Source organism: Diadema setosum, chromosome 4, assembly GCF_964275005.1.
Source record: "Diadema setosum chromosome 4, eeDiaSeto1, whole genome shotgun sequence".
NCBI lineage: Eukaryota > Metazoa > Echinodermata > Echinoidea > Diadematoida > Diadematidae > Diadema > Diadema setosum.
Window position 1 is genome coordinate 25,001,611 of NC_092688.1, and position 72,089 is coordinate 25,073,699.

At 37.8% G+C, this 72,089-nt stretch overlaps 2 protein-coding genes and 1 pseudogene across 2 annotated transcripts in view; 1 reads left to right on the top strand and 2 right to left on the bottom strand.

Annotated features, from left to right (window-relative positions):
* Positions 1 to 1,100, bottom strand: part of LOC140227040 (uncharacterized) — a 21,025-nt gene extending 19,925 nt beyond the window's left edge. The window contains exon 1 of the mRNA XM_072307471.1: positions 1,079 to 1,100. Within this exon, the coding sequence (XP_072163572.1) occupies positions 1,079 to 1,100 (22 nt within the window). The remainder of the gene's footprint in view (positions 1 to 1,078) is intronic.
* Positions 1,101 to 20,889: 19,789 nt separating this feature from the next.
* LOC140227753 (uncharacterized) lies at positions 20,890 to 21,726 on the top strand. The gene has a single exon (XM_072308155.1). It carries the CDS (start codon positions 20,890 to 20,892, stop codon positions 21,724 to 21,726), a length of 837 nt encoding a protein of 278 aa, XP_072164256.1.
* Positions 21,727 to 27,850: 6,124 nt separating this feature from the next.
* On the bottom strand, positions 27,851 to 44,388 carry LOC140227754 (uncharacterized; annotated as a pseudogene).
* Positions 44,389 to 72,089: the final 27,701 nt, after the last annotated feature.

The window sequence follows — 72,089 nt, forward strand, 5'->3', positions numbered from 1 at the left end:
AGATATACCTCAGTCGATTTCCAACTGAACAAAAAACTTTGGCAACCTCCCGTCAGAATTAACGATATCATATAGCCAAAATAACACCAAAGCATCACACCAAAATTATAGCGTCATATTGACATTGACATTGACAAATACATCATCATTCTCCAGTAATTTTGGTATTCACTTATATCGCCTCGGATTTCCCAGTGGACGGGGGTGTCATAATTCATGAACATATCTCATACAGGTGGTGGAAGTGTGAAAAGTGATATTTTCCTTATAAAAATCATCGAGAGGAAATTGAATTTTTCTAACCATTGTTTCTCTCTTTGTCTCTTATTTCTCCAAGAAAAGAAAACATGTCCGCATTCCAAATTTTCCAATATTATATATTGGGGATTTCGCTTTGATTTAATTTGAGAAAAGATACGAAGACGTTCTGAAGGTCAAAATGATATAGCACCACTGTCATCGCGATGTCATGAGATTTACCAAAAAAAAAAAAGAAACCGACAAAACCCCAAACAAAAAATTAACATAAAAACGTTAACCCTCCTGGACTCACCCAGAGCAGGCAATGTATATCTGACAATCATTCGCACCGCACATCTCTATACGTATTGCCGGACGAGTTGCAAAAAACCCGTATTTGAACAGTGGAAATGTATTGTATTACTGACTTCGGTGATGCTCTTTGTACTAAAGTATATTCATATACATTATATCTTAGGAAGAATGATGATGAATCACCTCAACTACAAGATCACAATCAACATTTAGTGCATATGGGGAAGAGGCTTGACTGTTTTCACGTTAGGTCTTTAAAAGTGTTGCGCGATAAAGAGAAAGATGGTAGTCATTTTTTCGCATTGTCACTTTTAATATACCGACTCTCATTTTTGCCAAATGAGTGGTGTTCGTTGCCCGAAGTGAAAAAAAAAAACCTCCAAAGTTCTTATTTCCCCACTATGAAGGCATAGTTATGATAAAAGAAAAACAAACAAAACCTGCCAACTCACAAAATGTACCTTCCAAATAGGAAGAAAAATCTGAAAGCATAATATTGTATAACAAGCGATTAAATACTTACCATCGTAACACATCACAGTCATCTTGAAATTCACAGGGTATATATATATACCGTATAGTTAGCTTCGTCTTATGGCTCAGCGATAAAACGGACGAAGACGGGGAACCGCTTAAAACAAGAGTGCTGAACGTTTTGTTTGCTACTTCATCTAATATTTGGAATCTCAGCACTCTGTTATTGAGAGACTCAATTTCAGTGAGAATTCGCCTTCCAGTAGGTGCATGTACAACCCAACCATCGCCGTTGGTGACGCAGTCTTTGGTACACCACAAATCACGCTCTACAGGTCGTTCCATACAGGTCAGAGATAGATCTGTGAGATAACAAGAGGACGGAGTGCGTTTTATGTCACATTGCGTCAGAAAACAAATAGTCTCATAATTTCATATTACAAAGTTGGAGTTGGAGTTGGAGTTGGAGAGTGGAATAACCTCATTCAGTAATTTGTGTGTTCCCTGACAGTTCCAGATGAACATTATTTCCCTGTCTTATTTGTTTTTGAATATTCATTTTTCATTCGAGAGGGTTGTAAAGGTACAGACAGCCAGTCAATTAACCCGCTAAATTTTAGGTTAATCACATAAACATTCACTATCAAAACCACATTGAGTTTTGATTTACACAAAGTAAATGATGACGCAATGCACATTGATGAACGCGTAAATTATTTGGAGTTTCTTTTCGGAAAACAAACGTTTTATGTTGCTTTTCCTCTATAAGCATTGTAAACTTTTGTCAGTTTTGAGATATAGAGTCATATATTATGACACATATTGTACTAAGTAAGCTACAGTAAATGGGGCGACAATTAAACTCTTAGAAATCCCTGCTTTTTTACGAAAATCAAGAATTTATGTCAGAAATGCATGTGCAGATTTCATATCACGAAAGCATTAGGTAACCATCGTTATCATAATCGATATCAAGAAATCGTCCTAACAGGTGTAAGGAGAGTTTGTGAATATACCACTTATTGCCACAAAAGACGTGCAACGATTTATGCACATTAGAACATGGCAGTACTTGTAACGACCGTAATAATGATGTTGAGAATACTGGGTGGACAATGATAAGAAAGAAAAAAAAAAAATACGTACAATTTTCAGCTGCCAAAGCGAGAGACGGATAGCTATAGATGAAACTAGCAAATAGCAATGCTAGGGCCGCCATTTTTCATTTGGCTTTCGGAACTGCAGCAGTCGCCAACCAACTGTTTAGAAACCAAGTCCCAGCAATATGCAAGATATCTCTGAGAGCAAGAAGCCAGACAAAAGTTCTTCCAATAAAAAGCATACGCCGAGTCCTGTCTTTTTTACGGATTGATAAAAGCTGTATGAACCACCTTTTGAGCTGTTATGGAATGGACGATCACACGGAACATGGGGGGGGGGGGAGGGGAGGTGTGACTCATTGCTTGTGCTTTCGTATACATTATACAGAAATTTCCTCGAAGCAGATTTGCATAAAGGCCCACTTAGGGCTGTCAGTCATTCCTTGAATGCGTGTGAAATACATCGCCATTTCTCAACAAATATTCGACTACTTCAATTTTAGTTTCATATCCGTGTACAAAAATTGGCTTTAAGAACAATGGCAGGGTAGTCCTTAAGGTGCCCCAAGAGTAGCCACCTATCCTCCATATTTTCATTACAGTAAACTGATATCGTTTTGGGTTTGCCGTAGTAGTTGGATGAGAATCACTTCATTGCTGTGATATTGATGAAAATCAGTACATCTTTTTTTTTTTTTTGAGTAGTGATTAATGGATGAGCAAACTCTGCCTTACCAGGCTGATGCTTACACTTTGCCTTTGATAATTGAGGTTGGCATTAGGCATTACATCTACGACTAATTGTTATGTCAACGCAGCACAATTATTAATATAATATTCAAGTATGAAAGTCTGTTAAAAATATTTTGTTTGGACATCTTATGTTATTTTCCTGTCCAGTCTTCGGTAATTGTTACGTTCTGTTGTAAATGTATTATTGATTGATTTTACAAAAGTCCACACCCGTTAATGTGTTTTGCCATTTCAGTGAATGAGGCTGTGTATTACACTTATCTGTTACACTTCCCCTTCCTGTAGGACACATTGACATTGCATACTTCTGAAAAAGCTACTGATGAGTGTGTTTATTTGTAATTGCAGAATTGCATAACTGATTCTAAACTTGTTAGATAAACACTCACTTGAATATCACCACTTTGGTCTCTGAATTACTAAGTATGATGAAACTGATCAACTGTCATTTATGTTTATAAAGTCTATAGTCAGGTGATAGTTTTTGTTTGTTTGTTTTTTCACTTTGTCATCCCGCTACAAATTAAATTTGTTACGATCGCCAGTGCTGATTTTAGATTAACAAACATTTCGGAAAAAAGGAACAGGTTGGACTTGAACCTGGCATATACTGCTTTCCGGGCAGCGACACTACCACCAGACTGTCCCTGGTTGCCGTCAGTGACATGATGAACATGGAACAAACACCAGAGCTCCGAAACTCCGACATTATTATGTTAAGTAGTCCAAAGTGGACAAGGCATATCAAATGAAAACACACACACACACACACACACACACACACACACACACGATACTATTCAGAAGGTTGAAGATTCAGGTGAGAGTTTCTTCACTTTTTGAAGTGAAGAATCTCTGTGAACAATATCTTTCTTTCATTTAAAATCTACATGTGTATTCCTCTGTGTCACGATGAAGCGGTTGTCGTTTAGAAACTATCATAGACATCACAACTTACTGCGGCACAATATCGAAGGGGCTATCAATGAATCACATATTGTTTAAACCTTTTAACCTGTTTATCTAACGTGTTTCTTGATCTCTTCCCGTCTTATATATATATGAAGAGTTTATTTGCAAAAACCGATAAGTCCATATTTGCCAAATGGAGATATTTGCGATTAAAGGTCAAGAAAAATAAAGAGAATAATAAGAAAAATTTGGCTTCTTTTGACCATAACTTCAAAAATGTACCTTTATATGTAGTGACCAATATATCATTTAAAAGGTATTATTGTGTACTTTATGACAGAGATTGTACTTCAAAATCTTCAAAAATGGACTTATCGGTTTTTGCAAACAAACTCTTCATATATATATATATATATATATATATATATATATATATATATATATACGCAGATGATGTAAACAGTTAGTAAAGGTACATTTCCCTCTCTGGGATCATTTTATAATCATCTCATGTTTTTTACCAGCTTTGCCTTTGTCAAGAGGCTTGCCGTACAGAAACAAAATGGCGAACATTGAAATCTCACTCACCTATGGCAAAATATTTTGTTGCATATCAGTCACGACTGAAAAATTAACTCAACAAAATCTGCAAATTATTATAGGTTTATTAGCATGTCATGATGGATGCACAAAATTTGTTGTCCATCAGTGAGCTTGATAGAGTCCTCCGAAAGAGGGGTTAAAGGCATAATTTACCACTTGCAGATGAAACAAAAACCCAGCAATCAGTGCTTCAATGTAGTTCTAAAATGTGAGTTAGGGATAGAAACAACCAATGAAAAAATTGGAACCAGTATAAGCGATGTTAAGTATTGTTAAATATGCAAAATGTGAACAATGGTTACAATACAGATGGTTGGAGACTAAACCGTCTATAGTTATGGTTTAATGAGAAAAATGGTTATATCTCCTTATATTTGGAGCTTTATTCCAAAAAAAAAAAAGTCTTAAGGTAGGATGTTTTGTGTTACAACCTACCTGCACATATGCATCAAATGTGATATCTTGAACATTTTTAAATTGCTCCCAAAGGTGAAAGGAATTTTAAGTACCAAGCTCGAAAGCCCCTACCCCCTTACTTAATCTTATGCACAGTTGTTTTCCGGTTAGTTGGACAACGATCCTAGATTAGCATGAAAAATGAAATCTAATCTAGGTTTATTGCAAATACCAGTCTTCCGCCTTTAGAATCGTTATTAAAACTCAAAGTCGTTCGGTTTTTGTTGTTGTTGTTTTTTTTTTAATTGAGATGCCTGTAACATGTAGGACTACACTCAAAATTTGTTGACAGTTGACAGTTACAGTTCACTGCAGAGGGCTTAAACCCATGGATAGAAGGCCCCTCTTTGTACTCCTACTTTGCCATCCCCATGCACCTGCTTGGCCATTGCTGAGTATCATGTATCTGCACCACAAAACAAACAAAAAGTCGCAAGACATGGATTTTTAGTTAAGAGCATATCGTGAAAGAGCAGACTTCAAGCTTTAAAATGATGTATAACTCAATCAAATGGACTCTCCTGACCTATCTAAATATTGGAAAGAAAGCGAACATTCCAGAAAAGTGTGAAGTGAGAAAAGAGGCTCTGAAGCACAGGGTCTATGCAAGCGTTTAATTTTCACCAAGCCGTGCTACCTGCAGTGCAATAAATGAGACAAAGAACAGGTTTGAAACACCGGTTTAACAAAAATGAAGGGATTATATGATTGAGCTGAAATTGGGCATGTTCTATCAACATATTCTTTCCATAATAAATGCCAACTTTCACAGCAGTAGTATCATCCTTTCTAAAGTTATTAGAGTTGAAAGTGAAGAGTGTGTACACGGTTTTTAAAGAAATGAAAGGGGGACTCTAAAGACACACCTTATCACACTATTCTAAAAAAAAAAAAAAGACACACTTTCCTGTTCATTTTATGATCTCAAACTTTAGCGTAATGTAGAAGAAGACTTGCTCTTTCAGATATATAAAAGCCAAGATTGACCATATTTACCCTTTTCACCTATTTTTAGTCCTCACACAAATTCAGTGCGTGCGACTCTGTTCGTTTTGTGGTGCATGGTCACATTATGATAATAATCACACCTTCCTCTCCTGTGAAAAGGGGATTGGCGGATTCATAATGATTTTATTTCAAACTTCCGGGTGAGCAGGGGGAAAATGGTAAAGCCTGACTCCGGTTATGCTTATAACTTTGTGTTTGAGTAGTGTTGGAGAGTAGGTATAAATCACATCATCACATGTCGACGATTATATGCGGCTGAAATGCACACTAATATCACACTAACACTTGTTTCTGCGGCCCTCTGGTCATCTGTATATTTTTATTTGTACGAGTGCCTTCTCAGTCTTTTAGCTGGATTTGTTCGTTCTGTTTTACGAAAGTTATATTGTATCTTTATTCTCATTACTTAACCCGTTTAGGACGGTTTGCTTTGGCGAGCGAACACCCCCACAGACGGACAGGTTTTCCAAAATCGAGCCCGAACCGAGGGTTACTAAGGGGGTGTGACTTACGGTCCCGCTTTACCCAATCATCAAATTGCCGTGTATGCGGTGTAGGAATCCGCTTTCTGATTGGATGAATAACGACCGCTCATGAATAATAATGTCGCTTCCCTTCGCTATCTGGGTTCGCGCGCGCGGTTTGAACTTCACGTACTGTACGATCGTCAATTTACGTTCCCTGGTCAACTCAAATGAATAGCGTCTTTTATTATTGGGCACCAGGCTATGTCGAGGGTGTCGCAAATTTCTACTACATAATTGTCTTGAATTTACTGATTCATGGAGGCAATCTTTTATGGAAACTGTAATCCGTTGATCTTAAGCCTTCAAAGTCTTTCAATGAAAAGCGATCGATCGGAGGATTGTGTACAGGCTTGCGTATTTCCATTTACACGACTGTAAGACACGCCAAGTAAATCTCGTATTGTGGCGATATCAAAGGCACACGAACCCACTCTTGACTTCCTGTTGTTCACAAAATTCCATACCATAGCTAGTCAATGAATTTTGGAAACAGAAGGAAGTTTATTCATTGTATACAACATTTGAAAATCTGTTACACCTTGTTTGTCCCCGCTACTTGTATCCAAATATAAAGCTCGCGTGTCTGTAACAGAAGCACGTGGCTTTATTTCAACACTAGGCAAACCATCAACGATGTAATATTACAAGTAGAATTGGTGATACTGATTTATCAAAGTCGAATTTCGTAATAGAATAGCATCCACTTGAGTTTATTTCTTGGTTCTGTTTCAGTAATTCCCATAAAATTGACAAGAGCCTGGAATATGTTCAATATTCAAACAAATCTTTGCATCTTTCTAACTTTCTTTGAGACGAATAAAAATGCATAATCCACGCTTGCGCGATACCTGCCATCCCCTGAAGAAGTCTGTATAAAGAAGTTTGCTTCCTGAAATTATCAATCGTGACTACCTACAAATTTCGATCATGCGACTTATAATACAGGTTTTCATTGGATGCATACAAGATATCACCGAGTGGATTTGTGAGTTTATTATCGGGGTTTGATGCTGCTATTTTTCTGTGCGATCTTACAACTCCTTTACAACTTCGACGTAATGTCGGGAAGATAATGATTATTCACTATGTATCAAGTGAAATGAGATTTCACACAGTGATACAAGACATATATTTAATTATTATAAAAAGTAATCACCAACCTAAATGAGTATCGTTATTTCTTACATAGAAAAAAAAAAAAACTAAGAATAAAACACCGGTCCTGTTTAAGCCAGTTGACAGAACATGTATGAGCTCTTCAGATGAAACAGGGGAGTCTATACGGTGAGAAGAGAAAAAGGAGAGAAAAATAGGCTGGTCATCTAAATTTTGTTTGATTGACGGTAGATAATCTGAAAAGATTTTTAAAACGTAATGTAAAATTATACAAGATGAGGTTTGCCTACAACCTGTGTTTTGCATATGTATATATATATATACATACATATATAAATTTTATGGGCAGAGTATCTTGGAGAAGCGATCATCACCATTAATGATAATATTCAATCTACACGTTTGTATATGGGAATGAAGAAGGGGATAGCTGGAAAGGAAAGTGATGAGATGTAATGAGATAAAATTAAGGAACACTAATTGAGACAAATGTATTACAAAGGAAGAGCAAAACGGCAAAAAAGGGCAAAAGGGTACAACATTATGCAAAGATTTTGCAGTCATTTTTTGTGTACGTTTGCCTTCCAATTTCGTAGTTACGTAATTCAAAATAGCCAAAAAAAGAAAAGAAAAAAAGACCGCGCCATGAAGATGTTCATTCAACCTCGTTTGCCTTTCACTATGTCCTATCACTTAAAAAAATGTAGCATTAGCACAATTCAAATTAGAATTCCCATCGAGTATTCAGATTCGCATCAATGTGAGAGAGTATCTTTTCAGACAGGGTCGCAGGTGAGCATTTCCGAGTTCGTCGGAGAAGTTCATTCATATTAGAAACAAAAAGGTTGACCACCCGCCAGCTGATAGAAGGAGACGACATGACCATGGGAGAACGGCGAGCACATGTCACACAAGCTTGAAGGTCTAAAATCATTACATCACTTCAGAAAAAAACGAAAAGATGATATGTTTGTTGAAATAAACGACATTTCTCCCGACATTCTTCGATCTCTCATAACAGACGGTTAATTTTGCTGAAATGATCTTCTCTTATGTCATGAGTGTAAATCAATATTATTTTGTTTTATACCAGTCATCGCCCGGTAAAAGACAGAAAATGAAGTACTATTCTCATTCAATAAGCATAATGTATAAAGGAAACGAGCATTTGCTGCAGTCGTTTATGAATATGAAAATGCTTCAATGCGATTTCACGAAGTCTAAAGGAATGAATGCAAGTAGGTCTACGTAAATACAGAGATGTGTAATGCAATTATTATAAAAAATACGCAGCCACGATAAGTGCATAAACCACTTCAATAGCAGCATGAAAACATTTGATCACATCAATATATGAGATGGACAAGAACATTTCATACTTTTATTGCTCGAAATTCCTTGCTCCTAAACAAAGTGGAGTGTTCAATTGAAGCGACGGGTTATCACATCTCCGTTTCTCGCAAAACTGAATCATCACTTCGCAAATTTGGAGTGCTTTCTACAAATTTATATTAAAAAAAAAGTTTTTTTTTATGCATGAGTTACCATATTCTACTGATTATAAATCGATTGAGCTACAAAACGGTAGTGTGTTGCTAAAACCATTATAACTCAATGATCGCGAAATCATTTGACTTGTGAACTTCCGAAAGAGATGGACTGAAAAACCCAGACTTCTAAACGTATAAATAATTGACAGAGCGACTATAGCCGAAAATTAGCCTATTATGAAGAATTCATACAAAACTAGAACCAAAAAAGACTAAACAGTCAACATCACCATTGTCGGTATCGTCGTAATATGGGATGTAATTTTATTTTGACTGCCTCTTTGAAATGCTGCAAACATCAAAATACTGAACATCATAATTTTTATTTGTGAATTCTAAGCGTATGAGAGAGAGAGAGAGAGAAAAAAAGACAACTTCTGCCGTATATCTTGTTTCTCGCTTTATTGCAGCGTATGTCATTGTTGAAGTTTAAATTCTGTAATACATGTTCGTAACAAGTACATGAGAACTTGCACATTGGCTTTTCAACAACCATAAAATCATTGGGGTCCGTAAAAGTGGTTACGTAATACATACGAAGCACATCACTATAATGCATTCTATGGACCGGTGCGGAATAAAGAGACTGTCTGTAATCGGCCTTTGAACTTCTCTATTATGCTCATAATCCCCGACTTTTCGGATGGCGTCTACGAGTGCGTCTTAGGAATGTTTTTGTATCAACATCCTGTCTATTCAAGGAGGTACAATGTAACCTGATACTCTGGCCACCTGGTCTATTCAAAGTGTTCTTGCCTATAACACGCGCACATGTTACGCTGTGTTTCACCATGATGAATATAATTGTAAGACCCCATAGTGGCAATATCGGCTCTTGCATTGTATGAAAATGATGACTATTATACAGTATATCCTCTATTTGGTTCGTTGGCCGAGTAGATTTTTTGAACGATCTTATAACATAATCACGCTGTCATTCATAAGTATGAGAGAGAGAAAAAAAAGCTTCAAGCAACATCCAAGTTGAGTTTCTCAAACCAATCTTCCATTTGAGTTTGTTTCTTGATTTTGTTTCAACAATTTTCATAATGTTGACAAGAGCCTGATGGGATGTTCAATATTCAGATAAATCGTTGCATCTTTCTTGCAATCTTTGACAGCTAATGGTGACTAAACCTGCGAAAGTAGTGCGAACTCCATGCATTTTTGTATAAAGACGTTTGCTTTGTGAAATTATCCATCATGACTGCCTCCAGATTTCGACCATAATTATATGACTTAGGTTTCCATGAGATGAATAAAGGAGATCAACGAGCGCATTTGTAAGTTTACTGTCGGGTTGTATGTTGCAAATTTTATGTGCAATCGTGATTCCCTTACAATTCTACCGTAATGGCGGGAAGGTATTGTTCACTGCACATCACTTGAAATTAAATGTCACACAGTGATATGATAATCATCAGCAAACGGGATAGATTATTGTTATATATATATACATATATATATATATATATATATATATATATATATATATATATATATATATATTATATGCGATAAGAAGAAAGATTGGCAGATAAAGAGATTAAAAAAAATAGGCTGGTCTTCTAAATTTAGTTCCATGGACCGTAATCTGAACACACTTTTGCAAACGAAATGAAATATTACACACGGCTAGGTTTGCCTATAATCTGTGTTATGGTGATATCTTATGAGATTATATATTATAATACGGGCAAAGTATCTTGGAAAGGTGATCGCCACCATCAATGGGGATATTCAATCTAAACGATTAATTGTAGATGATGGGAATGAAGAAGTGGATAGCTGGAAAGGAAAGTAATGAGATGCAATGAGATAAATCGAAGCAGCACTAATCGAGGTAAATGTATTACAAAGGAAGAGCAAAACGGCATATTCGAGTGTTCAAAATGGTTCAACATTATGCAAAGATTTTGCAGTCATTTGTGTGTGTGTGTGTGTGTGTGTGTACGTTTGTCTTCTAATTTCACAGTTAGGTAATTCAAAATCGCCTAAAAAAGATCGCGCAATGAAGATGTTCATTTAATCTCGGTTTCCTTTCACTATATCCTATCACTTCAAATTACGTAGCCTTAACACAATTCAAATTAGAATGTCCATTGAGAATTCAAATTCGTCTCAATATGAGAGAGCGTTTTTCAAACAGGGTCGCAGGTGAGCATTCCCGAGTTCGACGGAGAAATTCATTGAATTTAGCAACAAAAAAGGTTGGCCATCCGGCAGCTGTAGAAGAAGCCGACATGATCATGGAAGTATGGCAAGCACAAGCCACACAGGCTTGAAGACCTACAATTATTATATCACGTCAGAAAATAAGGAAAAGACGATATTTTTGTTGAAATAAACGACATTTCTCCCGGCATTCTTTGATATCTCATAACAGACGGCTAATTTTGCTGAAATGATCTTCTCTTATGTCATGAGTGTAAATCAATATTTTTTTTTTATTGTGTATACCAGTCATCCCCGATAAAAGACAAAAACAAAAATGAAGTACTAACAATCTCATTCAATAAGCATACTGTATAAAGGAAACGAGCATTTGCTGCAATCGATTATGAATATGAAAATGCTTCAATGCAATTTCATGAAGTCTAATAGAATGAATGAATGTAGGCATACCTAAATGCAGAGATATTCGTAGACATAGAAAAATACACAGGCACGATAAGTGCATAGATTACTTCAATAGCAACATGAAAAAAAAAATTGATTACATCGATAAACATGAGATAAGACAAGAACATTAATTTCATGTTTTTATTGCCCGAAATACCTTGCTCCTAAACAAAGTGTTCATAGAAGCGATGTGGTTATCACATCTCCGTCTCTTGCAAAATTGAATCACCACTTCGCAAATTTGGAGCGCTTTCTACAAAGAAAAAACAGAAAAAATTGTTTTTTTTTTCGGTATAAGTTGTCATATTTGACTGATTATAAATGAATTGAACTCAATGATCGAAAAAAAAAATTGACTCGTGAACTTACGAAAGAAGTGGACTGAAAACACCTCAGACTTCTAAATGTATGAGTAATTGACAGAGCGACTATAGCCGAATATTAGCATATTATGAGGAATTCATACAGAACTAGAACAAAAAAGACTTAACAGTCGACATCACCATCGTCGGCATCATCGAAATATGGGATATTATTTTATTTTGACTGCTTCTTTGAAATGCTGCAAACATCAAATACCGAACATCATAATTATATCTACAATTTTTTGGCGAATGCTAAGCGTATGAGAGGGAAAAAAAATGCCATATGTCTTGTTTATTCGCTTTATTGCAGCGTATTTCGTTGTCGAAGTTTAAATTCTATACATATATGTTGGTTACAACCACATGAGAACTTGCACATTCGCTTCCCAACAACCATAAAATCATTGGGGTCCGTAAAAGTGGTTACGTAATACATACGAAGCACACCACTATAATGCATTCTATGGACCGGTGTAGAAAAAAGAGACTGTCTGTATTAAAATTGGCCTTTGAACTTCTCTATTATGCTCATAATCCCCGACTTTTCAGATGGCGTCTACGCGTGCGTCTTAGGAATGTTTTTGTATCAACATCCTGTCTATTCAAGGAGGTACAATGTAACCTGATACTCTGGCCACCTGGTCAATTCAATTTATGTGAATTTACGACTTCGACGAAGTAGCACAATCGACTGCCTTGTTTGTATGCAGTACATCCCCTACTCGGTTTGTTCTTGGCCAAGTGGTTTCTTTTTTTTTTTACAATTTTATAACATAATCAGAATATTATTCATGACGGTAAAACTCTTCAAACAACTACAAGTAACATCGCTGTCATGATAACAAACAGACACAAAAACATTCACACACATCACATGCATGCAGGGACACGCAAAATATTTACTTTTGAATTTATTCAATTCGCCGAGTTTTGGCAAATCCCAGGACTCGGCAGCGGAAGAAGAAGGCCAACATTTCATGCCAATAATGGTAAGCAGGTTGTCATGCCGAGATGGCCTTCATAGAAGATCCATAAGTACGACAGTTCATTCCTGATATAACACGAAGTAGTATGCTACAATACTTTATCATGTAAATGTGTGCTAATAAGGTAGATGCGTGCACGCAACGGTCTTGACCGCCGCACGCACGCTTTTCACTTGAGTGTGACAATTTGCATACCGATGCAAATGAGATTGCCAGAGCGTGCGGCTGGTCGCTCGTCATTGGTCAGTTTCCCGACCGTTGCGAAGGTCTGAATGTCGTGAAAATTGCACTCATGTTTGTCAATATTTTGCTTGTTTATAGACATAAGATATGACCAATCATCACAAAATGTTCACAGATGGCAACTTTGATGTATGTAGTCCCACAAAATATAAATCATTTTCAACATAGGCATCGTATTGTTGGTGAAATTCTAAGTTTAAAAATGCGTGTTCATTTCACTCTCTCAGCCCGAGTATACTCGGGACCAGTCCACAGCCTGGAAAACGTCAGCCCGAGTATACTCGGGACACGTCCTAAACGGGTTAATTTCTGTTTCTGCATTCAGTTTATATAGTACGGTGCATGTGACTTTACCACGCACCACAAACATATCACTACAGGTACACAGTATGCATAGGTCGATCCATATCTTTCTGCATAAAGCAGTCAAGCGTAAGCTGTCGTTGCGTATTAAAATTTACCGTACTATTATCGTCGACGGACCCATTTGTGATTTTTTTTTTAAAGTAATGCAATTTTCGGCGTGTCTCTGTGGAGGATTGATTTCCCCAAATATATATTCTTCACAGGCAAGTTCACTCTATTTCTATCATCAAATCGGTACCCAAAAGTTCTTTTCTTTGATTGCACCGTAAATGTTGGCTTTTCGGTGCAGGAAAGTTCATAACAATGCTATTCCAAACACGTTCATCACAACTGATCACAACAATCTGCTCTGCTTGAGGAAATTGCCTAGCATGCAAAATTCAGGGTCATATAATATGTGTTTCGTACCGGAATAATAGTGCTGGTCTTGGAAATGACTATCAGTTTGCTTTCTTCGATCTCTACATTATTTTTTTATATAGATTTTACTGATATTTGCTTTCATAAGAGATCTGCATAATATTGACGTTTCTTATGGTCCATAATGTGGTTTGTGTTCACACATCTTCCTCAGTCAATCTGCTTGTAAATGCGTCCAAGGTGATTTATCGTCGGGATACTTGCAAAAATGAGTGGGCCCTTTTCTGTCTGGCTTCACTCCTTTTAAGCATTGCTATATACATGGGAGTATATCAATATCGCACTTCAGGTACCGGTACATCGGCCTGATACGAATGTATCTACGAGCAAACGCCACTGCCATATTAACAAAAAAAAAAGTGAGCAGTAGGAATCTCTCCTGTGTCTCAGAAATCTGTGTTACAAGCTGCTAGAGCACATCTTAACTAGTACTATGAATCACATTGATAATTACTTAATTTTCTCCAGTTTCTGATTGATCATCTCCATTAAATTAGATTTTAACTGAACTTACATAATCACCAGTACAGCCATTCCATTGTGACTCGCGTGACATTTATACAAAATTTTAACTTGTTATGGTTGAGTACTTAAAAAATATATTTTGCAGACCTGTTTGTTTTACATAATTATTTTAATCAAGGTATTGACCCTTCACATTGATTCATAGAAATCTAAGACGTTTTTGCTAGAGGTACACTTGTACTTAATTTTTTTGTTGTTACTCGTGTGACGCCACACTACTGAAGATTTCTGACATTGCTGAACTTGACTGGATTTTCATAAGAAAGTACTTGTCCTATGTACACAAAATTTTCTGCATTCAATTTTGAGACATAGAGCAATAGGAAGTCAAAATTTCATCATCCCTTGACTTTTCAGTTTAACTCAATTGGCATATAAATATGTGACTCGCGTGACAAGTGTCATTCAGGACCAAAAGTTGAGCCAATTATACTGATTTTATTGAGTAAAATGACCTTAATGTTCAACCTAAAATGTTACTTATGGTAAGTTTCATCACATGTATCTTAAAAACAAAGATCATCTAATTCCAATCTCTGATGGGATCATGGGCGCTCATAGAACATGTAATACATAAAACATCCAGCAAATATACACTTTAACCTTTTTTCTCCCCATTCAAATCAACGAATTCTGGGAAAACATCCTTTCTCAACTGATTTCCTTTTTCTTTCATATTTACTGTAATTTTATTAACAAGTCTTCTATTCAAAATGAATCAAATTAAAACTGTCCTTACATTAACTTGCATATTTGCTTGTGGATTTGTATTGATCCATTTAAGCTGTTTTCGAAACTTGAAAGTTAGTTTCGTGCACAAAGAATCCTCAGCCCTTCTTATAATGAATAATGCTCACATATTATCTTTTTCTTTCTTATCTAAATTTAGAATTATTGACTCGGATATGAAGAATGATCACCACATTTTGTTTCTTTTTATAGTAAACTATGCATGATATATATACTTAAGATAATTCAATTTTCTTTGCCAGAGTGTTTTTTCCGTAGTTTGAATAAGTTTGTCACTGCTTAGTTTGTTCGGGCCATTTTATTTATTTTTAAAATCTTTTTTAAACGACTCAATCTCTTCATTCATGAACTTTCACTAAGTCTCCTATTGTTGACAAGATATGGCTGCTGTACTTTGCATATTAAGATGTCTGATGCAGGCTGCCACAGCGCTTTTGTCCAGCCAGTGAAACAAATACCCTTTTTTCTCTCTCTTTCTCTCTCTCTCTACGTGACTATTGAAAGGTAACCCTCGCTTCTGACCACTTGGGAGGCTTGTGCCATTTTACATGCTGTGGGATGCTTCCTTCTGAAGCCTCGCTTCTGACCACTTGGGAGGCTTGTGCCATTTTAGATGCAGTGTGGGATGCTTCCTTCTGAAGGCAACTTATTGACTTATTGACTTTTGGGCCTGCAATTGTAGTGTTTGTGTTGTGGATAGTATCCTCATTTCCACCATCACCATCACCATTATTGGATAGATCACCACTGGTTCTCTGAGAAGTGAACCTTTTTGCGACAAGCTATTCACTCGTTGAAGGTGATATATTGAATTGATGATTAGAGGTACTTCTACTCAAAAGATGCCAGGGAGGTACAAACCCTCAGAACAATCTTGAACTTCCTTTTATTGTGATGAGTGTTACAGGAACGATTAAAAAAATTTACAGCAAGACAAAATTCTTCAGCAGTCGAGATAGAGCACACACGTTTATGATTTTTCACATAACCAAATCTTTTCCACTCCAGGTTTGCTCCAGTGCACCAACTGGACCCTTCCCGTGACTTATAGTGCCCAACTTAACTCTACATTGTAAGCCAGTGTTGTGTTTCTCATCAGCATAGGTAAGGCACTGATATCTATTCTTGAATGGGCTTGCAGGACCATCTGACCATATTTTGACCATTTCCACTTCACTGCTGACCAATGACAGAAGCTCATCCACAAAAAACTACAACACAATACTGTTTTGCCATGGTCTATTAAAAATTAGGCCTACTCGCTGATGATGACATGCGATAATTTTCTCCCTGGGCCACATTACTGACATGTAATGTGGCCCAATGACATGTATACTTTGTACTATGTTTTGATTTTCGTTGACTGGAAATAAACTATGATTGATTGATTGATTGATTGATATAGATACCTATTTGCACCTGATTTCAAATAGCAGATTTGACTTCATCTTAATAGGAGCATGAATGATTTTCAGCAAAGTCGATTTGGAGGACAGCAAAATCTGAGGGAAGACATAAAACCAGTTTCTTGTCATCTTCATAGCTTGCTGATTGTTGCCACTTTATGAAGTGCATGTTCCATAAGAACTTCACAGAACTGGAGCTTCATTCATACTGATGCATTATATTTTCTTGTTGATGAGGCGGCCACCCACTTCCCACCATTTCTTCTATTGACCAACCCAACGGAAGTTGACTAGTTAGCTATACATTACTTATTAAAAGAATTGTATCTATTTATACCAAATAACGTAAACCATTAACCTTTATTGGGATAATTAAACATTGTAAATGATTTAATTTCATGGCAGAATTTATTTTGAAAAAAAAAAAATCTCAATCATTCTCTATAATTTTCACAAACTTGTAAACTGTGACTCGCGTGACAACCCTAAGAAATCTTTGCGTGACTCGCGTGACATTATTCTTCTGGTGTTTTTCACGATGAAGGGGTTTACAAATAGAAGCCTTGTTTCCTGGTATGATTGAGGACTCTAAGGTCCTCATTATATATCAACTACAGTTCATACAATCTACTACTTTTCAAGTAATCTGAAATTTAGACATATTTTTGTGACACATTTGAGGGTGTTTTTCAATCTAAAATATTGTCAAGCTCATTACATATAAATGAACAAACCAATTTGATGTGGTAAAATGGGTATAAAATACGACCTTATGTGAAGAAAACATTGTGAATGTACAGATAATAGAAAATATCTTGAATAGTGAAATTTAAAGAAGTACTAAAGAGGCATATCTTTTGTAGCTCGGCTGTTTGAACGTGAAAAGCAGTGAAAAATCAGATTCAAACCCTTTGAACATATACCTGGCCAAAGTTAAATCATCTTTCATAATTGGCTGAACTTTAAATTTTAAGCTCCTGGTGTCTAGTTACATGGAATGGCTGAGTAGATAATCTTTATGCGATGGCTAGAGCAGGTAGAGGGTAGAGTTTAAGAATCATTCATGGCACGAAGCTCTCACTCAAGCTATAAAACTATTACTTACGCCATAATTTGGACAAAAAAAATAGCATTAAAGTCTTTGAAAGCTCGACAATTTTACACTCCTCTAGTAACTCTTGTACCAGACTAAAGTCGGGGTTTTCTCGGTGATATTGTCAGCAACTTGTACCATTTGACGTCATGGGTCACATACGTTATGTGAACGTGCATCACAAAACCAACAAAAAGTAGCACGACGTGATTGTCAACTTGTCAACAGAGTCAATTTTGAGTTTTCACGTTTGCTGTAAAAAACAATGATATATTTTATCATACACTATTTTGAAGTTCGGGATCATAAAAAAAGATGAAAAATTTGTTTTTCAGCAGATTTTTTTTTTTCTACAACCACCATTTACTTTTAAAGTGTGATAACGTATGTCTTAGGGCCCCCTTTTTATTTTTAAACAAACATCTTTTATGCACTGTTTACTTTGCTTGGTCTCTAATTACTTTTGAAAAAGTGACAATACTGCTTTGATTGTCAGTATAAATGGACAGAATGTGTTAATGTTAATAGAGCGTGCTCAATTTTAACTTGATCTAATAATCCCTTCATTATTGTTGACATGGTAGTTCACATCCCGTTTTTGTCCCATTCATTAATGGTTATCACTGCTTGGTAAAGATTAAAGGCAGTATTCATCATTTCCAGATGAAACAAGCCCCCAGCATTATTAGCCCTACTTTAGTTTTAAAATGTGAGTTAGGGATAGAAACGACCAAAGTAAAAATGTTTATCAGTATCATCAATGCCAAATTTTGTTATTATATAGAATTTGAAAGATAGTTGTAACATTTTTTTTTCCAGAATAAACCAACTATGTATAGAGTTATGGTTTGTCTAGAAAAGTAGTAATATCTCCTCACATTTTAGAATTTCTTGCATTTTTTTTTTCATAGGGCAGGATGTTTTGTGATACAACTGACCTACACATATGCATCAAATGTGATAACATATTTTGAATCACTTCAGATTTCAATGACAGAAACACTAAATTTTCGTATTTCTTTAAACGATCAATGGAGCATTGTGAGATTATGACATGGTTAGCTCACTCATTTGCATATTCCTATCCGATGTACAAGAACTGTTTTGCAGAAATTAGCAAAACCTCCAAATGTCATAACATCCTTATTTTTCTTCCAATTTCGGTCAAACTTTTGCCGCTGTACGTGTAAGATTTTACTCTTTTTTTTTTCAGACTAACCTATATATTGTCTGGATTTCCCGTTGAAGGGCTTGAATAGACCCTGTACTTTCATGACTTCAGTGCCTCTTTTCTGAATTCATACTTTTCCAGAGTGTTTGATTCTTTCCAACATTTAGATAGGTTCAGGAGAGTCCATTTGATTTGAATTATATATCCTTTTACAGCTTGAGAGTCTGCTCTTCTCCGTAGATTACATAAGAAAACTACTTTGTATTCATAGTCATGTACTGACATTAAAGAAAAGAGTTCATGATTATGTATTTGATATAGACCATTTTGAGCACTAACTTTGTATATTAAAGTTATTTACTTGAGAACACTGATATTTGTTGTAACCATGGGAATGCACTTGGACCACACGATTTGTAGCCGTACTGACACACTGACACACTAATGCGTGTTTGTTTGTTTGTTTGTTTGTTTGTTTGTTTGTTTGTTTGTTTTTTTTTGGGGGGGGGGTTCCTTAAAGGGCATGGCTAGTAACTGATCAGTGGGAATGTTGGGGGCTGATTGTTCCAATTCGTGTGGGATTCATTCAAGAGTACATTATATATCTACTGTTGTGTGAAAATTATTTGCTTCAGAATGGTTTCATATTCAAGTAATGTGCAGTTTAATGTTTCCAGGCTAGCATGCCTGTACAGTGACGGGGTATTAAACTGCACATTACTTGAACATGAGACCGTTCTGAAGCAAATGATTTTCGCACATTAATATATATATATATGTGTATATATATATATATATATATATACATATATATATATATATATATATATCATGTACTCTTAAATAAATCCCACAAGAATTGGAACAATCATCCCCAGCATTCCCACCGATTCCCACTGATCAGTTACTAGCCATCCCCTTTAATTAAAGAGTAGATCACACACGCAAGTTGATGCATGTAATTCAGTTCCACACCGCATGATTGTACGACGATGTGTTTGTACTATTCATTTGCACGATGATACATGTATGTATGTGTAAAGAATAATGTGTTTGTAACGCGCTACAATGTAAGTCTTTTATCTTTTTTTTTCTGGTAGAAACGTTCAAAGACTACTCTTCAATAATTCATAGGAGGAAACGAAAAATCATTGACTTTGTATTAATCATTCATTTGCCTGAAGAAAGGTTGACAGCTGGATGGCTACACTGCAGAAACATACAGTAGTACATACAAATCTTATCTATATTCTAACATGGTACCAAACCATTAAAATGCGTGATTCAAAGTTCGGTGCTAGTGCTAGTGCCAGTGCTATTGCTAGCCCCCAAATAACAGCCTTAAAGTGAGCTCAAACACCGAGGGTCAGATTAACGAGGAGATCCCTATCAAAATTATCGATCACCAGCACTAGGTGTTGACATTACAGCACCGCGAGGTCCGCGGGAATCGCGCGACAAAAACAAAGTGATGGCGCGTGATTACAGTCAAATAATAATGCCGAAACTTCCATCCATTCTACAAAACGCAATTATCCTAATTTTCTTCCCAGGCTCAAATTTAAAAAGCCGTGTCCAGAATGTTCGACCACTGTGTTGGCATTGACTTTGCACGTAAAACGTGCAACATTGAGTTGATTGACTGCTACACCACAAGAGACACATGCAGACATCACAGATGGATATCGTCAAAGGCTAACTTGAAGTGGGCCTCCTACAGCACATGCCAACTTCGCTATACTTCGTCGGGGACGACTTTATTGAGGGATACACAGACAAACAAACAAACCAAACAGCGCATAAATAGTGACTGACTGAGCTGAGTTCTTCATCTACCTATTTTCCTCACTCATACAAGAAGGAATAGCTGCTGAAATCACGAAGAAAAATGCCGAATGATAAACCCCCTGGAAAGTCCAAGCAAGGTGACGGTGCATGGACAAATCGGCTTCGGGGAGCATCACCGGCTACTCCTGTTGACACAGACCCCCAGACCCCAGCTGATCACCGAAGTGAGACTTTACCATTGACCATGACAAACGTCAAAGAAACTCTTCAAGCGCAAATAAAGGAGGCATTGTGCTCGGATGACATAATTGAAAGAATGCAGGAGGTAATCACCGACGCCATTTTGGAGAAAGTGACACAGAGTGTGTACGAAGCAATTTCACTGGACCTAGCACAGCTGAAGGCCGAACAACACTCAGTGAATGCAAAACTGAAAGCATTGGAAAACGACATCTCAAAGGTACAGCATGACATTGAAGAACAGGAACAGTATTCCCGACGAGAATGTCTCAGATTCTACGGGATTCCAGAAACCAAGGACGAAAACACTGACGCCGTCATCACTGATGTCGTCAAGAAACACCTTGGCATCACCCTCCAGTCTTCATGCATTGCCAGGAGCCATCGTATTACACCCAGTTCCAGACAGGAAACAGAGCGACAACAGACGCCCAAACCCATCATCGTCAAATTTGCAGTCTACAACACTCGTCAAATTGTCTACGACGCGAAGTCCCGCTTCAAAGGCAGCCCGATCTTCGTTCACGAGGACCTGACGCTGCAGCGACGGTCACTCGTCAACGCCGCAGCGAAAAAGTCGTCCGTGAAGCGAGTATGGACCAAAGACGGAAAAATCACCGCGCTAGTCAAAATCTACGGGAAAGACGACAAGCGAGTCCCGATCAGAAACATGTCCGACATCGAGAGGCTGCAGTAAAGAAAGGTTAGCTGTAATACCAACTAGTGAACTAAGACAAATATGAATATTAAGTACCCATGTATTGTTTGTGATAAAAAAGTTCAATGCAACCAAAATGCACTCCTGTGTTCTGTATGTCGACGTTGGTGTCATTTGAAATGCACCCCTTACAGTGAAGACATTTTTGTCTCAGACGATGACTGGATCTGCCGATGTTGTTGCCTATTTGAATTACCATTTCCTGTAAACAGTGATTGCATTTACGATATATCTGATGAAGGTTCGCACACTGATAATGAAAATGCATCCCACAGTGATGAACATCGAGGTTTGGAACCCTGGAAAGCGAAAAGAAATGTATTAGCGTCCTTGGAAGAACATATAGGTAACCTTCGCAGTGCGGATGGAATCAAAATCGCACATTTAAACTGTGCATCGCTGACAAAGAACATTGATGAATTACGTGTACTCACTACTCAAGCAAATGTCCACGAGTTAACACTGAGTGAAACACATCTTAATGAATCAATTTATGATAACGAATTACTGTGTAACGGTTATAGCATAATTCGTTAGGACAGGGATAGATCAGGGGGAGGTGTAGCTGTATATGTGCGAGATGACGTTGATTATACTGTAAGATGTGACCTTATGAATTCCGAGCTGGAAATGTTAATTATTGAAATAAAACGTGTATATGTAAAGCCAGTATTGATTGATACGTGGTATAGACCTCCTCACTCAAATCGGAGCGCATTTGATTTGCTGGAGTAAGTACTTCAGACGATAGAAGATTTAGATTATGAATGTATACTTCTTGGGGACATGAATTGTAATACAATGTCTGAGAAAGGATCGTGGCAAACTAAAAGGTTGTTTGAAGTAACTGAATGTTATGGTTATGAACAGTTAGTGAATTCTGCAACGAGGGATACAGCTACTTCATCTTCCACAATTGATCTCATCATGACTAATGCAGCAGAAAAAAATAGGTATGGTGGATGTATTGCCACTAACTTTAAGTGATCATTATCTTGTGTATTGTTCCTTTGGGAAAAGACGCACTCAGAAAGATGCTCGACATTTGTATAAGGTTTCTCGTAATTTAAAGAAGGTTGATTTTGAATTGTTGAAAAAAGATATATCGTCTGTAGCATGGGATGATATGATGACAGAAACTGATGTGGAGATATTGTACAATAAGTTTGAAGAGGTGATAACTGGTATTATAGACAAACATGCCCCATTAAGGAAAAAACGAATAAAGAAAAAAGAATCACCTTGGATCACTGAGCAGGTCCTCGAATTAATCAGACTAAGAAATGTACAAAAGTATGTAGCAAAGAAATCAGGTCTGTCTGATGACTGGAATAAGTATAAGCTACTGCGAAATAAAGTAACGTATGAAATTCGGAAAGCCAAGAAAGAGTATATTGCTAGCTGTGTTGAAAATAGTTGTGGTACCTCTGGTGACGTATGGAAATCATTGAGTTATGTTTTACCTCGTAAACCGCGGGCTGAAAGAATAACGTGTATTGCAAATGAAAACAGGGACATTTATGATAAAGTTGAGATAGCAGATAGCTTCAATAAGCACTTCACAAACATTGGAAAGGTTATTCAAGAGAGCATTGAAGTCAATGATGAAGATGGGAGCAATGACCCTGGAATCGTTGATAACGGAAATGATTTTAAGTTGAAAAAAATAGATGAGAAAGATGTTTTGAGCAGTTTGAATAGTTTATCTGTTGATAAAGCAACTGGTTTGGACAATATCCCGCTATCGTTTTGAAATTAATAGCTGATTATGTTTTTAAGCCGTTGACATATATATTTAATCAGTCAATACAACAAAGTAAGGTGCCGTTGTCGTGGAAACGATCGCGTATTACGCCAGTCCACAAGGGTGGTGAGAAAACTAATATGAGTAACTACCGACCTATATCAATATTATCGAATATCACAAAAATTATAGAAAAGTTAGTATTTGATCAACTCTACGGATATCTGCAAACGAATGATTTGCTTAGTGAGCACCAGTCAGGCTTTAGGCCAAACAATTCCACCATGACTGCCTTGTTTACCACCACTGAAGACTGGCTTGATAATATGGACAAAGGCAACTTTGTTGGGATAGTAACCTTGGATTTAAAGAAGGCTTTTGATACAGTAGACCATGGTATCCTCTTAAAGAAATTACGCATGTATTGTATCAGTGATGTTGTTGTTGAATGGTTCCGAAGTTATCTTACCAGTCGCACACAATGCACTATCATCAACGGTGTACAATCTAGTCCACGGATAATCACATGTGGAATACCACAGGGGTCAAATCTGGGCCCTTTACTTTTTGTTCTATACACAAAGGATTTGCCTTTATCTGAAAAGAAATGCAAGGTTTCATTATAATGCAGATGACACCTGCCTGCACTACTCGTGTAGTGATGTGAAGAGATTGACGGGCGTTTTAAATGAAGAATTGGTGAGAATACATAGATGGTTAACCAGAAATAAGCTCGCTCTTAATGTTACAAAGTGTGAATTTCTTTTAATTGGGTCAAGAAAGAAACTCAACTCAGTGGAGCCACCATGTATAAAGATAAAGGACAATGTTATTACTCGTGTTTCAAATTGTAAATATCTGGGTGTGAAAATTGGTCAATATTTAGAGTGGACAAATCACATCGATTCATTGTATAAAAAAATTACAAATCCTTTTATATTTGTTGAAAAGAATTCGACCTTATATAACAGAGCAAATGGCATTGATTTTCTATAAAACTATTATTCAAAGTAGGATTGATTACTGTAGTATAATCTGGGGAAACGCGGGGAAAATACGTATTGATAAAATTCAGAAATTATTAAATAGAGCATTGAGAGTTTCTATGAATGTAAAATGGAGATTTTCGAGTGAAGCATTATTTGATTTGATACAAACAAATGCAAAGTTAAAGATAGATACATTTATTGAAAAAAGTGATAAACAGTTATTGTATGTGATGTATAAAATTGTATGTAATCTATTTCCATTTAAGCCGACTACTTATATACTGAGAAAAGGAATATTGAAACTAGATGTACCACACCCAAGAACTAATTTTAAGAAACGTAGTGTAACATATCGAGGCGCTAAATTATGGAATAATTTATTAGATGATGTAAAGCAAAGTGTATCTTTTCTTACATTTAAACATAAGGTGGATAAATTATATACGTAGTAATTGTTTGCATTGAACTGTAACAATGTGCATTAATCGTTTTCCTTTGTTGTTTTTTTCAGTATCTTAATTCTCATTTTCTTTATGTAGTATGCATGATTTCCTATGATTTGTTTTTGAGTGTCTGTTTGTTTGATTTTTGTATTTATTTATTTTTTTTTAAGTTTCCTATACTATGTATAAAATGTTGTATTTTGTAATTGTATGATTTTTTACTTCACGGACTGACAGAAGAACAGCCATTGGCTGAAGTGAGTGACCCGTGGTGAAATAAAATAAACTCAAACTCAAACTCATACTCAACTCATCTACTTATGGACGTAACTATGGGTCTCGGCACAGCAATGCTAACACCAGCACCGAAACTAAGATTAAGAAGATAATAATCCCTTGGGGACTAGTGTTAGTCAACCGGGAGGGGGGGGGGGGGGACACGTAAATCGTTAACACAAACGACGGATATCGGTTTCAGTGGATGACATCCAACACCAAGCCCAGCACCAGCAACCGAAAATACGTCATAATTAAGAGGTCAACCTCCCAACACCGACTGATTTCAAGTTCGGTTTTATCGCCGGTGCTAGTGCTGAGATAGCACTAGGACTAGCACTAGCACCAAACTTGAAATCACCCAATGTTTAATAATTATTGGACAAACAGGCAAACAAAGACGATAATGGAATCTTGGTATCATATAACGCCTGAAGACATCCTTGTTATTTGATTGGTTGTTTGACATTGAGCATTCGGCCCATTTCACTATGACGTCATCACCCGTGCTATTGCGACTCCATCTACCGTGTAATTTTGGATCCATATGATTTGCTCCATTGCACGCTCTCTGAGAGCCCGGCACACTACGCGTGTCAAACGCTTTTGTTTGCAGTGTGTGTATGCGACAGCGCGCTAGCGTAAAGCTTGAGCACTCTCGCGATCTCAAATTCTCTCTTGTTTCGAAATTAATAAAACATCAAATGAGAAGGATATATTAGAGGCGTTATATAAAACAAATAATAAATGTTTTTCATTCGTGCTGTGGACAGAATATTTCGTCGATGAAAGATGAAATATTATGTCCATTGCACTTATAAACATTCATTATTTGTATAATAGAAAACGGAAAAAGGGAAGATAAGGAAGATACGAATTATCGTAAAATAAACATTAATACACGTTTTTAAGGAACCCCAAAATATGAAAATGGAATTTTATTCTGAATCTTACTTACAATAACTAAAGAATTGAAATAATGAGTTCATAACACAATAATATAATACACTGTACACTATTCTAACTTAAAAAATTGAGAAAGGCTATTTTTCTTCAAAAGATTTAAAAGCATTGATCACTTTCCGTTATATATGCTGCAGTATCTTTTCATAATCGAGCATGTGCTGCTTTTGAACACATCACCTTTATGACAGACTTCTAAAGTGAATACTAACAGTAAAAAAAGATAACAATCAGGTCACAAAAGGAAAGTGGATAGAGATGAAAAGGAGAAAAGAATGACTTGAAAAAGAGAGAAAGCGCACATGTAAAGGAAACAACAATTTATTTAAATTAATCTAAATATCTAATATTCATATTAACAATATTTTTTTCAAGATATTCAACAACAGACTGTTCATATTATCAAATAAACGTCAAGCAGGATCTGCTCAATGCCATTTTAAAAGGAATCCAGAAAGTGGCTCTAATATACTCTGTGTAGGACAACATTGGAAAAAGTGCTAAACTAGTGCTTTTCTTTAGATTAATACTGTATTAGTCTCTTTATGATTTCAGCATACACGTAATCATGTTACTTGCCTCTACAAATGTGTATTGGATATCGACATGCCAGAGTATAGATATAAAGAAAAAAATATCAGTCACAAAAAAATACAATAATGTCTTTTTTTTATATAGATTATTGACCGTCTTACAGAGATCACAAGTTTGATACAAAAATACCTTGGTGACAAACAAATCACAAATGTCATGGGCGTACATACTCAAGCAGGATTCGGACCTACGACCTCCTGATCAGTTGCAGTTGCAACGAAAACATCTCGACGGAAGAATTTCATGAATTTGAACAAGAGGAATCATTTCTTGCGCATCAAATCCTAGATTTTAATTGATCAATCAGCAATTATGACGAGCAAGAGACATTTCAGAAGACTGTAAAAATGAAAACAAATTTCTTTTATCTACAGATACAAATTAGTGGTATGACAACAAAAAGGCACAATCACCACGCATTATTTGCAGCTCATAAATAAACTCGTCTATTATCCTTCTATAATGGTCTCTCTTAATTTGCGATTGGTTAGATATTGTGGCCCATAGTTTCATTAAAAAAAAACATGTGGAACTCGCATTGCTATAATTTTAGTCACTGAAATGAAACTGGAAATGTACCCCTCTGTCAACATCACAGTTTGGTGAGCGACAAACTGAGAAGAAACGATCTACGAAAGATGGTACGACGACAACATGAATGAAAAATTTAGTAGTAACTATACAGTTTTTTTTCTAATCTTAATCTGTTGTTTATTATGTTTTGTTACTGCCGGTGCACTCTTCCGTGTGTATTTATTTTTGCTCTTGAATTTCAACATTGGCAGATGGATCAATCTCAGGATATTTGATTTTATCACAAAGTTATTGCGTTTGATTGTCAATTTGTGGTGTTGATATCTCAGGCCCTTTCTCAATGCAGGAGGTTACCATTGTATTCAATTGTTTACTAAGCATTTATACGGTTACAACTATTACTTTATTTCAGAGGCAACACGGAAGATTCAAGAACATTTCCCGTGACATTTGCCATGTTCACCAATCTCAGACTTTTCGCTTGGTTTGCATGTGTATAGGCGTATACATCAATAAATCTTTCGGGCTTGTCACAAGATGGGAACTTTACCCATTTCTGTCTATATAATAGTATACATGTACACGGGATATGATTGCGGTTCTAGCTGGCATTTGCTTCCAAAACGATTGAAAACGTTTTTCTTCTTTTTAGTATGCATCAAGTCGGGCTTTTTGCTTAGTTTGCGTGAGAAGATAGATGGATCATTCAAGCTTGTCGCAAGAGGGACATATTTTGCTTTAATCTTGATATACATGTATTCGGGGAGCAATTGCGGTTCTTCTATCAATCTATTGTCTCGGATTGGTCTGGATCAATAAAATGGCATTTGCTCTGCCATGTTCATCCACCTCGGGTTTTTCGTTGGGTTGACGGAATAGACAGATATAGAATATGATAGATCCGTCATACTGGTTCTTCATTACTCTGTGTCTATATTTACTTGGGGAGAGACTGCGGTTTTTGTATTGTCTCGGATTAGTGTGGAGTAATATTACCCGCATTTTCTTCAAGAAAGAGATAGCTATGTTCGTGAACCTCGGGCTTTTCGCTTGCTTTGTCTGAGTAGATAGATATAGAATATGATAGATCCGTCAAGCCTGTTGCCAGAGGGACATCTTCTTCACTTCTCATGATATACATATACTCACGGACAGACTGCGGTTCTTGTATTGTCTCGTATTGGTCTTGAGTAATTTTGCCGGCACCTTCTTCAAGAACAAGATAGTCATGTTCATCCACCTCAGACTTTTCGTTTGCTTTTTCTTGGTGAATAGATGTAGAATATGAATCCGTCAAGCTTGTTGCATGAGGGACACGTTCTTCATTACTCTCGATATACATATACTCCAGGAGAGACTGCGGTTCTTCTATTGTTTCGTATTTGTCTGGAGTCATTTTACCGGCATCTTCTTCAATAACAGGAGAGCCGTGTTCACCCACCTCTGGCTTTTCGCTGGGGTTTTCTGGGTAGATAGATGTAGAATATGATGGCTCCATCAAGCTTGTTGCAAGAGGGACGCTTTCTTCTTTGCTCTCAATATATATATACTCGGGTAGAGATTGTGGTTCTTCCATTGTCTCGGGCTGGTCTGCAGCAATTTTTCCGGCATTTTCTTCAAGAACAAGATAGCCACGTTCATCCACCTCTGGCTCTTCGCTTGCTATGTCTGAGTAGATAGATGTAGAATATGATAGATCCGTCACGTCTGCTGCAAGAAGGACACCTTCATTACTTTCGATATACATATACTCAGGGGGAGACTGTGGTTCTTCTACTGTCTCGTATCGGTCTGGAGTAATTTTATCGGCATTTTCTTCATGAACGAGATAGCCATGTTCATCCACCTCGGGCTTTTCGCTCGGTTTTTCTGGATAGATGTAGAATATGATGGATATGTCAAGCTTGTTGAAAGAGGGACGCTGTCTTTATTACTCTCATATACTCGGTTAGAGACTGCGGTTCTAATATTGGCTCGGGCTGGTCTGGATAAATTTTACCAGGATTTTCTTCAAGAACGAGATAGCCATGTTCATCAACCTCTGTTTGTTCGCTTGATATACCTGAGCAGGTAGATATTGCATATAATGGATTCATGGGAGGGCGATGTTTTTCATAAGTACCAATTTCCATGAATTTGGGGCATGACTGCAGTTCTTGAATAGTGTCGGATTGATCTGGAGTAAATTTACCTGCATTTTCTTCGAGAACGAGATAACCGAGTTCATCAACATCGGGCTTTTCGCTTGGTTTGCCTGAGTAGATGAAGGTGGAGTATAATGGGTCATGAGGGCGCATTGCGAAATGGACTAGGTTTTCATTACTGCCATTATGCGTGTCCTCTTTGCATGAATATGGAATATTGATGGTCTCTGATTGATCCGAAGTAATTTCGTTGGTTTTCGCTTCGAGCACTATACAACCGTTCTCATCTCCTTCGAGCTTTTCTCTTGATATGGTTGAGTAGATGGCTGTAGAATACAATGGATCATTGATGTCCATTTCAATTGCGCCGATATACTTGTCTTCCTCTTCTCTTGGTTTGCTGGAGCAGGCGGATGCAGATCTTTGAACATCCCTCTTACTACTCATGTCCCTTACATGATCGTGGTCGTGTAAAGGTGAATAGAGCACATGGGCAAACGTTGATCGTTATCATCTGATTCACTCTACCATCTCTCCAGACACGTGTCTAAACAAATAGGAATATACATTGCAAACCTGGGGCCTGTTTCATAAAACTTGTCATCAGTGACAAGTTGTCATAGATGTGACAAGCTACTAAAATCCTTGCATCTGATTGGCTCAGAACAAATTTGTCATAGAAATGTGGCAGTTGTGTATTTTAATAATGAACCCATATATGTCGACATTTAAAGGGGAAGTTACAATTTCTACAATACGTAACTGACAAAATCTATACCGTTAATGTGATATTCCGTTCGCAATGGTTATTTCATTCCTTAAAAAAAAACAAAAACAAGCAGGAACAGTACACCCATAGCATTATGCTTCTGAAAGACATTTCTGTTCTCGATAGTTAAAGTTTAAAAGATACCAATTCAAATCTAGTAATACCATTAAAACAAGAGTCATCAGAATACTTACTGTCTTCTTGCCACGGTTCTTGATAAACTTTCGAAGAATACCAGTACCAAGTACCGCAAGAAGAAGAAATCCCCAAATCGGTGCCGATGTTACTACTACTTTCTGCGTGGCTCCTTTCCTGCCTGCAGTTTAGATGAAAGTTTGATTTATCTGCTAAGCTGTGTCATAAATGATAAAAGCCGTGCAACAATCCCCCAACAAAGAACATGTTAGTCTGAGGAAAATCAACAGCTCGCACATAAACGGTAAGAGAGGTATTCTTTGGTAAACGTTGTCGTGAGTAATGTGTATTGACAGGCGATTTAAGTTTGTATCTCTAAGCAACAAAGGGCATAAGGAGGTTTGATATTTTGTTAAGTGGATGGCAGAGGATGTTTATGATAAAAATTACTTACAGGGTGGATTTAAAAAGAAAGTCACTAGTAAGATTGAAAATACATTTAAACGACATCTTATTGCAGTGGATTAAAACCCGTTAGCATGGTTAGGAGCATTATGATTTTATAAGCCTATTATACTTAGACTTGAGAACATCGTCTTTGAAATTTAACCTCTAACGTTCTGTTGCTGTTTTTATAGGTAATCTATTAGAGCAAATACACACACACGCACACACAAGTTCCCAATTCATTTTAGAAAATAAACACAAAATATATATATAGAGAGTGTGAATACAATACAAACTGGCAAAGGATGGCAATCTTTTTTCTCGGAATAATAATACAATTGGCCTAGATAATTCAGTAGATATTGTAGGGAACAATATAAATATCATCAATCTTTAACCCACGTAACTATCAACAACCCAGCTAGGCAGTTTGTCCGTATGAAAATTTAAATTGAAGCATTGAAATTGAAATTGGTGATTTGGCTGGAATATAATATAATTTTAATAACAAATTACAAATAGTATGATGTATATGTGACCGTGCATCATAAAAACCAACAAACAGCCGCACCCCTTGATTATTACGTGAGGACTCAAAAAAAGCTGAAATGAGTCAACTTTGAGTCATTGAGTCAATCTTGAGTCTTTACATTTTCTGAAAGAGCTATCCTTCCTCTACGTTATTCTTTAGTTTGAAATCATAACATAAATGGGAAACTGGGTCTTCAGCAGTATTATTTTTTAAACAAAACACACACACACATATATATATATATATATATATATATATATATATATACAAACCTAGAACTTCAGTCTACACATTTTCTGAAAGAGTTATCCTTCCTCTACGTTATTTTTTAGTTTGGGATCATAACATAAATGGGAAAGTGTGTTTTCAGCAGTTGTTTTTTTTTTTTAAACAAAACACACATACATATACCCAAACCTAGAACTGAATATAAGAAATGCTCCTTCACATATGCTGCAAGCAAATCATTAAATGAGTTACCCATTTTTATTCAAACAGCTTCCTCATTGCAAACATTTAAGAATTGTGTACGCCAACATCAATCTCTCATTTGATATGAACCCTTTGCACTAGCTATGAATTATTCAGATATTTATTTTCTCTGCTCGTTTTATGTTCTTTCTTATATGTGTTTTATGTTCTTTCGAACCGATTGTTCTTTAGCTGTATCATATCTATGTTCGTTTTGTTCTTGTTTTTTATTGTGTGCACATGTAATGTAATGTATATTAACGCAGGGCTCCCTTGTAAAGCAGGCCTTTGTGGTACTGTATGGGACTACCCTGCTTTTAAAAAAGACTTAATAAATAAATAAAATAGATAAACAAGGTTTTATGCAGCCCTTTGGTAAAGCATGAAATATTTCTTTGCTGATCTTTCATATACCTTCCGTATTCCAGCGTCTAATTTTGACATTATTATAGTTTTCTTTTAAACAGTTGCAAATACTTGTGAAAATGCATGAGGTGCAAGTAATATGTCAGATTCTTAGTTTACTCTGATACGCGAGCACAAACATGCACATACATACTGCTAATGCAGTCCGTTTGTATAGGGATGATATGTGTATAATGTGTGTGTGTGTGTGTGTGTGTGTGTGTGTGTTAGTGTGTCAATGTGCTTATACTGTACGAAAGTTACATTTATCTACTGTACGTATTTGATTTATCTGGAAAATGAAACTCACTCAAAGGAGACGTTGATTCCCTTGTCGTCAAATCTTGTGTGGACCCTCTCGTGCCTATTTACAGGGAAATTGAAAATCAGCATCAACCAAAAACATAATTAATGGTAAAGTCATACTACTTTATAAACGGAATCTGATTCTGCACCTTTTCTCCCAAAGTATCTGTTCTTTGTCAAGTTCATATTTACGGTCATCAGAATGATAGAATAAAACAGATTATATGGTGTTTCACGAAAATGACGGAGACGTTGAGTTTTCAAATTTAAGTGTGTCCATTGTGGAAATCTCCCCGCAAGCACATATGAATGCAGTACATTATCTATATATGAAGACGTTGTTCGCAAAAAGCGATAAGTCCATATTTGCCAAATGGAGATATTTGCGATTGAAGGTCAAGAAAAATAAAGAGAATAATACGAAATTTTTGCTTCTTTTGACCATAACTTAAAAAAATGTACCTCTATTTCGTAGTGACCAATATATCATTTAAAAGGTATTATTTTGTACTTTATGACAGAGACCGTACTTTTCAAAAATGGACTTATCGGTTTTTGCGAACAAACTCTTCATATGTACTTGTGAGTGAATGTCATAACGATTGTGTATACATATACACGTGTTTTCTAACATAATAGGAAGTTGACCTCTTTCTTTCATGAAGTACTTTTTTTTTTAATCGAAATCAGTTTAGTTGGAATCTACATCGATTTGAATAACAGCAAATGAAAGTACAAAATGGCATTATTGAAATCTAAATAACTGTATGTATTATCTACTGTTATCATATGTTGCGTCGGTAGTTACAGTACCAATACTCATATGCACTAAGAGACGGAGGCAGTATTTTTTTATACCGGAGACTGCAAAATCAGAAATCAAAATATGCGTATATACATTTTGCGCATTTAAATCATTTTGTACAAGTAAACTCACTCAAAGCAGACGTTAGTTGTCGTGTCGTCAAATCTTGTGAAGAATGCTTTCTGCCTGTTTACGTGTAGATTGTAAATCAACATCATAAAGTTAGATACGTTATGTTGAGGTTATACATATTTATATCCCCTTAAGCAACAAAGTACAGTATACCCTTTATTTGATACGCCAGTGGCTTTCTTTTTTTTTTTTCTTTCTTAGTTGTTAGTTGTCAGAGCTATGCTCGTGTCAATCAAAATATTATAGTTTATACAATATATCAGGCAATGACAGAACGTACGTCTTCAAGTCATAGTTAATCATTTCATTTTGTCAAAATACACACACATAAAGAAAAGACGAAAAATCACACTGAATATCATTTCGCACATTGGGCACATGATTTTGTCAAAATCTTTTCGTTTGATGGAATATAATCATGAAAATACTTGAGAGAGAAAAAGAATCATAGAAACAGTATTTTTTTGTTCATGTCACTCACTAGAAGCAAGCATGGTGCTTGTCTCATGGAATGTTGATACCTCTTGCGTAGACTGTCTCTCACCCATTTAGGGGTGATGATAAAGATCAGCGTCACTGACATTTCATTCAATTCAATTAAATCCAATTCAATTCATTTATTTTTCATTCTTCTTTTTTCCAACAAAACATAACGCATAATAAATCTGGAATTACAACATAAACATAAACATTCGACTTTGCGCAAAAGATAAATGACACAGATAAACAAAAGAATGCATACTGGCAAAAAAAAAGTACAAAGTTATGCTTCAGTTGAGAAAAAAAAAATGAGATGCATTTCTCAATAGTTCGACACTTTTCGAATGCCTTTTGTATTCCTGCAAAATCTGAATAAAATATTCTTATATATACGTTTGTGTGTACATTTATATGGATGCATACATTCTTGTGTATGCATGTATGTGCGAGTGTGTATTTCTGTGTTCCCTTTTAGTTTCTGTGTGTGTCCGCTTACATTTGGGTTAACATTATTTGTCCCTTCCAGTACATGCACATTTACGATAGTACCAGCAAACGTAAAGGAAGTGTCGGGAAATAGTAAAATGGAATTAAGAAAAAAAAATCAAATAAAAAATACGAAAAAAACACGCGCACACTCAGGTACAAAGAAGGAAAACAATAATTTTTGTTCAAAAGAAAAGGTTGAAGTTAGAAAATCAATACTCACTAAAGTTATTGACTGCAGTCTGTGCTGTCGATGAGCTTGTACTAACTGTGTACACCCCAGTGTCTAAAAAATAATTAATACAAAGGAAGACATGCAAATCTGTGGCATGGTATGATAGGCAAGTACCCAGTTTGATACTCACGCTGACTCATGAATCTCGACGACTAAGAATAACAAGTTTATTCAGCATCTGCCTTTGCTATAATACATTGTACTTTTCGTTTACAGTTCAGGAGTAAAACATGTAGCACACTCGCAATTTACGCAAAGCGGCTCAAAACCGAATGCAAATATTGTAGATTATTTCAAAAATGATGATAAGTAATATAGATCAATATCATATTACTAGAGTATTCCAGTACACGATGCCATCTGACTGTTGGGAAATCGTAGAATCATTGGCTAGCATGCATGAAAAGGAAATAAGAACATTAAGTCTCAAGATAAAGATTATCATTCCATGTTATATTTCTTAAGAATCGCTTTTGAAAAATAATGAAATTTGAAATTTAGAATGTAGGCCTACTGATGTCAACTATCTTTTATTTACAATATGCTTTGCCAAATTAAAGAAAATAACAAACTAGGAATAGAAAATCCTTAAAACAAGGGACCTTGAAACCATCCTCATCCTGACCATTTTCATATTTATTGAGTACAAAACACCAATGATATCCCAAAGTACCAATGATAACACCGATCGTGTTGATATTTATCCATGCTATGTTTCCAGTCTCTTGCTGTTGATAATGATTTCGATGTACATTTTTTAAGCATGATTATTGATTAGGCTCAGTATTGGCTCAGAGTACAAATACACCATTTGCATTCAATTTTGTAAAAACTTTACACTAAAAAATATACACATACACGCACAGAGCAGAGGGTATCTCTTCATCTACTACCGACCGTTTGATTCAATTGCGACAGCTCGGCAAGACGCGAATGGCGGATTCCATTGAGGAAAGTAAAGGGGGTTTCACACCAAGCTTTACGTAGAGTTACGTAGTGTTACGTGGTGTTGCGTAGTGACTACGCAACACTACGCCACTATACGCAGTGAGAACGCAACTCTACGTAAGAGGACGCCGAGGGACGCAAAATAGGTACGCAAGATGTACGCAAAAAAATAAACATGTTTAATTTTTTTGCGTACCCTCCGCGTAGAGCTCTGATACGCAGGTTTTACGCAAGTCTACGCAACACTACGCAACACTACGCAACTGTGCGCCATCTATACGCAACAGTACGCCACCGAAACCCTTTCACACCAGAGCACTTTTTGTGCTCGCGTATGACATGGCGTAGTGTTGCGTACTGTTACGTAGACATTTGCGTAGACTTACGTTGACTTGGCGTACATTTTCGTAGACTTGCGTAGGCCTGACATACATTTGCGTAGTGTTGCTTACAGTTGCGTAGCCTTTTATTATAGGTGCAGATTTGGCATTCAAATGCCTGACCCATGTTAGAAAACTGCTTAATATCATTCATTCCATTGGACTCTGAATTGCTGGTGAATGTATAGCCTACTTACCTGTGCTCTTCGAGACTTGTACTTAACTATTTTTCTTCTGTAGGTGTAATAATTGTAAAATGCCGAAAAGGAAGAACAAAAGTTGTGGTATAAGGAACAAGAATTCTCCTGCTCGTTATACATGCCTCTAGTGATCAAAATGCAGACAATTCGCCAGCACTAGTAGACCCAAACGCATTTTCTTCAACCCGTCTGGTTCGTGAAAGCCTTTACTTGTAGACTCGCTGCTGGCGAGTCATGCCACAAAATGACAGAGGCTTCATCAGCCAAATCCTCAGCGCAAGAGCATCATCTCCCACAAGGAAGTAGTCAAATGGCTGCATGGTCATCATGGGGCAGAGGGTCTGTTGCAGGGAGGTTCAGCTTGATGGCTTAATGGCTGTCTTGAAAGGGCTCTGGTTGAACACGGGGCGATCGTTAACGGCCCGTTAACGATCGCCCCGTTACTGTCCAGGCATGCTAACCTGGAAATATCAAACTGCACGTTACTTGAATATGAGACCATTCTGAAGCAAATAATTTTCACACAACAACAGATATAATGTTCTCTTAAACGAATCCCTAAAGGATTTGAACAATCATCCCCCAGCATTCCCACTGATTCCCACTGATCAGTTACTATAGCCATCCCTTTTAATCGAGAAGAAACCTTTGAAGTTATAAAACAAATTTCAGGTCTTTGCAGGTTTCTTGATGACAACATGTTTATAAGCAAATCGAAATCCATATTGTAGGGTCTTGTAGGTATTGTAAACCTTAAAGTTACGGCAGGTTTCAGGTTCCAAAGATTCCAGAAGTTGGCATCTTGTTTTGTAATTCTCAGTGCAATTCGTGTCAGGAGTTAATTGAATACCTGTGGCGCCATCCGCATAAAATTGATTATCTTAATGAAGAAAAATCTTCGGCATGCAGTTCTTTCATCAGTTGTTCATATTGCCGATGTATGGATCAACGCCGGATCCAAGGTTTGATCCATTTTCTCCTTCTTATTGTTGCAACAGCTCGTTTTTTTTTTTCTCTCTTTTTCCGTTCTTGAAAACGTTCGCATTCTGCGATGCGAATCTGTAGGGCGTCCAAAATGCTGAGGAATTAAAGATAATAGCAAAGGATAACCTCCCCTATGATATTTTGCCACGTATTCGAACAGCATGCAAGAGTGAACTAAAAAGCAGAAGGCTAAATGTGCTGAAGTAGCTCCGCAGTTTCATCAATTCGTTAATAAATCGCTTCTTAATTACAGTTGTTATAATCGCTTCTTAATTACAATTGTTATTGTAATCCCTGCAGCATAGACATGCGTACTGTATATTATATCATTAATTTCCTATCATATCGTTGTTAATGCAAGTCAAACGACTGTGTTTTAAATTTACTTATGTATGTTGATTTGCAGAAAATAAATTATCTATCAAACAAAATCAAACACATTACTCGGCGGGACGCAACTCTACGCAACTGCAAGCAACTCTACGCGGTCTGTACGCCCGGCCTACGTATATATACGCAACTCTACGCCCGTTATACGCAAAATACGCTACGCGGATACGTGCTTCCTACGCAACCATACGTAACTCTACGCCTGGACTACGCCGGGACTACGCCAGTCCTACGCGTAGCATCATGATTATTTTTCACGAGTACGCAGGTAATTTCGGCGTAGACGCTACGCAACTCTACGCAACTCTACGCAAAGCCCGGTGTGAAACCCAACTGGGTAGTTCCTTACACTGCAACGATGCGGGATCGTGCTGGATTAATGACGTAACCTTCACCGCACCTTACACTGCAACGATGCGGGATCGTGCTGGATTAATGACGTAACCTTCACCGCAGGTGAGAGTTATGTTGGACCCATATGTCGTGCTATTTGTGATCCACAGACCATTCGTCACAGGACTAGGGTAATCAAAATACCCAACAGATACTTCAAATCATATAGGAAAACAGAAAAGCCAATCAAAGTGATTATATAGATACAGTAATTAAAAAAGGGTTGTGCACATCATGAAAGAACTAGTATCGTCTGTTAAAGACCTGTTTACATTGCCTAAAGACCATCATGACTGCTGTTGAAGAGGTGAATGAATTATATCGATAAACAGGTAATATCAACCTGGATATTGTGAAATAATGTTATGTTTTGACTGTACCTCTCAAGACCATCCGTGTCATGGCATTCAACATCATAAAACGTGTGAAGAAAAATGATAAAAATACGAAGATAAATGATCCTCGGTCACAAAACTCCACAACATTTACCCCTGTTTTCCAGTAGAGCTTACAATTCAGAAAAGCAATAAGCAACCCTCTTTCTAATCAAACTCAAAGTTCATTGCATAATATTAGTTACAAATGATATCATTGGCAGTTTTTGTTGACACTTTTGTATTTTTTTTCCATACTCCTTCCGAGGTGTTTAAAAATGAGCTTACAATTCCGGTAGTCGTCATTAAAGCAGTTGGCCGAAGCTGATAAAATTTGTAATAAGGTGAGTAACCTTGTGTTTTGATATATTTAACATAATCTGTTTTCATTACTTTTTTGGCGGGAACCTTCCATCCTATTAAGGGCCATTTCAAAGCTCAAAATAGGAACCCCTTTTAGAATGCGATTGTGATCATATATCTCGGGATATTTTCTTGGGATTTTGCAGGTTCACTTTTGTCTATTGTGCTGCCTGTTTCCATCATTGTACAAATAATATTGCGGGTTTCTTTCTCTTTTAAACTCATACTCACTGTTGAATAAATAATGAACGCGTTCTTCGGATATAGGTTGTGCCTGGCTGGGACATGTCCAGTTGCTCGAAAAACTTCCATCAGAAATCAATTCGGCATACGATTTTGTTTGCAAACAAACACAGAACCCACGATGTATGACAGTAACCCCATTGTTTCTCGGTTCTCTCCTGCAGGTAGATATACATTCCTCATCGGATTTAGATTCAGACGCATAGGCGAGCAGAATCGAAAGGGCTCTACTGTCACCGTGATAGCATCCGAGAAATCCAGGCTCTAAGAACAAACAAAATGTGAAAAGGGAGACGGTTACCTGGATAACATATTTTGATTTGTTTGTTTGTTTCTTTGTCTTTTTGCTATCAGAATTTGTATTAGACCAATCACAAGTCTATTGCCTAATATTCTGAAAATTCGTTTTACCGAGGAATCCATATTCCAGTGTATCGTTAATAAAAAAGAAAGCTCAATTCAAAAGTTCAAGGACTCGACAGCGAAATAAAGTTGGAATAACGTTGGTCTTTAGTAGGCACCTTTTTCTTCTTCTGTTTTTTTTTTTTTTTTTTTTTCATTTCGGATGAAATCAAAGCTTCGGAATAACGAACATCACCCTTCATCCAGGCCAATCCCTGTTCCGCAAATTGCCCCCAACAAAAAAGAGAGATCCTTTAAAAGAAAATAATACAAAAAAAGATGCGTTGTTCTCTAGACATTAGTTTTGTAGAAAACATGACATCTGCTATGTGTTCTTTCAATCTCCACAAATTATTCAATTATATAGTCGGTGTATACAATTTCCGTCGTATCTACATTGTACAATCTTTCAATGTGGAGGGTTGTTATTGGTTAATGAACACCATAATCATCATGTAATATGTATAAGACATGTATTATATGTGACCGTGCACCTCAAAACGAACATAAAGTCGCACACACTGATTTTGCGTGAGGACTGTTAAAGTGAAATGGGTCAACCTAGCCGAACTTGACTTTTTCATATTTTCTGAAAGAGCGGGTCTTCTTTTACATTATGCTAAAATTTGGTATCATAAAACGGGCAGGAAAGTGTGTTTTTTTTTAGCAGTTTATCTCGAAAAATTTTTGTAGAATAGTGTGATTAGGTGTGTCTTTAGAATCCCTGAAAAACCTTGTCCACTCTCTTCACTTTCAACTCTAATAACTTTTGAAAGGATAGTGCTACTGCTTTGAAAGTTTGCAGTAATTATGGACAGAATGTGTTAATGATGCATTTTTAATTTCAGTTTAATCTGATAATCCCTTCATTGTTGTTACTCTGGTGGTTTACTTCCTGTTTTTTGTCCCATTCATCGCACAGCCAGCACGGTTTGGTAAAGATTAAGCGCTTGAATAGACACTGTACTTCAGAGCCTCTTTTCTCAGTTCACACTTTTTCTAAGTTTGTGCTTTCTTTCTAATATTTAGATAGGTTAGGAGAGTCCATTTGATTTGAGTTATACATCATTTTAAAGCTTAAAGTCTTCTCTTTCAGAATATTGTCTTAACTAAAAATTCATGTCTGGCGACTTTTTGTTTGTTTTGAGGTGCAGGGTCACATATGCTGTCCATTGACAAAAAAAAACAACAACAACACCAACAACACGTGATGCTTGCACTGGGAGATACTTGGAGATAGAACATGTTGAATTGATAATTTTGCACAAGACGCTTGAGGTACCTTTTATATTTTGTTTTTCCTTTGTCTATGAAAATGCACCTCTTCTGTTTATCAAATCATTCACTTTCTAAATAGGTTAAAGATAAAAAAAAAAAAATTATAAAGTTTTGGTACCTCAAAAGTTTCCCTGAATTTCCTTGTCTTAGTTTGTGTTTCAGGTTAAAGTACCTTTCATATAACTAACACTGTGAGACTTACTCGCCCCAAAGTGCTCTCATGTCTTAGTAATCATGCAATTAACTGCGACCAGCAGCCCCATACGCATAGCGTAATGGGGCTTCGCATTGTAGCATTCAGGATCATGACCGATTTAGTATCGCGGGTAAATATCAACTTAAAATCCAAAAATTTCTTCAATGTGAAGACTTACCAGTTAAATTGAAGTATTGAAAACAGACTTCGGGCAACGTTTGGTTCTGCCAATAGTCCCTTTCTGTTCAAATTGATGACTGAATGTGACTCGGTCGAGAGGACCTTGGGAGAGCTACATACACTGAATACTACGGCCAGCGCATGCACATCACATGCGCACAAATTTCAAATCCATGGACGGATAAGATGTTTGTGTGCGCATGCGCTGGCCGTAGTATTCAGTGTATGTAGTTCTCCCAAGGTCCCAGTCATCAATTCGAACAGAAAGGGACTATTGGCAGAACCAGACGTTGCCCGAAGCCTGTTTTCAATACTTCAACTTAACTGGTAAGTCTTCAAATTGAAGAAATTTTTGGATTTTAAGTTGATATTTACCTGCGATACTACATCGGTCATGATCCTGAATGCTACAATGCGAAGCCCCATTACGCTATGCGTATGGGGCTGCTGGTCGCAGTTAGCTATGCGTATGGGGCTGCACGCTGCTGGTCGCAGTTATCATGCAATAATTGTTTTGTACAATACGTGTACTACCTCGCCGCCGTACGGCGGCGGCTCTGGTACGAAACCATTATTGCATGATTACTCAGATATGAGAGCACTCTGAGGCGAGTAAGTCTCACAGTGTTAGTTATATGAAAGGTACTTTAACCTGAAACACAAATTAAGACAAGGAAATTCAGGGAAACTTTTGAGGTACCAAAACTTTATTATTATCTTTAAGATGGTTCAATTCACACCATATAATATATATTATCACTGTCTCATTTCAAAGCTTAGATTTTACATTTTTATACCACAATGTAGAAAAGTGAAAATTCATCCTGGCCTCCTTTTTTGTGCTTTCTGCCGGCCATATCAATAATGTAATAGCAAGTTTCTCCCTCATCTAGAACCACCCTATTTTGCAACACCTTTTGTTTTTCACTTTCTTTTTCCTCGTCAATTTTAGTTTCGAGTTATCACTGACCGGAACAGCGAATTGTATTCATCATTGTTGCTGCTAAATATGATATTATAGGCTGACCTCGGCATTTCACTCTGTCAGCCATGTTGGAAGAACACTCAGCCGTTGGGCAATCCCGTAAACGCTGAAACCTGTATGAATCTGTGCATTGATGACGTAGATTTTTTTTTTTTTTTTCAACTGTTCATCTGTCCGGTCAACTCATTAGTCATGAAGCAAAAACTTCGACACAATGATATGTGAAAAAAAAAAAAACACTTTATAGAAATGCTAAATACTTCTTTAAGATTCTTAAAACCAAGAAGAAACAAAAAGAATAGAAACAAAAATCATACAAAATGCAACGATTTATCTGTCCATTGACAATATTTATCAAATCTGTCCTGATGTGCAAAATGATTACCTTTTGAACTTTAACCTGCCTTCTATTCCCTTCATCATTTCAGAATCCTAGATTAAGAAAAAAATTACGTAAATCATGTAGGCCTATTTACATCTCTTCGGTTTGGTTTTGTTTTTTCCTCCATTTGACAGGAAATAAAACATCCCGCATAATTTGCCCTTGCCCTTGGGTAAATGTAACTGTAAAATCGCTGTTCTATGCTGCTGTACTAGCAAGATGTGAAGGATTTTCTTCACTGGGGGCTTTTGTCAAACCAGGTCTCGAATAATTATTCGAAACTGTCATTTTATTTGTATTGACCTTCTTTTATAATCTATGTCGTCGATCATTGCTTCGGTTATTCTGATTTGTTTATTAGGTTTGTTGGTTTCTGGTTTCTTTTAAATTGATATACGTAATGATGTATGTTATGTTCATTCAAATAGACACATAACAGAGCACTTACCTTGAGATGAACATGATACGCGTTGAGTTCTGGTTCGTTTTGCCAAACTTGGCATATGCTCAGGCGAATACTCCTCTGCCGCTGGGAAGCCTAGTTCTCCACACACCAAATCGGCAGCTTTTACGGTAAATCCGTCATAACAGACATAGCTGCCTGACTCCAGGACCACTAAGCCTTCCAGAGGAGAGGCTCTGTTAACCAGTTGGACAGAGGGCATGCCTTGGAAGTGAATATTACAAATATGTCAATATGAATTGATGTGGAACGCTCATCGTACTTTCATATGCAGTAGATTTTATCGTTTGTTCCCAATCGGTGTTGAAAAGAGAATCGGAACTTATGCATTTCTAAACAATGAAATCATTTTTCTTGCATTGCTATGCTAAACGCGATAATCTATGTAGTTTTCAGATGCACTCTAAGAAATAAGACAAAAAAGGGAAGATATACTTCAGTCGATTTCCAACTGAACAAAATACTTTGTCAACCTCCCATCAAAATTAACAATTACATATAGCCAAAATAACCGAGCATCACACCAGCATTATTGCGTCATGCTGACATTTAACGTATTCAATGATCAATGATGAACATGAGATAGTGTTACCCGTGACCGTCACCCTTTGAAATACAGCATCATTCTCCAGTAATTTTGGTAATTATATCGCCTTGGATTTCCCAGTGGACGAGGGTGTCATAATTCATGAAAATATCTCATGCAGGTGCTGAAAGTGTGAAAAGTGATATTTTCCTTATAAAAATCAACGAGACGAAATGGAATTTATGTACCCATTGTTTCCCTTTTTGTCTCTTATTTATCCCTTTTTAAGAAAAGGAATCATGTCCGCATTCCAAATGTTCTAGTATTATGTCTTGGGTGATTTCGCTTTGATTTAATTTGAGAAAAGAAAAACAAATATAGCAAAGGCCATTCTGAAGGTCAAAATGGTAGCACCACCGTCATCGCGGAGTCATGAGATTAAAAAAACAGCAACAACAACAAACAAACAAAAAGTTAAGAAAACGTAAACCCACCTGGACTCACTCAGAGCAGGCAATGTAAATCTGTCAATCACTCCCACCGCACATCTCTATACGTATTGGCGGACGAGTTGCAAAACCCGTCTTTGAACAGTGTAAATGTATTGTATTACTGAGCTTGGTGATGCTATTTGTAAGTATTTTCATATACGTTAAATGTTAGGAAGCATGATGAAATGAATCATCTTAACTACAAGATCACAATCAACATATCATACATGTTATACATTATGCCGAAGAGGCTTGACTGCTTTCATGTTGGTCTTTATAAGTGTTACGCAATTAAGAGAAAGAATCACCGCGATGGTAGTCACTTTGTTGCATTGTCACTTTTAATATACCGACTCTCATTTTTGCCCAATGACTGGTGTTCGTTGCCCGAAGTGAAAAAAGAGAAAAAAAATCCAAAATTCTAATTCCCCAAGTATGAAGACATTATTATGATGAAAGAAACACAAAACCAGTCAACTCACAAAATGTACCTGTGGAATATGAAGAAAAATCTGAAAGCATTTTTGTATAATAAGCGATTAAATACTTACCATTGTAACATTTCACGGTCATCTTGAAACTCACAGGGTATCTATATATACCATAGAGTCACCTTCGTCTTATGGCTCAGAGATAAAACGGACGAAGACGGGGGAACGCTTAAAGCATGAGTGCTGAACGTTTTGTTTGCTACTTCATCTAATATTTGGAATCCAAGCACTCTGTTATTGAGAGACTCAATATCAGTGAGAATTCGCCCCCCAGTAGGTGCATGTACAACCCAACCGTCGCCGTTGGTGACGCAGTCTTTATTACACCAGAACTCACGCTCTACACTAGTCAGATCGTTCCGTACAGGTCAGAGATAGATCTGTGAGATAACAAGAGGACGAAGTGGGTTTTATGTCACATTGCATCCGAAAACAAATAGTCTCATAAATTCGTGTTACCAAATTGGAGTTGGAGTTGGAGAGTGGAATAACCTCATTCAGTAATTTGAGTGTTCCCTGACAGTTCCGGATGAACATATTTCCCTGTCTTATTTGCTTTTGAATATTCATTTTCCATTCGAGAGGGTTGTGAAGGTAAACTTTTCATGAAGGTATAGACAGCCAGTCAATTAACCTGCCAGATTTTAGGTTAATCACATAAACATTCACTATCAGAACCACTGGGTTTTGATTTACACAAAGTAAATTATGACGCAATACACATTGATGAACGCGTGAATTATTTGGAGATCCTTTTCGGAAAGCAAACGTTTTATGTTACTTTTCCTATATAATCATGGTAAACTTTTGTCAGTTTTGAGGTATAGAGTCATATATTATGACGCATATTGCACTATAAGTAAGCTACAGTTGAGCTATAATCAAACTCTTAGAAACCCCTGCTGTTTGCGACATCAAGAAGTTATGTCAAAAATTCGTGTGAAGATTTGATATCACGAAAGCATTAGGTAACGAGTGTTATCATTAAAAAAAAAAAATCAATATTAAGAATCGTCTTAACGGTAAACTGGCACCTCGTCTGCAACCACACTGTCCACTGTTCACCTAGTCTAATGCCATCTCGTCTAAACTCGCTTCGTCTACTACCAACTCGTCTACCAACCATTTTGTCTAAATGCCAATTAGTCTAATTGCCATTTCGTCTACTAACCATTTAATCTAATCTCTAAGTTGTCTAAGTCACATTTAGTCTAATACCCATTATGTCTATTGACCATTTCGTCTATTAATCATTAAGTCTATGAATGACATAGTCTACAGCCCATTTTGTCTAATAACCAATTGTGACCCTGCACCTCAAAACAAACAAAAAGTCGCCAGACATGAATTTTTAGTTAAGACCATATTCTGGAAGAGCAGACTTTAAGCTTTAAAATGATGTATAACTCAAATGAAATGGACTCTCCTAACCTATCTAAATATTGGAAAGAAAGCACAAACTCAGGAAAAGTGTGAACTGAGAAAAGAGGCTCTGAAGTACAGTGTCTGTTCAAGCGCTTAATCTTTACCAAACCGTGCTGGCTGTGCGATGAATGGGACAAAAAACAGGAAGTAAACCACCAGAGTAACAACAATGAAGGAATTATCAAATTAAACTGAAATTAAGCATGCCTCATAAACGCATTCTGTCCATAATTAATGCCAACTTTCAAAGCAGTAGCCCTATCTTTTCAAAAGTTGAAAGTGAAGAGTGTAGACAAGGTTTTTCAGAAATGAAAAAGGGATTCTAAAGACACACATAATCACACTATTCTACCAAAAATGTTCGAGATAAACAGCTAAAAAACCACACTTTCCTGTCCGTTTTATGATACCAGATTTTAGCATAATGTAAAAGAAGACCCACTCTTTCAGAAAATACGAAAAAGTCAAGTTCGGCTAGGTTGACCCATTTCACTTATTTTCAGTCCTCACGCAAAATCAGTGTGTGCGACTTTATGTTCGTTTTGAGGTGCACGGTCACAATTGGTCTACATCCATCTTGTCTAATACTCAATTAGTCTAATAAACAGTTAGTCTACTCCCAACTGGTTTACACCCAACTGGTCTACTCCCAACTGGTCTACTCCCAACTGGTCTACTCCCAACTGGTCTACTTGTTATGTAGTTGTTGTTGTTGTTGTTGTTGTTTTTTTTTGTCTACTCCAAATTCCTTACTTAAGTCTACTTTATCTAGTTTCCTTTCCCATTGAAATAGGTTGAACACTCTTGGTGCAACATGTGATTAATTTTTTTTTTGTTCTAATTATGACTTTTTATAAAAAGAATAATGTCACAGTGTGAAAAACTTGCTGTGTTGTGGTGCTGGATGTGTAATTATACGCGTGCATCCGGTGTCAATCCAACTACACGCACACATCGATCGGATCGTTGTACCTTTACTTGTGTACCAAACGCGATGAAATATTACTCGATAATTCCTCATTCGGGATCCCGCCAAGATCGCTGCATGCATGGACGGGGGTGGACGGGGTGGGCGGTCGAAATGTAACTCTGTTTCGTATGACTGACAATTCGTTTGTGATGGAGGATTGTAACTGAGCTAGTTTATCATCATTTAGTTATTTTTACGGCCAGGATGTTGACTGGATAGTCGTGTCTCACCATTAATATGTCTTCATATTCAGCATGTGCGGAATAATTAACAACTTTAAAGAATACACTATTATTTATTTTTGTACCAGGGCAGGGTTATGAATAGTTCGTGACAGTGAGACGGACTGGACACTAGGCAACGTGGTATAATCATTATTAGCATGATCAGTTGGGAATGATCAGTTTGAGTAAATTGTTGAGGGTATACCAGTTGGGAGTAGACCAATATTGGGTGTAGACGAGTTGGGAGTAGACCAGATGGGAGTAGACGAGTTGGGAGTAGACGATTTATACAGATAAGAACATAATAATAGGTAACAACTGTAATAATGATGATGAGAATAGAATATACTGGGTGGATAATGATAAGAAAGAAAAAATAGGTACATTTTTCAGTTGCCGAAGCGAGAGACGGATAGCTACAGATGAAACCAGCAAATAGCAGTGCTAGGGCCGCCATTTTTCATTTGGCTTTCAAAACTGCACCAATCATCAACCAACTGTTCAGAAACCAAGTCTCAGCAATAAGCAAGATATCTCTGAAAGCAAGCGGTCAGACAAAAGTACTTCCAATAAAAAAGCATACGCCGAGTCCTGTATTTTGTACGGATTGATAAAGGCTGTATGAACCACCTCTCGAGCTGTTATGGAATGGACGACCACATGGATCACATGGGGGGTGGGGGGGGGGGGGTGGGGAGGTGTGACTCATTGCTTGTGCTTTCGTTTATATTGTACACAAATTTCTTCGCAGCAGTTTTGCACAAAGGTTTCCCGAAGCACTCAGGGCTGTCAGTCATTCCTTGAATGCGTGCGAAAGACATCGCAATTTCTCAACAAACATTCGACTAGTTCAATTTTAGTTTCATGTCCGTTTACAATAATTGGCTTTAAGAACAATGGCAGGATCGTTCTTAAGGTGCCCACAGAGTAGCTACTTATCCTCCATATTTTCATTACAGGAAAACTGATATCGTTTTCGGTTTGCCGTAGTAGTTGGATGAGAATCACTTCATTGTTGTGATATTGATCAAAATCAGCAGACCCCCTTTTTTGAGTAGTGATTAATGATGATCCAAACTCTGCCTTGCCACGCTGACACTTTGCCTTTGATAATTGAGGTTGGCATTACGCATTACATCTACGACTAATTGTTTTGTCAACACAGCCGAATTATTATTATAATGTTCAAGCAAACATGTAATAGTCTGTTTTACTTGGACATCTTACAATGTATGTCATTTTTCTGTCTGGTTTGCGGTAATTGGTACGTTCTGTTGTTAATGTATTATTGATCGATTTTACAAAAGTCCAAACCCCTTGGACTGTTTCTTTTGTCATTTCATTGAAGGAGGATGTGTATTACACGTACCTGTTACACTTCCCCTTTCCGTACGACACATTGATATTCCCAGCACACTTCTGAGAAAGCTACTGATTTTAATGTCATAAAGGGTGTGCTCTATTGTGATTGCAGAATTACACCACTGGAACATCACCACTTTGGTCTCTAGCTTTACTAAGTATGATGAAACTGATCAACAGCCATTTTTTTTTTTAATCTACAATCTCTCTGTGTAACGATGAAGCAGTTGTCGTTTAGAAACTATAATTGACATCACAACTTAAAGGGGATATCGATGTACCATACATTGTTTTACCTGTTTAACCTGTTTATCTCACACTCTTAAAACATCCGAGTCAGAACTGACCCAGAACTGGGTCCGTTGGGGTCACACACCGTTCCGGGTCAAAAATAACAAGGAATGGGGTCAGATCTGACCCATTCAGAGTCATGAATTGGGTCAGGGTGACCCCATTCGGGATCTTCGTGACGAAATTCCAAGTCATTTTTGACCCGGAACGGTGTATGACCCCAACGGACCCAGTTCCGGGTCAATTCTGACTCGGATGTTTTAGAGTGCATGTTTTTATTGATCTTTCCCTGTCAGATGTATATATACATATATACATATATATACCCAGATGATGTAAACACCTGGTATACGTAATTTTCCTTCCCTGCGATCATTGACCTACTCGTGTGTTTACCAGCGTTGACTTTGTCAAGAGGCTTGCCGTACAGAATCAAAATGGCGAACATTGCAATCTCCCTTAACTACGTGTAAAATATTTGGTGCATATTGACAAATGATTGACACAACAAAGTCTGCAATTAATTACAGGTTTACTGAACATGTCATGATGGATACACAAAATTTGTTGTCCATCAGTTTGATAGAGTCCATCAGCTTGATAGAGTCCCCCGAAAGAGGGGTTAAATACCAGGCTCGAAAGCCCCTCCCCCTCCCCCCCCCCCCACACACACACACACACATACACACCTGCCTTTACTTCATCACAATTATAATTATGCCCAGTTGTTTTTCGGGTAATTGGACAATGATCCAAGATTGGAATGAAAATTGAAATTTAATCTAGGTTTATTGGTTTGGGTTTTTTTTTTTTTTTTGTTTGTTTTTTTTTTAATCGGATATTTGTTACATGTAAACTCAAAATTTGTTTACCACGATTAAACTTGTTACATTTCACCGCAGAGGGCTTAAACCCATGGCTAGAAGGCCCCTCTCTGTACTCCTGCTTCGCCATTCCCACCTGCTAGGTCAATAGTTTTTACAAGTATTATAATGATAAAAACCACACTCTCCTCTCCTGTGAAATGGGATTAGGCGGATTCATAATGATTTTATTCCAGCCTCCCTGTATGTGCGATAGGGTGAACAGAAAAAAAAAAAGAGTAAAGCATGACATTAGACTCCGGTAATGATTTTAACTTCGTGTTTGAGCTGCGTTGGAGCATAGTTACAAATCACATCATCAATGTCGACGATTAACTGCCCAAATGCATCGCTATCACACTAGTACAATACTTTTTTCTCCGACCCTCTGGTCATCTGTATACATACAATGTATTTATATTTGTGCGAGTACCTTCCCAGTTTTCAGCAGGTTTTTTTTTTTCTATTCTGTCAAAGTTATATTGTATCTTTACTTTCATTAATTTCTGTTCCTGCATTCAGTTTATATAGTGCGGGGCATATAACTTTACCATGCACCATAAACATATCACTACAGGTACACAGCATGCATACGTCGATCTATATCTTTCAGCATAAGCAGTCAAGCGAAAGTTGTCGTTGCGTATTAACATTTACCGTACTAATATCGTTGACGGACCCATTTGTGTGTGTGTGTGTTTGTTTTTGTTTTTCTTTTGTTTTTGGTAAAGTAATGCAATTTTCGGCGTATCTCCGTGAAGGATATTAAAAAAAAAAAAAAAAAAAAAGATCTATTCTTCACAGGTAAGCTACTCAATTTCTATCATTAAATCGGTACACAAAAGTTATTTTCTTTGATTATACCATAAATGTTGGCTTTGGTGCAGGAATGCTCTTAATAAACAATTCCAAACACGTTTATCACAACGGATCACAATTTGCTCTGCTCGAGGAAATTGCCTAGCATGCAAAATTCAGGCTCATAGATGTGTCTTGCACCCAAAAAATATCTTTTCTATAGTGCTAGTCTTGATTATGATGTTGCTTTCTTCAATCTTTACATTTTTTGACAGATTTTGCTGATATTTGCTTTCATAAGATCATAAGGGACCTGCATAATGTTGACGTTTCTTGTCGTGCATGATGTTGTCTGTCACTTTCAGAATAGTGCCTGATTCTGTGTCCCTAAGGCTCCTTAGTCAGTCTGCTTGAAAATGCGACCAAGTTAATGTTTCATCGGGATACCTGAAAAGATAAGTCGGTCCTTTATTATCTGTCTTTACTCCTTTTAAGCATTCCTATATGCATGGGAACCTATGTATATATCCTGCTTCAGGTACCGGCACATCGGCCTGATACGAATGTACATAGTATATCTACAAGCAAACGCCACTGCCATCTTCAAAAAGGGTGAGCAGCATAGGAAGCTGTCCTGTGTTTCTGAAAATGTGTGTTGCAAGCTGCTAGAGCACATCTTAACTAGAACAATAATTAATCGCATTGATAATTACTTGGTTTCTCCAGCTTCTGATCGATCATCTCCTTTAATTTGGATTTTAACTGAACTTACATAATCGCCAGTAGATAAGCTTCTAGTCCGGGAGCCAGCGGGGGTCAGCCTAGCTGAAAAGGTTACCAATTTTTATGTGTATAGCAATTTAGTACATATGCCCCTGAGTATGGAAATGCACGTCTGGCTGGTCATCGGTGGTGGGTGTGGCCAGGAGGGCCACAAAAAGGACCCCCCAAAATTAGGCTAGCCTAGCTGGAAAAGTAACCCCATGAAAACAACTGGAACTTGTTCGTTACACTTACAGGATAAATGAATGACCATTGCCAGACGTTTTAAGTGGTAGGGGGTAGCCGCCAGACGCTCTTAAAGGCCCAACTCCAGCTAGGCTAGCCTAGCTGAAAAAGTAACCTCATGAAAACCACTGGAACTTGTTCGTTACACTTACAGGATAAATGAATGACCATTGCCAGACGTTTTAAGTGGTGGGGGGTAGCCGCCAGACGCCCTTAAAGACCCAAATTTTTCCAGCTAGGCTAGCCTAGCTGAAAAAGTAACCTCATGAAACCCATTGGAACTTGTTCGTTACACTTACAGGATAAATGAATGACCATTGCCAGACGTTTTAAGTGGTGGGGGGTAGCCGCCAGACGCCCTTAAAGACCCAAATTTTCCAGCTAGGCTAGCCTAGCTGAAAAAGTAACCTAATGTAACCCACTGGAACTTGTTCATTACACTTACAGGATAAATGAATGGCCATTGCCAGACGTTTTAAGTGGTGGGGGGTACCCGCCAGACGCCCTTAAAGACCAAACTTTTTCCAGCTAGGCTTGCCTAGCTGAACAAGTAACCTTGTGAATCCCACTGGAACTTGTTCTTTACACTTACAGGATATATGCATGACCGTTGCCAGACGTTTTAAATGGTGGTGTGGGGGGGGGGGTAGCCGCCAGACACCCAATTTTACCAGCTAGACTAGCCTATAAAATAACCTGAAACCCACTGGAACTTGTTCTTGTGATACACTCAAAGGATAATTGAATGATTGTTGCCAGACAATAGCCGCCAGACGCCCCAAAGACCAAACTCTTACCAGCTAGGCTAGCCTAGCTGAAAATTAGGAAAGTAACCCCATGAAACCCACTGGAACTTGTTCTTACACTTACAGAATAAATGCATGACCGTTGCCAGACGCTTTAAGTGGTGGGGCGTAGCCCCCAGACGCTCTCAAAGACCCAATTTTACCAGCTATAAGGTTCACATATTATTTCAGTAATGATAACAGTGTAATTCCATAACAATACCGCTTGCTTGCAAGTTCACCTGTCTATAATCTATGCATGCCTTATTCTTTTGTTCTGCTTCCTTGAGCCCCAACTCATGCATTCTTATGGTGACTCTCCCATGTCATCATCCGTGTTCATTGCAATTTGTTCTATTTTTTGAAAATATTCTTATTCTTCATCCCAATTATCACAAATTCTGAAACTCTGTCCTCAGTATAACTAATTCATAGTTGTACAAATGTAAAGATCTGAGAATCACCCGGAGGTCTCCTTTAGAATGGGGGAGTTTCTTGAGCGCACAGGGAAACATGCTTTGAAATATCAATAGGGCAAGTGTTGAGACGAAAATACTGTAGAAATATGAGAATATACAGTGATGTGGTTTTGGTAGAAGAAATAGGGTATCTGTATTTGTCCTCAGTGATAACCAAAAAAACTTACTTGGAAAGAATAATAGACATCAAAAAAGAATTGCCCAATCAAACATCAGTGTTCTCATTTTCTTTGCAGTGTAAAAAAAAAAAAAAAAAAAAAAAAAAAAAAAAAAAAAACACGGCCGGGTACAGTATCCGGATGGAAATTGGTGGGATGGGCGTAAACCCGCGGGTATCATAACATACTGACGTGAAAAAAAAAAGACCAAAAACTACTTTCTTTCTGTGCCCTGGGGAGAAATATTCATCAATTGCATTTTGGAAATGTTGAAAATCACAACTTTTGATGAAATTGTCAATATCTCTTCTTATATGAAGGCTTTTTTTTATAATTAAGTTTCTTTCCTCTATGACCATGATAAAACAAACCCCTGATGATTAAAACAAAAGACAATCAAAACTTGGCAAATGAACTCTTTGGACATTAGCAAAAGGGAATACATTAACAGTTTTTGCAAACACTTTATACAATTGTCTAATACTCCATCAAGCTCATAAATAATACAATTCTACTGCAACAAGAAATCCATTCAGTGAGACTCGTCCTCGGTGTACATAGCTTAAAATGCCAACTTTTTAAAAATAATTCCCCAGCTCTTAAATTTACTTTAAAAGGGGGAAGTAAAGCTCAACACCTTTGGCCTATGACTTTTTAGGTACCGTATCACCTTACGGTTGAGGAGATGGGTAAAGAAAAATTATCAACGAAATAAAACTTATAGTAACATGTTTCACATGACCTCACCGTTTTCTTCTCTTAAGAAAGAAACGAAATCTGAAAATTGTTCAAGAGTGTTTTTGAACATAGTACATTGCAAAAGCAGAAAAAAATCAGTGTTTTTAAGAAACATAATTCACAACAACAAGGAATTCCTGTCGTGTCTAGTATTGCACGTTTTTGGTTTGGAGGGTTTTGGATGCTAATATTTCAAGACAAGTTTATGCTCCAGCACTTCGCATGAACTTAAATGTAAAGTAATGATCAACCTCTCTTGCCAATAAACTCAACATTTGCTGTTCTTCAGTAAAGCATATGACAGAAACATATGAGAAACATGTCTAAAATTCATATGAATAAGCTCACAGCAACAACAAAAATATTATGTTATCTATAAACTAATACTGCATGTACTTAGTTTCGAGTGATTATAGGGGCCCTGAAATCCAAATGCATGTTAATCTGTGTTGATTTATAATACCCTCAACATCACTTTTGCGGTGAAAAGAATATCTAGAAACATTTCATATTGCATGTTCCCTCGCCATGTCTTTTGTTAGTCACATTAATGCAAGTTATGCTAAGTCGAGGGGAAGGTGCATTCCAACGTCTTTTGTTAAAACATTTCAGCACTTTAGCAATGATTGACAGATGATGTCATCTCAAGAATATGAATATTGATTGGTTTGGAAGGATTTTTTGTGGGCGTTCCCAAGTAATCTGAAGAAAAATAAAAGAAAAAAATCATTAAAAATATATGAAATGTTTCTAGATATTCGTTTGACCGCAAAAGTGATGTTGAGGGTATTATAAATCAACACAGATCAACATGCATTTGGATTTCAGGGACCCCTTAAGATGCAAAATGTTATGACAAAAGCCCCCTACGTGGCTACCAGCAATTAAACATCCTTCAACTTCTTTAGCAAATGAGCTCATGTGTATCATCTTCTTGTTGAGAAGACGAAGATGAGTAATGATAAAATAACCAAACTATCAACTTTCCTTAACATGTTTTACATGAAATCATTATTGCCTTCTCGTAACGAAATTGAAAAAAAAAACCAGAACATCTGAAATTGTTCAAAATCGCTTCTTGATAACGATGAAAGCAAAGGAAACTTAGTGTTTGTAACCACTATGACACGTGTCTACAGATCTGTCATGCTCATAAGAAACGTAACTCACAGGAATATAAGTTTATACAGTAAGTACTTGGTTTGGAGGACATTTAGATGCCAACTTTTCAAGAATAATACACCAGCACTGACATTAACTGATGAAAAAAAAAAAAAAAAAAGGAATGCTCAGCTTCTTTATCCAATTAGCTCATAGGTAATTCCTTGTAGTTGAAAACAAAAGAGTACACATAAAAATATAGACTTCCCGTAATATGTATCACAGGTCATGATTTCCACATTTGCTCCTCTTAACTTAAAAGAAATAAATATATATTTAAATTTGTTTTAAATGATCTTTAAACAATACGAAGAAAAAAAATTCTGTGTCTGCAAAGGCTTGACACGCGTCTAATACTGGGTCACGCTCATATCAAACGTAGCTCACAGGAACAAGGAATTCACGTGTGTATAAAATAATACTGCAGAGAGGGTGCAAAGTTCAACCCTTTATTGAGGGTGCGAAAATGTTTCCTTGGGTACATCTTTCCACCCACAATAAGTGGTGCTAGATTGCACCTCTTCTTGAGGGTGCATCTTTCCACCCACACTAAGTGGTGCTAAGTTGCACCTTTCTTGAGGGTGCGATCTTGCACCCTTTACCTTTCGGCGCACGTTTGCACCCCGTGTGCAAGCCTTTACATCTTGGTGCAACTTTACATCCTTTCGTGAGGGTGCAAAGAAACACCCAAAGTTCCAAGATTGTGCCTTGTTTTGAGGGTGCAATCTTGGAACTTTGGGTGCTACTTTGTACCCGCAAGAAAGGGTGAAAGTTACACCCTCGGGAGCAACTTTGCCCCCTTGAAAAAGGCGCAACCGCGTACCTTTAGGTGCAACTTTATGCCCGAAGGATGCAAAAATTAACCCTCTCTTGAGGGTGCATTCTTGTGCCTTATTGGTATGATGTTGCACCTATGTGGTGCTTATTTCCTCCATGACTGCTGCAAAATTGCTCCTTTAAAGGAGCAAGTCAGTGTCACTGCCTGCTCCTTTATAGGGACAATATTGCCCATCATCTCAAGGTGCAACTTAGCATCACATAATCGGGTACGATTTAGTTCGTTAACTACTCTAAACCTTGAATAGTGCGAACTGATGTAAGCCTATATTAATTTTGCTCATTATTATAACTTATGTTATTGTTGCACTCTGCAAAGTAAATAGGATTAGTGTAACTTGGATCTTGTGAATCATGAAATGTGTGTGCGTGTGGAATTTGTGAGTTGTGAAAATGGTAATGTAAAAGTTAACTTAGTTGTGTTTGAATAATATACTGAAACCAAAAATTTACCCAATTACCTTTTCAATAAGGTGAACACTACTAGTATATCTATCAAACAGTTAACCTTCTCGGCAAGAGTATACATCTGCATGAAGGAAGAGGTGAAAATATGATATGCAGTTGTCTGGATACGTTTTATTCAAAACGTTCTTGAATGCGTACTTATTCACATAATCTATAAGAATAACATAATGCTTCTTACCAGTACTCAAAGCCTCTAAAACAAGAGCATGCTTCTTACACTTCTAAAGTATACACCATATCTCAAAAACAAAATGTAAGAGGATTTAAGAAGCTGTTTGTATGCATTCAAACGGATCCATATTTCTATCTAAAATCTAAAACGTGTCTTGTAAAATGGGAATTCGTTTTATAATGACTATGCCAATTGTCTTAAAGTCCTTATCACTACATGTCTTGGAGTTCACATAGATTACAACTATGGTTTAAAGAGTTAACTGAGATACGCATACCGTATACGGGCATTTCGATGAAAACATTTAAATACAAGGTACTGTAAATAATATGAAAATCAAACTTGATACCAGCCCTTATCGGCAACCAATACCGACTATGGAGGACTGCAGTTATAATTGTGTTCAGATATTGTTTTGGGTGATACACGCATGCCGACTGATTTGGGATCAATTCGAGTCCCTCGAGCTGAGATTCCGGAACTGCAATGAGCAAACCATCATTATGCATAACAAAGTGACTGAGAATAATGCGAGCACCAGTTCCTGTTTCGTTGTTCTATACACAGAAAGTTGTTTCGTTTTCCAATCCTGTGCAGGCACACAGAGATTTACAGAATTCAATCATCTTTGGCTATAACGCCATGGTCGCGTGAAAAATGAATGCAGCTTATCTAACTTAACCTGTAGTTACTGAATAGGGGACTACTGTATATTCAATTTATACGTTATTAATCGGATGATAGAACCTGTCAAAGAGTAAATTGCGGATATCATATACCATTGTCAAATTCACTTTCTGTTCTATACATAGTATCAATGGAATGTTATGAACCACTTCAGCATTACCAATCATCATTTCCCTGAAACGGCTGCATTTGTATGAGCGGGAAGAGTTTGGCATCATACATAGCAAGAGTCGTGACTACAAAACTAAATAGGGCCTACATGTATTATACAAGGTTTTAGGACACTTTGAATCATGCCCCCCCCCAAAAAAAAAAAAAAAAAAAAACAAACCCAACAACAACAACAACAACAACTTAGTGAAATGTTGTACAATGTATGTCCTACTTCCATTAACCTATGATCTTTGACCTTTGAATACATGGCCATACATTTTTTCAACGAATAGGCATTTGGATGCAACGTAGGTATTACAAATACATTTAACCACTTCAGAAATAATTATGGAACAAATAGCAAAATATTGACACGTTCACTTCTTCCGTAATGACATGACAGAAAACTTTCCTCACCGAATCGTTCTGCCGTAATTCATGAGCAAGTCATGGATATATACTTAGTTCGATTAAAAGTATACATTGAGTCATTGCAAAAGCATCTAATGAAAAGTATGCTTCAGAACTACATCATTGTCATTTTATTCTATAACACTAATAATATAGAGCTATTGGTCCGCCATATTGCCTAACAGGTCGTTGTCCTCCTACCACGTTTGTTTAGCAAATAAGGCACAGAATTTAATTTTGCACTTGTTGCCAAAGACTCTAATCTTCTTTACCGCTATTCTCAGACTTGCATGCTGGTGCTGTATGAATTAGAAACGGAAGCTTACAAATATTCACCATCTAACAAGGCAAAAGCGAAGTGATGTCTCGTCCACGTATCGACTTTGAGATTACAGAGATTTTCAAATGGCATAGGCCTAGTTCATTGACTTTTTGACTGTTGACGTAGTCGGACTTCACCAATATTAACACTTGACAGCAATCATCAGATGATCTGAGGAGTGAATTTGGTGGTCATATAGCTCAAAAGTGTGGAAAGTTATTGAAAGAACACCAGAATACTATGTCGACAGTGTTTATCAGGTGAGATACAAACATAGAACAAGTTCCAGTGGGTTTCAGGAGGTTACTTTTCCAGCCAGGGCTATAGTCTAGCTGGTAAAATTGGGTCTTTAAGGGCATCTGGCGGCTACCCCCCCCCCCCCACTTCTTAAAACGTCTGGCAACGGCCATGCATATATCCTGTAAGTGTAAATAACAAGTTCCGGTGGGTTTCATTAGGTTACTTTTTCAGCTAGGCTAGCCTAGCTGGAAAAAGTTGGGTCTTTGAGGGCGTCTGACGGCTACCCCCCCCCCCCCCACCACCACTTAAAACGTCTGGCAATGGTCATTCATTTATCCTGTAAGTGTAAAGAACAAGTTCCAGTGGGATTCACAAGGTTACTTGTTCAGCTAGACAATCCTAGCTGGAAAAAGTTTGGTCTTTAAGGGCGTCTGGCGGCTACCCCCACCACTTAAAACGTCTGGCAATGGCCATTCATTTATCCTGTAAGTGTAACGAACAAGTTCCAGTGGGTTACATTAGGTTACTTTTTCAGCTAGGCTAGCCTAGCTGGAAAAAATTTGGGTCTTTAAGGGCGTCTGGCGGCTACCCCCCACCACTTAAAACGTCTGGCAATGGTCATTCATTTATCCTGTAAGTGTAACGAACAAGTTCCAGTGGTTTTCATGAGGTTACTTTTTCAGCTAGGCTAGCCTAGCTGGAGTTGGGCCTTTAAGAGCGTCTGGCGGCTACCCCCCACCACTTAAAACGTCTGGCAATGGTCATTCATTTATCCTGTAAGTGTAACGAACAAGTTCCAGTTGTTTTCATGGGGTTACTTTTCCAGCTAGGCTAGCCTAATTTTGAGGGGTCCTTTTTTTGGCCCTCCTGGCCACACCCACCACGGATGACCAGCCAGACGTGCATTTCCATACTTAGGGCCATATGCACTAAATTGCTATATACATAAAAAATTGGTAACCTTTTCAGCTAGGCTGACCCCCGCTGGCTCCCGGACTATTCGGGCGATGGCTAGAGCAGGTAGAGGGTACAGTTTAGTAATTGTTCATGGCACGAAGCTCTCACTCAAGCTAAGAAACTAATACTAACGCCACATAAAGTTGGACAATATGTGACTCTGCACCTCAAAACAAACAAAAAGTCGCCAGACATGAATTTTTAGTTAAGACCATATTCTGAGAGAGCAGACTTTAAGCTTTAAAATGATGTATAAATCAAATCAAATGGACTCTCCTAACCTATCTAAATATTGGCAAGAAAGCACAAACTCAGGAAAAGCGTGAACTGAGAAAAGAGGCTTTGAAGTATACAGTGTCTATTCAAGCGCTTAATCTTTACCAAACCGTGCTGGCTGTGCGATGAATGGGACAAAAAACAGGAAGTAAACCACCAGAGTAACAACAATGAAAGGATTATCAGATTAAAATGAAATTAAGCATGCCTCATTAACACATTCTGTCCATAATTAATGCCAACTTTCCAAGCAGTAGCACTATCCTTTCAAAAGTTATTAGAGTTGAAAGTGAAGAGTGTGGACAAGGTTTTTCAGAAATGAAAAAGGGATTCTAAAGACACACCTAATCACACTATTCTACCAAAAATGTTCGAGATAAACTACTAAAAAAACACACTTTTATGATACCAAATTTTAGCATAATGTAAAAGAAGACCCGCTCTTTCAGAAAATATGAAAAAGTCAAGTTCGGCTAGGTTGACCCATTTCACTTATTTTCAGTCCTCACGCAAAATCAGTGTGTGCGACTTTATGTTCGTTTTGAGGTGCACGGTCACATATAATAGCAGTAAAGCCTTTGACAGCTCGAATATTTTATACTCCTCTAGTAACTCTTGTACCAGACTAAAATCGGGGTTTTCTCGGTGATATTATCAGCGACTTGAGCCATTTGACGTCACGCGTCACATCACACAGGTTATGTGAACGTACATCACAAAACCAACAAAAAGTCGCACCACTTGATTGTCAAACTGTCAACAGAGTCAATTTTGCGTTTTCATGCTTTCTGGAAAAAAAAAATATTCTACACCATTTTGAAGTTCGGGATCACAAAAAAAAAAATGAAAAATTTGTTATCAGCAGTTTTTCTACAACGCCCACTTTTTTTTTTTTTTTTTTTGTTGTTGAAAAGTATGATAACTTATGTCTTAGAAGGCATTATTCATCATTTCCAGACGAAACAAAACCCTAACATTAGTAGGCCTACTTTAGTTCTAAAATGTGAGTTAGGGATAGAAACGACCAATGTAAAAATGTTAATCACTATCATCAATGCCAAATTTTGTAGAATAAACACAATTCCAAAAATAGTTGTAATAAAATTATTTCTAGAATAAACCAACTACACTTATGGTTTATCTAGAAAAATTGTGATATCTCCTCACATTTTAGGATTTATGGCATTTCTTCTTTTCCTATGGCAGGATGTTTTGTGATGAAACTGACCTACACATAGGCCTATGCATCAAATGTTATCACTCGGACATATTTTAAATCACTTCCGACTGCAATGACAGAAACAATAAATTTTTGTCATTTTTTTTTTTACATGATAAATTAAAAATTGTGAGGTTATGACATGGTTACAATTTGTTTTCAGCAGTTTTTATACAACGCCCAATTTTTTTGAAAAGTATGATAACGTATGTCTTAGAAGCCCCTCATCATATTTAAACATTCATCTTTTATACACTGTTTACTTTGAACTCTAAAAACCTTTGAAAAAGTGATGATACTGCTTTGATTGTCATTATTAATGGATAGAATGTGTTAATGTAAAATGAGGGTGCTCAATTTCAGCTCGATCTAATAATCCCTTCATTATTGTTATGGTGGCTTACTACATCCCGTTTTTATCCCATTCATTAATGGCTATCACTGCCTGGTAAAGATTAAAGGCATTATTCATCATTTCCAGATGAAACAAAACCCCAGCATTAGTAGGCCTACTTTAGTTCTAAAATGTGAGTTAGGGATAGAAACGACCAATGTTAAAATGTTAATCACTATCACCAATGCCAAATTTTGTTGAATAAATAAAATTAGAAAAATAGTTATAATAAAATTGTTTCTAGAATAAACCAACTACAGTTATGGTTTATCTAGAACAATTGTGATATCTCCTGACATTTTAGGATTTATTGCATTTTTCTTTTCCTATGGCAGGATGTTTTGTGATGAAACTGACCTACACATAGGCCTATACATCAAATGTTATCACTCGAAACTATTTTAAATCACTTCCGAGTTCAATGACAGAAACACTAAATTTTTGTCATTTTTTTTTTTTACATGATCAATTAAAAATTGTGAGGTTATGACATGGTTAGCTCACTCATTTGCATATTCCTATCCGCTGGATTACCCCTTTAAGGGCTTGAATAGGGCCTTTACTTTTTATGACTTTAGAGCCTCTTTTTTGAATTCACAATCTTCCAGTGTGTTTGATTCTTTCAAACATTTCGATAGGTTACGGCAAAACTCAACGCTACTGGATATCGCTGACTGACCGCCCTGGCGAACTTTGATTTTACAATAAAGTATCGCCCTGGGAAGAGTAACATCGATGCTGACCGGTTGTCCAGGAAGCCTCAACCCCCTCCCCCTGAAGATGATGAGTCTGAAGAGCTACGTGGCAAGGTCGAGCGCCTACGGAGACGAATTGATGAGGGTGAGGTACTGTCGAAGGACATATTCGAAGCAGTACGCGCGGGCCACCAACTGAGGGAAAGTGAGCCAGCCCTGATCCACTTTATCAGTAAGTCTCCGGAAGCCATTCCCCATGAGTTCGAAGCTGATGGTATGAGCACCTTCCCTTCAATGTCCATGACTGATTGGCTCGAGCAGCAAACAACAGACGAGTCAATTAGCCCTGTCTTGAAGCTCATTCAAGACGGCTTAGAACCAACGGCGTAGCCAGGATTTGATCTTAGGGGGGGGGCGGTTAGTCTGCGAGGGAGCGAAGCGACCGAGCCCGATCGAGCGGAGCGAGCGAGGGGGGGGGGGGTGTGGGAGGGGGGTGTCCCCCCTCCCACGGTAAGAACTTTTTGCATTTTGATGTTGTAAATGGTGCAATTTGATGCATGTTTTTGCGCGTTTTATCGACGTGAAACAGTCCCACTTGTTTAAGGTAGCAGTAAATTTTAGTGTAGATTATTATTGAACAATTTGCCAATAAAATGGTATAATTTAAATACACTTCTTGTATTAATTCTTTTCACTGAATATCATGAACGCGACTGAACCCGAGCGAGCGGAGCGAGCGAGGGGGGAGGGGAGGGTGTGGGAGGGGGGTGTCCCCCCTCCCACGGTAAGAACTTTTTGCATTTTGATGTTGTAAATGGTGCAATTTGATGCATGTTTTTGCGCGTTTTATCGACGAGAAACAGTCCCACTTGTTTAAGGTAGCAGTATATTTTAGTGTAGATTATTATTGAACAATTTGCCCATAAAAAGGTATAATTTAAATACACTTCTTGTGTTAATTCTTTTCACTGAATATCATGAACGCGACTGAACCCGAGCGAGCGGAGCGAGCGAGGGGGGGGGGGGGTGTGGGAGGGGGGTGTCCCCCCTTCCACGGTAAGAACTTTTTGCATTTTGATGTTGTAAATGGTGCAATTTGATGCATGTTTTTGCGCGTTTTATCGACGTGAAACAGTCCCACTTGTTTAAGGTAGCAGTATATTTTAGTGTAGATTATTATTGAACAATTTGCCAATAAAATGGTATAATTTAAATACACTTCTTGTATTAATTCTTTTCACTGAATATCATGAACGCGACTGAACCCGAGCGAGCGGAGCGAGCGAGGGGGGAGGGGAGGGTGTGGGAGGGTGGTGTCCCCCCTCCCACGGTAAGAACTTTTTGCATTTTGATGTTGTAAATGGTGCAATTTGATGCATGTTTTTGCGCGTTTAATCGACGAGAAACAGTCCCACTTGTTTAAGGTAGCAGTATATTTTGATGTAGATTATTATTGAACAATTTGCATATAAAATGGTACAACTTAAATATACTTCTTGTGTTAATTCTTTTCACTGAATATCATGAACGCGACTGAACCCGAGCGAGCGGAGCGAGCGAGGGGGGAGGGGAGGGTGTGGAAACCCCCCTCCCACGGTAAGAACTTTTTGCATTTTGATGTTGTAAATGGTGCAATTTGATGCATGTTTTTGCGCGTTTTATCGACGAGAAACAGTCCCACTTGTTTAAGGTAGCAGTATATTTTGATGTAGATTATTATTGAACAATTTGACTATAAAATGGTACAATTTAAATACACTTCTTGTGTTAATTCTTTTCACTGAATATCATGAACGCGACTGAACCCGAGCGAGCGGAGCGAGCGAAAGGGGAGCGGATGGTGCAATTTGTTGCATGTTTTTGCGTGTTTTAACGAGTTGAAACAGTCCCACTTGTTTAAGGTTGCAGTATATTTTATTGTAGATTATTATTGAACAATTTGCCAATAAAATGGTATATCATTTAAATAATCTTCTTGTATTAATTCTTACTCTGAATATCATGAACGCTGTCTGCAGTTCAGCAATCAAACAGAAAAAGCATGCACACGAGGGTGTAGATAGGGGCATATCCTCTCCCACACGAAGGTGATTTTACGTTTTCAGACCTGAAATTCAGCGATCTGGTGCAAATTTTTGGTGCAATACTTTTTCGTCGAAGTGTTAAAATCACGGAATGTAGCTCTTATTCCGAATGTGCACCATTTGTGTGTATGTATAAAGTCTAGTGAGGTAGAGCTTAGGGGAAGGGGGATTCCCCCTCCCGCTCGCGGAGCTTTTGCGTTTTTAGAATTGAAATAAAGCGATCTGGGTATAGCCACAGTCTACTTCTATGCATGGCGGAAAGGGGAGGGGGAGGGGCGGGCGAGCAGGGAGAAGGCGTGGGCGAGTGTTATCTCCACCCTTCCCTTCCGATGGAGCTTTTGCCTTTTTAAGGTTGAAATTGAGATATCTCGTATACGCATATTTGATGGAATCAACATTTGGGAAATCACAAAACAAAAAAAAAAAAAATGATGGGGGGCTGAGGGAGGAAAGGGTCGATTAAAAGGGGAAATTCCCCTTATACATGACGGAACCTTGAGTTTTCGGAATATAAGTGATAAGTCTTGTGCATTCAGAATTATTCATTTTTTTTTTTGTAAATCTAAAAAGTGTACTAAGCTAGGGAAAGAGGCACAGAGGGGGAGGGTTTGGGAGGGGGATACCCCCTCCCAAGCACGAGAGATTTTGCATATTTTGAATTGAAATTCAACGATCTGGTGCACACTTTGAGTGAAATATTCAAAAAAATATCTTATTTGATGAAAGGTTGCAAAGGAGACCCGCTTCATGTGCATGCATACAGTATACACGCATTTTTTTTTCCGCCTCCCAAATCCCCGGTCCAAATCTTAGGGGGGGGGGGGGGCGACCGCCCCCATCGCCCCCCCCCCCCCTGGCTACGCCAGTGCTTAGAACCGACTGATTGAGAATTGGCTGCCATGAATGAAGGAACTAGGCTCTTATGGGGACATCGTAAGAAACTTCAAGTACAAGATGGCGTCCTCCTCAAACAGTGTGACATGCCTGGTGACCGAGAGGTCATGCAACTTGTAATACCGACCAATTACCGTGAACAAGCTATGTGGCAACTCCATAACGAGAATGGCCATATACGTACGTTCTCGTTTCTATTGGCCTCGGATGGGCGCTTTTGTTGAAGAGAAGTGTTCCAGGTGTCCCAGATGCATCCGCCGGAAGAAGCGTGCAGTCAGGTCAGCCCCCTTGTCCAGTATCCAGACAACCTCCCCCATGGAATTAGTCTTCCTCGACTACCTGTCCCTTGGGCCAGATAAGTCCAACACCCGTAACATACTTGTAGTGACGGACCACTATACACTCGCTACGCTCAGGCCTTTCCAACGAAGGACTAAACTGACCGTACCGTCGCCAGAGTGTTGTGGGAGTCCTACTTCCTTCACTACGGTCTGCCCGAGCGACTTCACTCTGACCAGAGTAGAGACTTTGTATCCCGACTCATCCATTGATTATGCCAACCTTCAGGCATAAAGAAAACCAGGACCACACCCTACCATCCCCAAGGGAATGGTCACTGCGAGCGTTTTAACCCGTTCCTTCCCCAATTCTCTGAGTGCCTTTCATGGCCCCAAACGAGATTCTTTTTGCCCGTCGATAGAGAGGCAGACAGGTTGGTAATGCACATGTGTGAAGGCAGTCAAGCGGTACATTGTATCCCCCTTTCTACGGTCAACTACATGTGTCAGTGAACAATGAAAATATCGATCGGGTGGGAGGTATGAATAGAGCGTGCGCTGATGAGCTCACAGAATCTTTTGTTCTACACAAAACCAGGTACCTGAATGAGGTGACTGGGGTCAGCGAACCCAGATATCTACAAGTAACTGATCTCGACCTTGATCGCTATGTACATGTGCGTACGAGTTTACAGCAGAACAAGCGAAAAACTACATCAGGAAAAAGGTACATAATATTATGAAATAGGGCCTACGCATTTTTCAAACAGAAGGAGAACAAAAGCTGATAGAGTAAACTCTGATCTTTTTATCAAACCCACTTTTCTGGGCATTTTAACACAAAGAAACATGAATTTGGGCCACTAAAGCAGGCACTCTTGTCTTCATTTTGGGAACCTGGTATACCAGGTTCCCGTATATCAGATGCTCCTACGGGAACCTGGCATATCAGGTTCCCGTAAGGAACGGGTTAATCAAACCCTGCTCAGCATGTTAGGGACTATTGGGGATGAACAGAAAGAGAACTGGCGCCGGCACGTTTGTAACCTTATACATGCATATAAATGTACAAGACACAGTGCTACAGGAATGACCCCATACTATACTTGCTGTTTGGTCGTGAACCTCGCCTGCCAATAGATGTCCAGTTTGGCCTTCTACACGGAGCCGCAGGAAGTAAGAACCAAAGAAAGGACGCTGAGGAGCTGAGAGACCGACTTCGCCATGCCCATGAGCTCGCTGAAGCTGCATCAAAGAAGGCGTCGGCGAGCGGTAAGCGCCGCTACGATAGATCGGTCCGGGAGCATGCCCTAGAGCCAGGCGACCAGGTCCTCGTCAGAAACGTTGGACTCAAAGGACCTCACAAGCTAGCAGACCGATGGAGCAGGGAGGTATAATGAACGTAGTACGGCGGATCACCCCAGACATGCCGGTGTACGAGGTAATGGCCACGTCCGGTGAAAGTGGTCCCTAAAGTGCTCCACCGAAATATGATATTACCCTGTGGTCAGATGGTAGAGGAGCCCCAGAAGACTTCGCCAGCTCCAAAGCCACGCCCTAGACCTCGAACCAGACAATCTTTACAAAGGCCACGTGAACCTGATTCCCCTGAAAAGGAATCTGATGATGATGATGGTAATGATGATGAATGGCTTGATTTCCGTCACGCTACCATCACATCAACTCCCCCTGTTCCTGCTCCCCGGCAGAAGAATACCAATGCACCGCTGAACCCTGTTCGATACCCAGCCTTTTGTTCCTGTAGACTCGCTCTTCATTGTAGAAGACGATTTCCCACGCGATCAGAGTTCAACGCCAGCATCGCTACGACCCGTTCCCTCTCCACGCTGCTGCTATGCCCCTCCTGGTTAAAGCCCTGCCAGACCCTCAGATCCCCCTGAGAATGATTGCCCTGAGACGGCTAGTGCTCCACTTCAGCCAGCCTCAACAACAAAACCAGACACATCAATCCCTTCAAGCCAAGCCCCCACTGAATATGCTGCTAGAAGGCCGGTAAGAGACCGAAGACCACCTCAATAGTACGGATTCCCAGTTCCTGATGGAGCAAGAAGGCTTGATCACGAGTTAGTCCTCCCGAACCAAATGGGCTTGAGATAACAGGCACTGAACATTCTCCTGATAGTTTGGGACCTGTGTGGTAGCGGGCAGCCCAGCAATTCAATCCCCTTCATAATGAAAATCCCTCCTTGTGCGATTTTGTTGGGACAACAAGATCTTAGGAGGGGAGAGTGTTAACCCCTGTCTTTTGGCCAGTTTACAAATTAGGAATCTGTTCAAAGGAATGGGACGAAGAGATAATACATACCCATGCAATGTTGAGTTATTACGGAATCTACCGATTCACTGATATGTTCCATGTGTAATGGTTTTGCCCTGTTGCCCTATAGTTTAGTACGTGTGTTTTAGCAATGAAATAATGTATGGGAGAGAAACTCAAGTGTTTCATCTATTCATACCCCAAAGCCACAACTGATCACTGAGAAGGGAGTGAGAGTAGCCCTACACTCAATCCTCAGGAATGTGCGAGGTCAGAAGGAATAGAAGGTCCTTTGTCTTGATGGTCAGTCGAGAGTCGGTAGTGAGCCTGTATTGGGGAGAGACTTTTACTCTCTCAGTGAGAGCTTGTTATGACATCGGCCAGATAATACTGTGGCTACATGCTCTCATACAGCCGACTGTCATACCCCCAATACAAGTAAGCTAACATGATTCCTCATTATTTGCTGACTATAATGTTCGCATGATTATGTTCATAATTACGTGGTACGACCTTAAGAATATTGTATATTATTTTTCTGTGCTCTTCTCTTCTTATTCTCCGCTAGTATCTTTCTTTCATATACTTTCTTCCTACCCCCCCCCCCATTTCCTTCTTCTTCTTCTCCTTCTCATCTTCATTTTTTTACTCCTCTGTGTCACTCAATCTTGAAGAGTACATATATGACTTAGATGTTTTGTGTCAGTTTACAGTCGTTCAAAGTATATACTCAGTATTCTGGAGTATTATGAATACACGCTGTACTTTAATTGGATTAAAGATGATGATTGATGTACGTGACTATGCAATGAACGTTCGGTATGGCTTAGCTGCACATATTACATGATGATATTGTTCGGGTTCACTTTTGAGCTTCTTATTTCGCATGAGTGGATATTGCTATTTGTCTCCTTTGACAAAGCCAAAAGCTAGGAGGGTTCACTCGAATTAAATCTCCGGTAATGCTATCCCTCTGCACATTACAATGTAAGATAAGTGCTAGCACCCCTGCGGTTGGATCTGGAAGGCTATATATTGAACATTCCCTGTTGCAAAGTCACCATAATTGTATAGAAACATGTTGCGTTAATTAGGTAGATTAATGAGCTCATAGGAGAACGAGTAAAACACAAAACATATGTGTTATTACTTTCGCATTGAATGTCGCGATTCAGTTGTAGTAGAAGTTGTTAAATGAATTTATAGATTGAACTAGATATTGTATCAACTGTTTGTTTCTGTAAAGTGTGAAATCCCAACCTTCATAAGTTTATCATCATTAACAGTGATTAGGTACAATATAAATTATATCGCCGTTTAGAATTTTTATGGCATATTGACGCTTACTTGAGTCAGAAGAATTAGCGTCGCATCCATTTGATATTGAAAGGTTCAATCGTGAATTGACGAGATAGATTAGTTATAACTAAATGTATTTGTTGAATACATTTCATATTTCATTGTGATCAAGCTCACACTGCAAAAAGTCCGGTGTTAAATAGTGAACACCGAGCTGGTGTTAAATTTTCGGTGCTCATTTATGGTGTTAAATTAACACCTATGGGTGTCATTTCCAAATTTTAAACTGTTTTTTGAAGAGTTTCTTAGTAACTGCACTTCTTGTTGATTTTTTATTTAAACAAGACGATCAAGAATTTTAAATTAAAATACTACATTTTTGAAAAAAATGTGAAAATAAATTTACACCAAAGTAACACCAGCTGGTGTGGTCCCTTATTGAAGCTGGACGGGTGTTAAACCATTGATATTAACACCAGCAAATATCAAATCAACACCATGTGGTGTCATTTTTGAATTAACACCAGTACAGTGTCAAAATAACACCAGGTACAGTGTCAAATTAACACCACGAAGTGTCAGGTGAACACTTTTCAACACCATCACAGTGCATTTTTAACACCTGTGGGTGTGGTCCTTTATTGAAGTTTGATCGGTGTTAGATTTAACACCTGTGGTGTTAAATCTAACACCGATGTTTTTACTGTGCATGTTTATCCAAGAATGAGTTCAGTTCAAGATTAGGATTAATTGATGGGTAATGGAATTATTCAGTTCTAACTGTATGGAATGAAATTATGAGTACATTCTAATCATTTTAATATCAAAAAGGACATATGAATTTTATAATTAATGTTGCATAAACTTTTTAGAGACAAACACAATCTTATGTATTCAATCCATTTATCCAAATGGCTTGAATGTTTGTGTGATTAGTTTCGGTGATCATATAATTCTATACTTGATAAGCTGTTTAAAAACCGGGGGATTGTAATGCAGTCGTATCCAGTCTTTTATCCCACATAGTTATGTCGTACATTCGTATGAATAGGATAATTAAAGTTATTGCATACTAGTGTTAAAGTTATGGAAAATTATGAGCAATAATGATTAGTGCATTTTAAGCAATTAACCTTTACTATGGTGAACACTTTTAATCAGGTTAAACTGCTGACATGTTAGTAAATGATAGGAGAGCTTGTTATGACATCGGCCAGATAAGACGCACAAAATTGGTACTGTGGCAGCTGCTCTCATACAGCCGACTGTCATACCACCAATACAGTCGATCCTGCTCCTTAACATCAGGCCCCCCTTTCAGCTGGTAGTGTACCCCCTCTTCTGCAACCCCAAGCTGAAGGCACACTCTCCGCCTGAGGGAAAGGACGCGCCCTACAAGACCCGCCGATAATCCACATAATCGACCTTTCATTGATTATAATTAATCAGTCCCTTGACTTATTTGTGGTTGACAAATTGTTGATTTTAGGATATACCTTGTCCTGTTACTGACACGCTGTATACGTTGTTACTTATTGTTAAGCACAGTTGTATTGGCTGCATCTTTATTGCATCGCTAATGTTTGTGTTGCTTATAATGTAACACGGTTTATTTGAAGGTTTAGTTGATTGACCCTAAACCTAATAAAGTCGGTCATACTCATATAAATTTCTTCTTATTGATTTATTGTTATATGAAGTAAATCTCCTGTTTATAAATAAACCCGACCTGGGCCAGGTTTCTAAGTAAAACCTGTGACACATATGCTATCTTATATAATTCATAAAATATCATGTCATATAAGATAAGTGTGTGTGTGTGCTTACACTTATTGCTGTAAAAGGAGGCATTGTTTTGTCTCCATCTTCCTCGTTCTTCGTAGATAACATAGGAAAACTATTTATAGTCATGTACTGACATTGAAGAAAAGAGTTCATGATTATATATTTGATGTAATAGTAGACCATTTTGAGCGCTTACTTTGTATATTAAAGTTAATTTCTTGAGAATACTGACATTTGTTGTAATCATGGGAATGCACTTGAACCACACGATTTGTAGCCGTACTGACACACTTTCCCCGAAGTTGTCGACATCTGCTAATGTTTGTGTTTGTTTGGTTTCCATAATTAAAGAGTGAATCACACGCGCACGTTCATAATGTAATTCAGTTCCACACCGCAATGTACGAAGATGTGTTCGTACTATTCACTTGCACAATGATACATGTATGTGTATGTGTAAACAATATGTTTGTAATGCGCTACAATGCAACTCTTTAAATTGTTATTTTGATTAGAAACGTTAAAAGATCACTCTAGAATAATTCGTAGGAGGAAACGAAAAATCACTGACTTTCTTTTAATCATTCATTTGCCTTGAAGAAACGTTGACAGCTGGATGGATAAACTGCATAAACATAGAGTAGTACATATACACATTTCATCTTTATTCAAACATGGTACCAAACCATTACAATGGTTGATTCCAAGTTCGGTGCTAGTGCTAATGCCAGTGCTATTGTTAGTCCCCAAATAACAGCCTTAAATCGAGCTCAAACACCCACGGTCAGATTAACGAGGAGATACCGATCAAAATTATCGATCTCCAGCACTAGTTGTTGGAATCACAGCACTGCGAGCTCCGCGAGATCCAAAGAAGTGATGGCGCGAGATTACAGTCAAATATTAAATGATGTAGCCAAACTGCTTAGTTTTAGACACATAATGAGGAAGACGAATCAAAATGCCGAAACTTCCATCCATTCTCCATAATGCAACTATCCTAAATTTGCTCCCAGGCTCAAATTTAAAAAGCCGTGTCTAGATTGTTCGACCACTGCATTAGCATAGATTTTGAACGTAAAACGCGCATCTACTTATAGACGTAAATATGGGTCTCGGCACAGCAATGCTAACACCAGCGCAGAACTGGAAATGACGAAGATGATAATCCTTTGGGGGCTAGTGTTAGTCAACCGGGGGGGGGGGGGGGGGACACGTAAATCGTTAACACAAACGGCGGAGCTTGGTTCAGCGGATGACATTCAACACCAAGCCCAGCACCAGCAACCGAAAATACGTCATAATTTAGAGGTCAACCTCCCAACACCGACTGATTTCAAGTTCTGTTTTATCGCCGGTGGTAGTACTGAGATAGCACTAGCACTAGCACCGAACTTGAAATCACCCAATGTTTAATAATTATTGGACAAGCAGGCAAACAAAGACGATACAAACATTATGGTAATAGAAAACGGAACAAGGGAAGAAAGGAAAGATACGAAGTATCATAAAATGAATATTGATTTAATACACGTTTTTAAGGAACCCAACAAATGTGAAAATGGGATCCTATTCTGAATCTACCTTACATTGAATTAAGAATTGGAATGATAAGGTGATAATATCATTATGTAATACACTGTACACTATTCTAACTTAAAATTGAGGAAGTCTATTTTTCTTCAAAAGATTTTAAAGCTTATAATGGATCTCTTTCCATCATATGCTGCAATATCTTTTTATAAAGGAGCATTTGTTGCTTTTTATCATATCACCTTTATGACAGACTTCTAAAGTGAATAACTATAGTGAATAAAAATTACAATCAGGTCACAAAAGGAAAGTCGACAGAGATGAAAAGAAGAAAAGAATGACATGAAAAAGAGAGAAAATGCACTTGTTTAAGGAGACAACAATCTTATAGTTAATCTTTATATTTAATATTCATATTAACAATATTTTTTTCAAGATATTCAACAATAGACTGTTCATATGTGACCGTGCACCTCAAAACGAACATAAAGTCGCACACACAGATTTTGCGTGAGGACTGAAAATAAGTGAAATGGGTC

Coding starts and splice junctions, on each gene's coding strand:
- LOC140227753 (XM_072308155.1), top strand. CDS start 20,890: ATGCCGAATGATAAACCCCCTGGAAAGTCCAAGCAAGGTGACGGTGCA.